General features: G+C 38.0%; 1 protein-coding gene and 1 pseudogene across 2 annotated transcripts; one reads left to right on the plus strand and one right to left on the minus strand.

Annotated features, from left to right (window-relative positions):
* Positions 1-5,887: 5,887 nt before the first annotated feature.
* ZFY (zinc finger protein Y-linked) lies at positions 5,888-53,922 on the minus strand. 2 transcript variants are annotated; one of them, XM_050777727.1, is made up of 8 exons: positions 53,857-53,922; positions 35,006-35,094; positions 27,226-27,798; positions 12,769-12,918; positions 12,362-12,505; positions 11,193-11,345; positions 10,268-10,408; positions 5,888-9,547 (listed from the first exon to the last, which is right to left on the minus strand). In XM_050777727.1, the coding sequence occupies exons 2-8, from the start codon at positions 35,064-35,066 to the stop codon at positions 8,364-8,366; spliced, it is 2,406 nt and encodes an 801-aa protein (XP_050633684.1). In that variant the 5' UTR covers positions 35,067-35,094; positions 53,857-53,922; the 3' UTR covers positions 5,888-8,363. The 2 variants fall into 2 exon arrangements, with proteins under 2 accessions (XP_050633684.1, XP_050633685.1); XM_050777728.1 differs by lacking the exon at positions 53,857-53,922 and adding an exon at positions 53,668-53,742.
* Positions 53,923-58,092: 4,170 nt separating this feature from the next.
* LOC126947117 (nucleosome assembly protein 1-like 1) lies at positions 58,093-59,278 on the plus strand (annotated as a pseudogene).
* Positions 59,279-72,089: the final 12,811 nt, after the last annotated feature.

The raw sequence follows: 72,089 nt of genomic DNA on the forward strand, positions 1-72,089 counted from the left end.
CACTCCAGCCTGGGCGACAGAGCCAGACTCTGTCTCGAAAAAAAAAATCACACACACACACACACACACACACACACAGATTATACAAAGTGCATTTTCTGAGCACAATATGATGCACTAAAAATCAAGAGAAATGGGAAAACTGGAAAATTACAAATGTATGGAAACTAAGCAACAAACTGTTAACCAATGGAAAACCCGGCACAATAGCACTCACTTGTAGTTCCAGCTACTTCGGAGGCTGAGTTGGAAGTAAGAGCTCTTGAGCCCTGGAGTTGAAGGCCAGCCTAGGCAACAGACCAAAAGGCAGTGTCAAAAACAAAACCACACAACCAATGAATCAAAAGAAGCTACAAGGAAAATTACCTTGACACACACTAAAATGAAAGCACGACGTATGGTACACACAACATGAGATACAATCAAAGTAGTCACAGACAGGTAAATTTACAGCTGTAAATACATGTATCAAAAAAGAAGAAAGACCTCAAACCAACTACCCAACAATATCACATGTACTCGAAAATATGTATAACTATTATATGTTATTTAAAAATATGTGGCCAGGCGCAATGGCTCACGCCTGTAATCCCAGCACTTTGGGAGGCTGAGGTGGGTAGATCATGAGGTCAGGAGATCGAGACCATCCTGGCTAATATGGTGAAACCCTGTCTCTACTAAAAATACAACAAAAAAAAATTAGCTGGGTGTGGTAGTGGGCACCTATAGTCCCCCTACTCTGAGGCTTAGGCAGGAGAATGATGTGAACCTGAAGCGTAGAGCTTGCAGTGAGCCGAGATCACGCCACTGCACTCCAACCCAAGTGACAGAGCGAGACTCCATCTCAAGAAAAAAGAAGCTTAATAGTAGAAAAATCAACAAAACTGAATTCATATTTTGAAAAGATGAATAACATTGGCAAATTTTGCCTACATTAAGAAAAAGACTCAAATAACTGAATTTAGAAATGAAAGAACAGTAATTACAAGTGATGCCACAGAAATGAAAAGGAGTAAAGAGAATACAATGAATAAAATGTACACCAAGGAGTTGGATAAATCAGAAGGAATAGGCTGGGTGTAGTTGCTCACACCTGTAATCCCAGCGATCTGGGAGGCCAAAGCGGGTGGATCACCTCAGGTAGGTTTGAGACCAGCCTGGCCAACATGGTAAAACCACATCTCTACTAAAAATATAAAAAATTACCGAGGTGTGGTGACGCACACCTGTAATCCCAGTTACTCGGGAGGCTGAGGCAGAAGAATCACTTGAGTCCGGGAGCCAGAGTTTGCAGTAAGCAGAGATAGTGCCACTGTACTCTAGCCTGGATGACCGAGTGAGATTCTGTCTTTAAAAAAATAAAATAAAATAAAATAATAATAATAATAATAATACATTGCTAGAAACACACAACCTACCATGAGTATATAAGGAAGAAGTAGAAAATCTGAACAAACCAGTAACTAGTAAGATTGAATCAGAAATAAAAATCTGAGCAAAGAACAGCCCACAGTAAGATGGCTTCACTGGAGAAGTCTATCAAAGTTTAAAAATAATTTTATGCAGGCACAATAAAGAATGAAATAATGTCCTTTGTAGCAACATGGTTACAGCTGGAGGCCATTATCATAAGGAAACTAATGCAGAAACAGAAAACCAATTGTCACATGTAAGTGGGAACTAAATCTTGGGTTAATATGAACATAAAGATGGAAACAACACATACTAAAGTCTCCAAAAGAAGGGAGTAAAGGAGTGAGGCAAGCGTTGAGAAACTTCCTATTGGGTATTATCTTAACTATGTGGCTGATGGGATCAAAAGAAGCCCAAACCTCAACACTACACATACACCCTTATAGCAAACCTGTACTAGTACATCTGAATCTAAGATAAAAATGAAAATTTTTTAAAATAAAAAAATTAATAATCCTAAAGAAGGAAGCACTCTGAAATTCATATAAAGATGCCAGTATTACATTGCTGTCAAAACCAGATAAAGACATACACAAGGCTAGGTATGGTGGCTTATGCCTATATTCCCAGCATCTTGGGAGATTAAGACAGGGATTGCTTGAGTCCAGAAGTTCGTGACAAGTCTGGGCAACTTAGGGAAACCATGTCTCTACAAAAAAATTGTAAAAAGTTAGTTAGGCATGGTAGTGTGCACTAGCAGTCCTAGCTATTCAGATGGCACGACAGTTTGAACCCAGCGGTTCAAGGTTACAGTCAGCTGTGATCGTACAACTGCACTACAGCCTGGGCAACACAGCAAGACCCTGCATCCAAAAAACATTAATTTAAAAAAAACACATAAAGACAAAAAGAAAATCACAGATCAATATCACTAATGAAAATCTATGCAAAAATTATCAGTAAAATACAAACAGGTTGAATTTAACAGCACATTATAAGGATTATAGGCTGGGATTACATGCTTGTAATCCCAGCATTTTGGGAGGCCAAGGTGGGTGGATCATTTGAGGTCAGGAGTTCGAGACCAGCCTGCCCACCATGGTGAAACCCTGCCTCTACTAAAAATACAAAAATTAGCCAAGTGTGGTGGCCAAGATGCAGTGGCATGTGCCTGTAATCCAGCTACTTGAGAGGCTGAGTAAGGAGAATCACTTGACCTTGGGCGGCGGAGGTTGCAGTGAGCCAAGATCACATCATTGCACTCCAGCCTGGGTGACAGCAAGACTCTGTCTCCAAAAAAAAAAAAAAATTACATAGGCCAGGTGCCATGGCTTATAATCCTATAATCCTAGCACTTTGGAAGGTCAAAGCAGATGGATCACTTGAAGTCAAGAGTTCAAGACCAGCCTGGACAACATGGTGAAATCTTATCTCTATTAAAAATACAAAAATTAGCTGGGAGTGGTAGCAGATGTCTGTAAGCCCAGCTACTTGGCAGGCTGAGTGAGGCAGGAGAATCTCTCCAACCCAAGAGGCGGAGGTTGCAGTGAGCTAAGATCACGCCATTGCACTCCAGCCTGGGCAACACAGAAAAAAATCGCTCTCAAAACAACAACAACAACAAAAAAAAAAAAAAAAACTGATTATATACCATGACCAGTAAGATTTTACTGGATTTTAAGAATGGTTCAACAATACCTTTTAATACATCACGTTAACAAAAACAAAGGACAAAAGCTACATGATCGTTTCAATTTACATAAAAAAGCATGTGACAAGATTCCACACCTTTTCGTTATAAAATACACTTAGGCAAGAAGGGGGAACCCTCAACATAATGAGGGCAATTATTTTTATTTATTTATTTTGAGATGGAGTCTTGCTCTGTCACCCAGGCTGGAGTGCAGTGGTGCAATCTCACCTTACTGCAACAACCTCCTCCCACGTTCAAGTGATTCTCATTCTTCAGCTTCTTGAGTAGCTAGGATTACAGAAATGTGCCAGATGCCCAGCTCATTTTTGTATTTTTAGTAGAGACCTAGTTTCATTATGTTGGCCAGGCTGGTCTCAAACTCCTGACCTTAAGTCATCTACCTGCCTCAGCCTCTTAAAGTGCCGGGATTATAGGTATAAACCACCATGACTACCCAGGGCAATTTTATTTATTTTTGAGATGGAGTCTCGCTCTTTTGCTCAGGCTGGAGGGAAACGGCACGATCTCGGCTCACTGCCACCTCTGATACCTGGGTTCAAGCAATTCTCCTGCCTCAGCCTCCCGAGTAGCTGGAGTTACAGCCATCTGCCACCACGCCCAGTTATTTTTGTATTTTTAGTACAGACGGCGTGTCACCATGTTGGCCAGGCTGGTTTCAAACTCCTGACCTCAGGTGATCTACCCAAACTCCCAAAGTGCTGGGATTACAGGTGTGAGCCACCATGCCCAGCCAGCAATTATTTTTAAAAGCCCACAGCTAACACCTTATTTGATGGTGAAAGGCTGCTAAGTGATATAAGCCAGTCACACACACACACACAAACTGTATGATTCTAATAAAGTAGTCAAATTCATGGAAACAAACTAGAATAATGGTTACCAGGGCCTGGGCGGCAGTGGAGAGAGTTGTTTAATGAACATTGAGTTTCAAATATGAAACTTAAGAAACATTCACAACCATGTAAATATTCTTAGTACTATTAATTGCATACACTTAAAATGATTAAAATGGGCCGGGCGCAGTGGCTCAAGCATGTAATCCCAGCACTTTGGGAGGCCAAGACAGGCGGATCCCGAGGTCAGGAGATCGAGACCATCCTGGCTAACATGGTGAAACCCCCTCTCTACTAAAAACTACAAAAAACTAGCCGGGCGCGGTGGCGGGCGCCTGTAGTCCCAGCTACTTGGGAGGCTGAGGCAGGAGAATGGTATAAACCTGGGAGGTGGTGCTTGCAGTGAGCTGAGATCTGGCCACTGCACTCCAGCCTGGGCGACACAGCAAGACTGTCTCAAAATAAATAAATAAAATGATTAAAATGGGAATTTTTTTTTTTTCTTTTCACAGTAAAGCCAACCTGACTGCTGGTGCCTATGTACTATTTTTTTATGTAGTAGGTCTAGGGTGAGCCCAAGATTTTATGTATCTAAAAAGATTCAAGTAATGCTGATGCTGACCTGGCCCAGCTTCAAAATATCATACCTTTAAGATATTGGTCATAATGCTTTTCTTTACAAAAATCCTAGAATTCCTGAGGAGTTAAAAAATAATAAAAATAAAAAATAATAAAATTGACATTGACATTGCCAGAAAACCAGTCAGTAAATTATCTTAGGTGAAATCACAGGCCTGATTGGGTATATTTTTAGGTTTTCTAAGACAACTAAGTTATTCATGATCTTACCTGGCTTACGACTCTGGCCAGTGACATTCACCATATATATTTTTTAAACATTTTAGTGGCTTTAATTATTTACTGTTTGAACCACTAAACACACGTTCCTAGAGTTGAAGAACTGCAGAATCTTTATCAAAGGTGTTTTGCAACTGAAGAGAGGTGATGGAAACATATGAATGTGTTAAATGCCACTTACATATTTTAAGATAGTGACTTTTATCATGTGAATTTTACCTCCACAAAAATTTACGAGTCTCGGTCTTCTTTGCTGTAATGTTTGACTCCTCGTTAACTTCTACCAAGCTTCTAATTTTTGTTGTAATAACCATCCCACAGTATATGTGTACACTAAAGATCTCCAAACTGAATGCAAAGGAGTAACACACAAATGTGTAACTAGGGCAGGTTCTTCTGCTATGGACTTACTGCCCTCAAAAACCACTTAAGGCCTAGTGCACTGGCCTATGCCTATAACTGCACCATTTTGGGAGGCTGAGGCGGGAGGACTCCTTGAGCCCAGGGGTTTGAGACCACCGTGGGCAACATAATGAGACCCAACCCCATCTCTATAAAAAATAAAAAATTAGCCAGGCACGACAGTAGATGCCTATAGTCCCAGCTACTATGTAGGCTGAGGGGGGAGGACTGCTTGAGCCCGAGAGTTCAAGGTTGCAGTGAGTTGAGATCACAAACCACTGCACTTGAGCCTGGGCAAATGAGTGAGGCTTTGTTGTTAAAACAAAAACAAAAACAAAAAACCAAAAGAAAAAAAAGAAAAAAAAAGCTCTATGCAAGGAAAATTTATTTCAGCAAGTGGAGATGCTAACCAAACAATCTTTCATTAAAACAAAAAATTGATTTTCAAAAACACATTGAGCAAAGGACTCTTCAATTAGCACAAGTACTCTGAAATACTACTTGTAAATTCATAAGGTTACCAATATTTACATAAAAAGCATTTTGTGTTCCACTTATGTACAGAATGAACTAAGTGGGGAAATAAAAATAGTCCACTATGTTTTATGTTTATTAAGACTTAAAACTGCATGTTTTAAAGAAAAAGAGTTAACTTAGTATTGGTACTATATACAAGTAAACATTTATTAACAGCAAAATATTATTTTTATTTTTGCATATTATTCTCAAGTACACATTTACAACAGTATCACACTTCCTACATGAATTCTCCATAGTATTTTAAGTATTTTACAATTTGTACAGTGGAAGGGACATACGATATTTAATACACTATTTTTCAACCAAACAATAATTTATGTCCTTGTAAGATTTTGTACCTCTTTAAAACTTTCAACTTCAACATCCACTTTTTTAGCTTTGCTAATCAAATTAAGAATTAAAACCAGCCTGCAAATAATAACAGTATATAACATTAAGCACAATTTCGTTTCTGTCTTTATACAAACGTTCTATCATATTTACTTGACCAAATGCTTAATTACCTTTTAAAGGTTTCAATACTGTGGTTAAAAACAAAACAACTGTGTATAACTCCAGACTATATGAAAAACATGAAGTATGTAAAGTGTTGTTCTTTACCTTTCTGTTTATTTTTAAAATATAAATAGCTAACTATTAATTTTAAGGAGTGCTTTAAAACTCTTAAACTTTCACTTAAATACTTCCTTTTATATTACTTCAGGGAGAAAACAAATTGGAAGGAGATTTAAAGGATTCTCAAATACAAACTGAAGTTATCAAGAACAAGATAATGAAGGACAGTAACAATCAGGTAGAAACATGTATGAGGGCTAAGAAGTCCTAACAGATTTTCAAAATCCATTATATGGTTTTGGTTGGTACTAGGTTTAAATTCATGTATGACTAAACCACTTCAGAACTAGATCAAATTAATCTAACATGTCAGAGGCTGTCAATCACCAAATATTTATATTTCCTAATCCTGTAACTTTTGAATTGGTGGCCCAGAAGGAGAAAATAAGAACCTGACAGCGTAAGTTGAATGAAGCACCACCATACTAAAGCCAGAAGGTAGCTGTAATGTGGTTTAAAAAAAAATTCTAATCCCCGAAAATATTCCAAATACATAGGTACCAACAGCCAAATTAAGGAACCTAAAAATGTATTTTCCATTCTCCAAAATTCTTATTAACCAAATTCTTTTTAATTTTATGAATTCATTTTATATTATATCCATACATGTTATTAACTGCTTAATAACTTATTAACTCTCAAACAATAAAATTTGGAAAGTGATATATGTTCCAAATAAGGCCACGGATTTTCATTACGTATGTTTATCTTCTAATCAAAATCAACTTAACTGTTGTCTTTTTAAAACTTTACTCAGTGTAAAATAAAAAGCAGGATAAAGTTGCTAATTTGGAATTAGCTCTCATTCTGTTACATGGTACCACCACTTTCCCTTAGTCCTCTTTACTTTGCAGTGAGACAAGAGTTCCTTCACAGGATTCTCAAAAACTAAGAAACCTATGTCTGAAATAGCTTTCCAGGAAAAATTTATGATATGAAGCTGAAATTGTAAGAAAACATTCTATCTAGAAACATCTTACCTTCCATTTTTATCTATCAAAGAGTATTAGAAGATTTTCACTCTTCCTAATGTCCTTCTTTTCAATTCTTCACCTCAAATTTAGCAACTCTGAATAGTAAGTTATGAAATGCTCTCATGCATCCCTGGATCTTCCAGGTTACTGTAAATTTTCATAAGTTTAAAATTTGTGCTTGTGTGTGTAAATATGTAATAAGCAACAAAGATGCATATACAAGATTTAGAGTTACACACCAAGTTTCAAAAAATCCTGAGTCCACAATTTACCTCTAAAAGACTAAAAGTCAGTATGCAGTAAGTCTCGGGTGTTGGAATACAATGCAAGACAAAGCAGTACAAAGAGAAAACAAAAGACAAAAATAAGTAAAACTTTTCAATAATACTTTTTAAAAGTTTGCTGTGCTGACAAAAGATGTAAACACTATTAATGAAAATTAAAGGAAGTACATTTTGTCTGCTGATAAAATGAAATTTAAACATAAATGTAGTCAATATCCTATATTAATCAATGCTAGAAGCTCAAATGTAAAATTTCATCATCATGTAATATTAAGCAAGACAAAAAAATTATTATGTTTTGCTAACTGGACTTGACAGTAAAATCTCCCATTTATGTTAGCAGATGTCTCCAATGTGAAACGTTTTGTGTAGGAAGAAATGGGTCAAAAATGTTACTTTTGTAGTTATCAATCTGATTTTGTCTTAGAAGAGTACCATCAACATGAATAAATATGTAAATAAATAGTAAAGCTTTTAAGACTGAAAATTCAGTATAGAATCACAAATTATAAGCAACTTGCTTGTTGCTATTTTTCTCATCTATTAAAGAAACTGAATAGGATTCAGGAAACCCTATTGAATAAAATGTAAAGAAAAGTGGACTAGAAGCGATAATTCTATTTTTACACAGCATAATTCAATGTATAGTAATGGATGTGAACAAGACTGGCTTTAAAAAACGAATTTTCTGCTTCAAGGCCAACATCTTTACAAGCTTGTAGACACAATGTTAGGGCAGGCCAACTTCTTTATGATGTCGCATTATGTGCTGGTTCTTCTCTGAAGGTCTTCGGAAGCCTTTCTTGCAGTACTCACACCGATGAGGATAGTCTTTTGTATGAATGGAAATGACGTGCCGTTTAAAGCCTGAGGCATCCGTAGTGCTATACTCACAGTACTCACACTGATATACTTTCCTGCCACTGTGTGTCTTCATATGCTTTTTAAGCTCATTTTGTTGCCTAAATCCCTTTCTACATCTCTTACACCTAAATGGAAGATCCTTTGTGTGAACTGAGAGAATATGGCGACTTAGAACAAATGGGTCTGCAATCTTAAAGTCACAATGTCTACATTGGTGCATTTTTTTACCTTTGTGGACAGCCACATGCTTCTTGAGTTCTGAAGGCCTGTGAAAGCCTTTCTCGCACATCTCACACTTATGAGGATAGTCTTTTGTATGAACTGAAATTACGTGTCGTTTCAAATCACTTGAGTTTGAACTCTTGTGGTCACAATGCAAACACTGGTGTGTTTTGTTTTCTTGGTGGACAAGAGTATGCTGCTGCACTTCTTTGGTATCTGAGAAAGTCAGAAGACAAATATCACACTTGAATGGCATCTCTTTACTATGCTTTGTTTTTATATGTGTTTTCAAGTTGGAAGAGTCTGCAGACCTATATTCGCAGTACTGGCATTGGTATGGCTTCTCCCCTGTATGGATTCGCATGTGCTTTTTGAGTTCCGATGGGTGTCGGAAACCTTTACCACACTCCACACAAATATGAGGAAAGTTCTTGCTGTGGACTGCCAAGAGGTGGCGATTCAATAACCCCTGTTCAGCTGTCTCATATTCACAGAATTTACACTTGTGCATTTTGTTGGCCCCTTTTTCCTTGTGCACCATTTTGTGAGTAAACAAAGCCCCCGCATGAGAAAAATGCTTCCCACACTCATCACATTGAATGGCCTTCTCTGCCTTGCTGGTCAGCTTGTGGCTCTCCAGGTGGTTATGTAAACTTATCTTCTTGTTGGTAGTGTAATCACAGTCAGTACAGTGGTACTTCTTCTTGGCAAGGTGTTCGGGATGGTTTTTCATGTGTCTTTTCAAAAAACCTCTCGACTTAAACTTCTTCCCACAAATCATGCAAGGATAGACAGTCAAAGGATGACCATCAGGGCCAATAATTATTGCTAAGAAAGGAAAAGAAAGCAGTATGAGTGCTTAATCAAACTTCTGGTTTCCTCATGAATTTAAAGCTTGTGTTCTGAACATTACCGGGCAAATACTTTTATTAACATTCCTTTTACTGCTTCTCAATGTTAAGAGTTATAGTAATGTCCTAATCAAGAGAAGTGGTTTGGTTCAGTATGAATCAATCTCACCCCCTCCAGCTTAAAAAAATAAATCAATCAAGCAGTGATAAAATAACATGAATTTAGAAATGTATAGCAAATAACCCATAGAAATCAAGGCCAGCATTTCTTCTTTGGTGACTGACTCCAAGCCAAATATATGCTAACAGTAAAGCTTAACTGCACCTATAAATAAATTTTAATATGCAAAGAAGCATTCAAAACAACACAGGATAGTAATCTGTCCTGTAAATAACCTAAGTACTTCTTCCACTTCTCTGTAAATAATACCTGCTTTATGGTGGTATACATAGATCCATGTAATTTTGTTCACTTAAAGTTAGGTAACATTTTAGAAATTTATTTTCCTTTTCACTAAATCACCAGAGGATTTTAATTCTTTTTCCTGAATGTTTGAGGCACAACTGTTTCTTTTTATCCAAGAAAATCATTCATGAATATCACTGAATTTTGAAATGTTTTCTTTCAAATTCAATACACAAAAATACACGGGGCCTAGCAGCTAAAACTCCATCATAATACTCCTGTGGAACTCACCTGTTTGGTACTGCCTGGAATCAGGTCTTCTCTTTTTCTTTGGTTTTTGTTTAGCCAGTCTGCCAAGGCCAGTAGACTCATCTACGTGCAAGAGAGCACTTGCAGTGCCATTCCGGTTTTCAATTCCATCAGAATTATTACCTAACGATGTGCATTAAAACACAAAATTACACAACATTATAAATTCTAAAGAATCAGGAATTCTTTATTAACAACAAGAAGTCCTGACATTCACGAATGACAGAAAGTCCTTATTTTTTATTTTTATTCTTTTTTTTTTTTAATGTATCTTTGAGACAGAGTCTTGCTCTGTCACCCAGGCTAGAGTGCAGAGGTATAATCTTGGCTCACTCCAACCTCCTCCTCTCAGGTTCAAGCGATTATCCTGCCTCAGCATCTTGAATAGCTGGGATTACAGGAACACACCATCATACCCATCTCATTTTTTTGTATTTTTAGTAGAGAGGAGGTTTCACCATATTGGCCAGGTTGATCTTGAACTCCTGACCTCAGGTCATCCACCTACCTCAGACTACCAAAGTGCTGGGATTACAGGCGTGAGCCACTACCCCTGGCCCCCAACTGCAGATAATGTGTTTTATGGGCATATTTATGGCAAGACCATGGGCAGTGCCTAGCTTCCATATCTAGCAGCATGTTGCTCTACTGGACTCCCTTATTACCTCCCAAAATTGTAAAGTTATGAGTTACCTATAAACCAAGATTTAAAATGTTAGACTAAAAGCTCCCACACTTACGTAATAAAGGCATGAAAGTTCATGTTAAAATTAAAGGCAACAGGGAGACTATGTAATCTTCCTCTACTTTTGCTTAAGTCATGAAACCCTAAGACCACAGAAATCACTTTCAACGGCGAATTAATGTTCAAAAACCACTCAATCCTTCTAGCTACTATGTAAGTTACCATAAGCTGCTGCCCATGCAATTGGCACGAAGGTTTTCATTTCATCCTCATCAATTTGCTGCTCATGAACAGCAGCTGCTGCTGCTGCAACAGCAGCATCCTCCTCTCCTACGATCACTTCCATATAAACTTCATCAGCAATTTCAGCAACATCTAAGCACAAAATAAATAAAAAAATTTTTGTGACTAGGTTTACAGAGATCACACAGAAAAAATACATTAGTAGGAAAAAATAAACTGGTTGAATTAATCATTCGTTTCTTGGCTTTCACCATAATTAAGTTTATAAAGCAACAATGAAAACATACATAGTCACTGATATGTTTCCTTGGAATATGGCAATATAGTAATCTCTACAACAGTGTTGCTTATTTTTTTCAAATATTGGTTGCATTAAAAAAAAAACAAAAACAAAACCCAACTTGGGCAGGGCACAGTGGCTCACGCCTGTAATCCCAGCACTTTGGGAGACCAAGGTGGGCGGATCATGAGGTCGAGAGATCCAGACCATCCTGGCCAACATGGTGAAACCCTCATCTCTACTAAAAATACAAAAATTAGCTGAGTGTGGTGGTGCATGCCTGTAGTCTCAGCTACTTGAGAGGCTGAGGCGGGAACCTGGGAGGTGGAAGTTGCAGTGAGCTGAGATTTCACCACTGCATTCCAGCCTGGCGATAAAGTAAGACTCTGTCTCAAAAAAACAAAAAACAAAAAACACAGCTTATAGAAAGATAAAACCCTCTCCCACAAAAAAAGCCACATACTGGCACATATACATCACGGAATACTATGCAGTCATAAAAAATAATGAGATCATGTCCTTTGCAGGGACATGGATGAAGCTGGAAACCACCATCCTCAGCAAATTAACACAAGAGTAGAAAACCAAACACCACATGTTTTCACTCATAAGTGGGAGTTGAACAATGAGGACACATGGACACAGGGAGGGGAACATCACACACTGGGGCCTGTTGTGGGGTGGGGTGCAAGGGAAGGGAGAGCATTAAGACAAATACCTAATGGACGGTGGGCTTAAAAACCTAGATGATGGGTTGATAGGTGCAGCAAACCACCATGGCACATGCATACCTATGTAACAAACCTGCACATTCAGCACATGTATCCCAGAACTTAAAGTAAAATTTTTTTTAAAAAAAACCACATACTTAAATCTTCATCTTCTTGTTGAGAGTCATTGACAGTCATATAAACCATCTTTTCCCTGGGAACACGAATACTGCTGTTCTGATCAAGTAGTTCAACTCCATGATCATTTTCAGGCTCGCTCTCCACAATGTCTACAGTTCCACCTATCAGAGAAGATGAAAGCTCCAAAAATTATTAGAGAGTTCATTTTCACATATTTTGCTTACGTTTTCATATATTTTTATATTACTAAATCAAAAATATGTCTTGAAAGTTGTCTTTGGAAAAGAGTTCAAATTTTCCAACCTAAATAATCTAAACTAAATGCTAAATATCAATGAAAAAAAGGAACCTGTTTATTTTTTTGACACCATTTGGTTGAAACATTTGGATGATGATGTATAAAATGCTGACGGCTTCCTCTTACCTAAGTCATCTTCTCCAGGGTCAGCTTTAAAAATGTATACCTTGATGACTTCAGGACAAGTGCCATCCACTTTACAAGGATCCATTTCTGATTCTGCATCGATGGTCACTCCAGTGGAACCATCATGTTCTATTTTGCCAGCATCATCCACTGAAAAGGCAGAAAACATATCATCAACAATAACAGCAGATGCTTTAAAACTTAAGAAAACTAATAAAAGGACATACATCATCTTTGCTTGTCATAAAGTAAAAGCATACAATATTACAAGTATTCTGCTTTATTTTTTGAGATGGGGTCTTTTCTTGTTCTGTCACTCAGGCTAGAGTACAGTGGCACAATTACAGTTCACTGCACCTTTGACTCCAGAATTCAAGCAATCCTTCCACCTCAGCCTACTTCAGTAGCTGCAACAACAGGCGTATGCCACCATGCTCAGCTAATTTTTTTATTTTTTTGTACAGACAAGGTCTCACTATTTTTCTCTGGCTTATTTCCAATTCTTAGGCTCAAGCAATTCTCCCACCTCAGCCTCACAAAATGCTGGGATTACAAGCTTGAGCCACAGAACCCAGTTTACCAATGTTCTTGAAGATCTGAGAAATAATGCCCTACTAGTAAATTCAGTACACACTAGTCCTAATATATTTTATGAGCATTACCTAACATTCAGTACTTCTGAATACAATTGTCTTATCTGTTTCTATGAGAATCATAAACTTTTTAAAAATCAAAATATGGTTGCCAGAAACATAAATTCTGGCTGGCCGTGGTGGCACATGTCTGTAATCCCAGCACTTGGGAGTCAGAGGCAGGCAGATCACCTGAGGTCTGGAGTTTGAGACCAGCCTGGTCAACATAGTGAAACCCCTGTCTCTACTAAAAATACAAAAAAAATGAGTTGGGCATGGTGGCAGGCGCCTGTAATCCCAGCTACTCAGGAAGCTGAGGCAGGAGAATCGCTTGAACTTGGAAGGCAAAGGTTGCAGTGAGTCAAGATTGCACCACTGTACTCCAGTCTGGATGACAGAGTGAAACTCTCAAAAAATAAATAAACATAAAAATAGTTGTAAATTCTAATATTAATCTGTTTAAACCTAATACTACACACATATGCATTTAAAAATACACACACACACACACACACAAAACATATACATGAGTTCATGGAAGTAATGAGTCTGGGTCTACTGCTGGCAAATAAGTAAGATGTAGGGCTTCAGTATCTTCTTAAATGACTTAAGGCAGCCTGTTTCATGTTTATGTATTAAAAAAAAAAAAAAGAATCCTTACTTACCAATAAAGTGAATATATGATTTCCAACAGTGGGCTCAGGGTATCTACAACAAACTTTTAAGTGTTACACAGTAAGGGAATCAAGTGTGCTGTTATGCTTGGGACTTCAAAATTTTAACAAAAGTAAAACATAATATCTAAAAAAATACACTCTGGATTGCAGTAAATACCAAAAATATGACCCCCATATAATGTAACCTTACATTACACACCACTGTGGGCACTGACTACTATCTTTAGCACAACAGAAAGTGTGGCACGAACAATAGCCCAACAGAACAATTTAATTTATCACAAAAGTCAGATTTTTCAATATTCAGTCCATTACAGAAACACTGAGTAATGTTCTCTCTGTTCTGGGCCCACCTGGCCTGTATGACACAGCAAGAGACCAACCACAGAGGAGCAGGACCCCAAGAAGCTTTTTCATTTCCCCTTTCCCATTTTAGTTTTCTTTTTGTATTCCTCTGCTGAATATACTTCATTATCCTTTTGGCTAGATATTTATGTTTAATTCAATTAAACAATGATTCACAACTATAAATCAGACTCTGGGCAAGTTATTAGAGGTGTAAACTTTAAAAGAAATTGACCCAAGGCCAGGCATGGTGATTCACACCTGCAATCCCAGGGCTTTGGGAGGTGGACGTGAGTGGATTGCTTCAGGCCAGCCTGGTCAACATGGCAAAACATGTTTTCTACTGAAAATACAAAAGCTGGGCATAAAGGCACATGCCTGTAATCCCAGCTTCTCGGGAAGCTGAGGCACAAGAATCATTTGGACCCAGGAGGCTGAGGCTGAGGCTGAGGCACAAGAATCATTTGAACCCAGGCCAGAGGCTGCAGTGAGCTAAGATCTCACCACTGCACGCAAGCCTGGGCAACAGAGAAAGACTATCTCTGGGGAAAAAAAAAAAAAAAAAAAAGGTAATGGACCCAAGAAATTTATAATTCAGTGAAAAAGCAGACAGATGAACAGATGATTATTTTAAAATATGATCATAATAATGTAGTTACTTTTTATTAAGTGATTACTGAAAGCATTACTTAATACTCATAATAACTCCATGAGGAAGTGCTATAATACTGTCGACATTTTACAGTAAAGCAAACTTGAATGATTTATCTAAGGTCACACATCTAGTAACTGGCAAAACCAGAATTCAAATCTTGATCCATGTAATTCACAAGAAACAATCATCAACCTCCGGTGTTTGAAAAATGCTGTAAGTTTAAGCTGTTAGAGGCAATAATAATTTTTTCTAAAAATAAAAAACAATATAACAAAAGATGGTTTCCATTAGTGCAGAGCAGATAAATGCACTCACAATTCAACTACAATGAGTATTACTAGAAAAGGCAATGGTGATAGTTTTGACTACTTTAGGTTTTAAATTCTTAGTCTTAACTTTTAACAGTGGCTTATAACACAGAATTTAGATTTTGAAATCTTTGCATACTTTTCAAATTCCCCATCTTGTTCTTCAAAAGATCCAAAACTATATTTGTCTAATCAAAATTCTCTAAAGCCAATGTTAAAGAAACAAAAATACAATGACAATATAATTTGGTTTCTTACTAGGAATTACAGAGTACTTTCAAATAGCATCTCCTTGTTACAAACATGGATATTATAAAATCTAACTACTTAACCCAGGATATGAGAACTTGAAACACTGGGCTACTAAAAGCTACTAAAACTTAACTATTTAAACACAAGATGTAAAAACCCAAAACAATGAGGAAAAAAGTTTTGTCTAATTTGGACACAGTAACATGTTTTCAAATCACGTTTTAATATACATTTGTCTTCAAAACAAAATGTCACTTAGAAAGACACTAGCTGATTCCTTGATTACTTAGAAGAAAAAATTAAATTTTCTTTTTTTTCTTGAGATAGGAGTCTCACTCAATTACCCAGGATGGAGTGCATTGGTGCTATCTCAGCTCACAGCAACTCCCAAGTTCAAGTGACTCTCTTGCCTTAGCCTCCTAAGTAGCTAGGATTACAGGCATGTGCCAACACGTGTTGTCAATTTTTGTATTTTTAGTACAGATGTGGTTTTGCCATATTGGCCAGGCTGGTCTTGAACTTCCTGACCTCAAGTGATCCAGTTGCCTTGGCCTCCCAAATTGCTGGGATTACAGGCTTGGGCCACTGCACTTGACCTAAAATTTCTTTAAACATAAAATTATACTAATTTTGAACTCTCTAGTGCAATCTTTAATGTTAACACTGGTGTACATTATTTTTATTAAAACTGATTTGTTTTCCCATACAATGAAATAATATTTTATAAATTTTCAAGGTGTCCACAAGATAGTATTCGTATAAAACAGGCTGGGGAGTCAGAAATGTTTTGGCAAATGTTGCAAAGTGCAATAACAGCTGCCCCCCAAAAAAGTGAAGGTATCTCATGTAGACTGAAAGAGAACAGCACTTATTCTATGCAAAGAATACAGCAGGTAGGGGGACAGGACAGTAAGAGAGTACGTTCTTCAATACTGCTGCAGATCAGGCCATAGTGGGAAATGTGACCAACTGGTAAACCAAAACCAGGTTTACTGGAGGACTTTATGCACCAGGCAGAGAGGCTCAAACTTAATTCTGGTAGACTGCAAGTTTCTCGATCTGATTAAAATCAGAATCTGCAGGTATGGAATGAACTTGTATACACAAATAGACTCCAAAGTATCCTACTCTTGGGGATTCTTATCAGAGATCTGATAATTTCTGCTTTTAAAAAGAGCAGTCACTAAGTCAGATCAGTATTTTTGCTAAAGCATCCTGCTGACCTTATAAAAAAGCATATTTGAAGAGATCAAGAAATGACGCAGAGAACTACAGCTTCAAGTACATTTAGGTGACAGATAATGAGGCCTTGAATGAGGACAAAGGTAGTACAAATGGGGATAAAGGCTGGAGTTGAGTCATATTTAAGAATAAACCGAGAAGACGGAATGAATGACATGTGAAGCCACCTACAGAATATTCAACTCTGAAAGTTGAAGATCAACACCAATTTGGAAGCCATCAGCAAAATGTTAACTAAAAAACACTTGAGATCATGCAGTGAGCATCTGCAGTGTAAAGAAAATCATGAGCTAAAGACACAGTCCCAGTGAGATTACAATTTAAGGCAGTGGCAAGAAAGAATTCACACAGTAACCCAAGTAGAAAAAGCTGGAGAGGTAAGTAGAAGGGCATGAAAGAAGCTAGGGAGTTAAAGGTTCCAAGTATCCTAGTAAAACCTGATGTAATAACACAAGCCAATGAGCTACAAAAGGGAGAGGTGAGGAAATGAGAAGGATATCTGTCTTTATAACTCATAGCTTAATTTTTAGCTGGTCACGTTATCTCACTTTTCTTTGCTTCCTCAGAAAATGAATTATAGTTCTGCTGAGGAAAAAAATTGGTTACTGGATTTCCACTGGACTGCATTTTGTCTAAATTAATATCATAAAAATGGTGCTAGTTTTTTGCTTTGCAGTCTTAAAATGCAAGCACATGGCTTGTGCCTCTCCATTCATTTAAATTGTCTCATCTTTCAAAACCAGGTTGTTAAAACTTCATTTACAACTAACCTCAGAAACACAACAGTTTACCTGATTTCTCTCTCCTAAGGTTTCCAACCAGACACCTTGACAATGGTATCAATCTGTCTTCTTAAAAGAAAGATCCAGTCACTTTACCCTCCTGCCCTAGTCTCTAGTACTCCTTTTCCTACCAAGTAAAATACAAATTGCACAGTCTAGCAACCAAAATCTGCCCAAACTGCTTTGATCTTCACAGTATTATTGCCCCCAATATCTCATGGGCCCCAAATTTAAGAAATACTATTTTATTATTTATTCCCTTATACTTCTTCAACTTTGCTCTAAAAGACAGCTTTTTCTTGAGATGATCCACTTTAATATTTAAGAAAGTATTTTAAAAAAAAATTAGAGTGCTCAAAAACACCACCATCTGAAATACCAATAGAATTTACAAAAATATTATTCAGATATTTCTCAATGCATATATACAACTAAAAGAACAGAAAGAAGGACAAATACAAGTTTAAAATTAAAATTGAAATGTTACTTTTAAACAAAAATTTTATAGCAATTTGAACAACAAGTAAAACAGCTTAATTCCATGGCTGGTCATTCTAACTGTTCTCTTGCATATTTTTTCAACTCCTATGCCCCTGTTTGATTTGATAATACTTGACTGGCAAAACCGCAAACCTAGCTGATATAATTTTATGTCAGCATCTACATCTATGCAGCTAAGTCTAGACAGAAAAAAAAAACAGCATGATGTAGATAGTGTCATCTTTAAATATATAAATATGAACCTTGAGTAGATGCTATTTGCCATATTTTTCTTAAAATTCCAATACTACCTGCCTGTTATCTTACTTCCCACCTTACCAAGAACCCAAAGCAGAAAGGATGATCCACTGCCTGCACCATCTGTCCTACTGCCAACAACTCAACTTTGTATTTCCTTCACATTGCCACAGACAAGCAGTATTCCTTTCTACTTAAAACCAATGCCCCCACATAAGCACTAAATTATACCTTCTCTTTTCTGTTTTTTTGCTTTTTTTTTTTTCAGTTATCCCCTATACCACCAATTTATCTATCACCCTCTAAAGGAATATTCCCACCAGGAAATAAGCTTTTTCTTTGAAACAACACTAAAACAAACAAAAATTCCATCTTCTCTTGATCTCACTTCTCCTGCAAGCAACTGTTTCGTATCTCCAGTGATTCTCATTGCACATTCTTTCTCTAAACTTATACTTCCATCAAGCTTTTGTCCATGATTTCACTGAATCTGTTCACCGAAGAAATACATGACCAACTCTGAGTCCTCATCTGACTTGCCTAAGTTGCCGCATTTGATGCAAATTGTCACTGTCCTCTCTACTGAACTAAGATCAATACATGCATTTCCTTTTTGAAGTCTATGATACAACTCAAACTGAGGTCTATGACAAAATGTCATCCTTCCAGCAAGGCATCCCTGACAATCTCTGAAACTCACAATCCTTTTGATTAAGCTCTTTTACTTTCCCAAGACACATTATAATACACATTTAAATAATTTTACGTATATACAGTCATACTAGAAGTCCATCACGATGAGGGAAAGGAATCTCTATTTTGTGCACTAATGTATTCCAAGACTTGACAATACTGTCTAGCCTTAGTAACTATCTAACATTCAATTTGTTATATATATGAAAGAAGATCAATTACATGTCTATTAATTCAAAACAGAAGATTTTAAAATACTCTTCTAAGAAAAATATGGGCTGGGAGAGGTGCCTCAAGCCTGTAATCCCAGCACTTTGGGAGGCTGAGGTGGGCAGATCACGAGGTCAGGAGATCAAGACCATCCTGGCTAACATGGTGAAACCCCGTTGCTATTAAAAATACAAAACAGCTAGGTGTGGTGGCGGGCGCCTGTAGTCCCAGCTACTCGGGAGGCTGAGGCAGGAGAATGGCGTGAACCCAGGAGGCAGAGTTTGCAGCAGCTGAGATGGCACCACTGCACTCCAGCCTGGGCAACAGAGCGAGACTCCCTCTCAAAAAAAAAAAAAATACGATAAAAATAATAGGTAGGAACCATACTGTAAAGATATTATCTACTGTTACCTGCTGTAAAAGGTGAAAACATGAACATATTTGCACATCGTGACATGGCAAATATTTTAGTTAATATTTTGTAGACATTTACCATGTTACATAACCTTAATTTGCACGTTTACTCCAATTTTACATTAATTCAAAAATCACTACTCATTATTTTATCAGTTCTCCACTCTTGAGTCTTTTTCTACTAATTCATCTTTTGGTTTACGGTACCAAGTAGCAACTCTATCACACATGGGTGCTAAAATTTCTGAAATCCTGGATATTTTAAAATGTCTAACTGTGATTTTGACTTGAATAAGCTGTGTATAAAATTCTTATGCTATACTTTCCTCAGAAACTTTAGGCTTTGTTGCACTGTGTATAGCATTGAGTATTTTGAGGTGGATGACTATATAATTCTTGATCCTTAAGTTCACTAATATAATGATGATTATTATTAGTTTTCGCTGGGTACAGTGGCTCACGCTTGTCATCCCAGCATTTTAGGAGGCTGAGGCAGGCAGATCACCTGAGGTCAGGAGTTCAAGACCTGAGCAACCAGGTGAAACCCCATTTCTACTGAAAATACAAAAATTAGCCAGGCATGGTGGCAGGCGCCTGTAATCCCAGCTACTTGCGAGGCTCAGACGGGATAATTGCTCAAACCCAGGAGGCAGAGGTTGCCGTGAGCTGAGATTGTGACACTGTACTCCAGCCTGGGTGACAGAGCAAGACTCTGCCTCAAAAAAAAAGTTTTATTAGTCTCTCAATTTCTTAGAAGAAAATGAACTGCCTTAAAAGATTACAATTTTTCTTTTTTGGCACTAAGAGGAAATTCACATATGAGTTACTGTGGCATAGTAGGTAAAGCATACAATCCAGTGGGTTTTCAGAGAGCTGTGAAAATTCACAGAGCTGTGCAAGCATCATCACTAATTGCAGATAATTTCTATCACCCTCACAAGAAATCGCTGTACCATTTAGCTACTACTCCCTATTTCACACAACACTATCCATGAACACTAGGCAACAATATACTTTTTGACTTTACATATATACCTATTCTAGATACTGCACACACTTCTTGCATTTTAACACAATGTTTTTGAAGTTCATCCACGCTATGGCATTCATCAGTGCTTCATTACTTTTTATGATCAAATAATATTTCATTAGATACACCATATTTTATCAATTCATCAACTGATAGATATTAAAGTTATTGCTGCTCTTTGGCTACTATGACTAATGATGCTATGAACATTTGTATAATATGTAACCTGTTTTCTGGGCATATGTTTTCAGTTCTCTTGGGTATATCCGGAAAGGAGCTGCTAGGTCATACGGTAGTCCTACGTAAATTTAACTTTTCCAGGAACTGCCAAACTTTGTCACAGTGGCTGCAAAACATCAGCAATTTATGCTTATTCCAAATACTTGTTTTCCTTTCCTTTAATACCCATCCATAGCAGATATAGGGTGGTATCTCATTCAGGGATTCCTTTTATAGTTTTAGCTGTCTTATTTAGACAGGCGACAGCTCTCTACGATCATAGATAGCTGTCTATGATCATAGAGATAATCATATAGCTCTCTATGATCTTACAGAGCTATCAATGATCTGTTTTGAGTCATTTTTGTATACACTTTGAAGTAGGGACACAATTTCAATCTTCTGCATGCAAACATCTAGCTACTCCACTACCATCTGCCGAAAAAAACTATTTGTTGTTATACTGAACTGTCTTGGCACCTATGTGAAAAACCAGCTGGGTGACAGAGCCAGACTCCATCTTAAAAAAAAAAAAAAAAAAAGGAAAGAAAAATCAATGGGCCCTATAGACATGTGGTTTTATTTTGTACTCTGCATTCTGTTCCACTGATCTATACATCTCTTCTTATGGCAATATTACACAATCTGGATTACTGCTGCTGTTCTGATTATCTGTAAATATTTTAATTTCACCTTCATTTTTAAAGTATAGTTTTGTTGAATTTCAAGTTCTTGACTGATATCATGCCACTGCCTTCTATCCTCCATGTTTTGTAATGAGAAAATCGCTATTATTCTTTTTCAGAGAGGATAGCTTGAGCTGGGCGCGGTGGCTCATGTCTGTAATCCCAGCATTTTGGGAGGCCAAGGCAGCAGATCTCGAGGTCAGGAGATCAAGACCATCCTGGCTAACACAGTGAAACCCCCTCTCTACTAAAAATATAAAAAATTAGCCAGGCATTGTGGCACACGCCAGTAGTCCCAGCTACTCAGGCAGCTGAGGCAGGAGAACTGCTTGAACTAGGGAGGCGGAGGTTGCAGTGAGCCGAAGTCGTACCACTGCATTACAGCCCAGGCAACAGAGAAAGACTCCATCTCAAAAAAGAAGAAAAAAAAAAAGGATAGATGAAATGGAAGGAAAGGAAGGAGGGAATGAGGGAGGGAGCGAGGGAAGGAGGACTTGTATGTGAGAAGTGAGTTCTACCTTACTGCTTTAAAAAAATGTCTTTTGACAACATAAATGTCTTGTGTCTAGAAATGGATCCCTTGTAATTCACGCAACTTCTTATAAGTGAAGATTACAGTTTTTCATCAAGTTTGTGAAGTTTTCAGCTATTATTAAACTATTCTTTAAGCCAATTTCTTTCTTCCCTCCCACTTGTGGTACAGTATAGGTTGGTACGCTTACTTCATGGCATCCCATAGATTATATATGGCCATATTCATTTTTCTTCATTATTTTTTATTTCTCCTCAGACTAGATGATCTTAATTGAAGTTCCTTTAAGTGTTCTGATTCTTTCTTCTGCCTGTTTAAACCTACTTTTGAGTTCCTCTGGTGAAATCTTCATTTCAACCCCAGAGACTCTATTTACTTTTTAAATTCTGATTATTGATATTCTCCATTTAACGAGACATCATTATCCTACTTTCCTTTATTTCTTTACACATGACTTCCTAATTAGCCCTTTGAACAATGTAATAAAACTGATTCATAAGCTACTCTAGTAAGTACTGTGTCTGTACTTCCTTGGAATGAATTTCTGTGGGCTGTACTTTTTCTTGCGCATAGGCTGTGCTTTTTTTGGTTTTGTGCCTGTCTCATTTTTTGTTGCTGTTGAAAACTGAACATTTAAAATAATACTATTTGGCAACTGTGAAAATCAGATTCTTTGTTTCCCTAATGTGTGTTGTTATGACTGGTTACTGTTGCTTAGCAAACAACAGTACTGTGATTTTTCTAAACTAATCCTTTAAAGTGTATTTTTTCACATGTAGCAATTTAAAAGTCTAATTATATCTAGTTATATAAAATACATATTCAGCTTATGACTTGACAGATGTGTAGAACCAGCAGTTTTTGGCTCTTACACACATGTTGAAACATTCATGCAGGCTGTTTATAGTTCTATACTGGGTTTTATTTGGGCAGCCCTTGAAGATTACCCAAAGTGTGAGTCTAAGGCCTTGCCAAGCTTTTCCTTACCAGGGCCACAGACCTGGCATTATCACATTCAAGATAATCAGGAATACGTCCCAGCTTTTCAAAGCCCTCTGGACTTTTCATTCCACTACTGGACTTTTCATTCCTTTTAAGCTTTAGTATATCTACTGCTTGCCCTAACTGTATCAACTGCCTCAAAAACCAGTGATGTTCAACAGTTGTCTCTAAAATTTTCAAGCAACAACCCAAAGGAGAAGGCTCATACTACAGAAGTTCAGAGTCTAAGTCAATTAAAATAGTCTAAGTGTAGTATTGGGTGCAGTGGCTTACATCTGTAATTCCAGCACTTTGGGAGGCCAAGGTGGGTGGATCACTTCAGGCTGGAAGTTAGAGACCAGACAAATCAACATGGAGAAACCCCATTTCTACCAAAAAAAAAAAAAAAAATTAGCCGGGGTGTGGTGGCACAGCACATGTAGTCCCAGCTACTCAGGAGGCTGAGGCACAAGAATTGCTTGAACCCAGGAGTTGGAGGCTAAGATGAGCTGAGATCACAGCACTGGGGTCCAGCCTGGGTAAAAGGGCAAGACTCTGTCTCAAAAAAAATAATGGGTGGGTCTTACAGGTCACCACCACCAAGTCAAATAATATCAGTTCTCTGAAAATGGGCCTTTCTTCCTCCTCCAGTAGCTGCCAAACTGCTGTTTAAAAGAAAATTTTTTTTGACTCAGGGTGTTGCTCTGTAACCTAGGTTGAAGTGCAGTGGCTTAATCATAACTCACTGCAATCCTGATCTCCTGAGTTAAAAGGATCCTCCACCATGCTCGGGTAATTTTTTAGTTTTTCTGTAGAGAGAGGGTCTCACTATGTTGACTAGGATGGTCTCAAACTCCTGGCCCCAAATGATCCTCCTGGCCAAGCCTCTCGAAGCACTAGGATTATAGGCATGAGCTGCTATATCTTCCCTGACTGCTCCTTTTTTTTATATGTCAGATGCCAGTTTTTAAGGCCAACATACAGCTTGGGAGAAGTGGATGTAAACACAGCAAATTAAAAGGGCACAGTCTTGCCAATATCCAGTACTCACTCTATTGCTACAATCATTTAGTTTTCAGAGAGCTGAAAAATGTTACTCTGATAATTTTTTTAAACCATTGTTCTCATTATTTTCATAAAAGAGAAGTTTTTCAGTGTTCTTTACTCTGCCATTTTCATTGCTGTACTCAAATCATTCCTAATTTCAGGAAAGCTTTCTTCCATAACTTTCTGTCATATTAATTGTTTTCTTCTTTTCTGTATGTAAGTTTTGCCTTCTGTTTCTCATGTCTGCTAATCTTGTCCATAATCATTTTTATGTCTGTTTTTTCACCATTTCATTTTGGCAATTTTCTAAAGCCCAATCAGAAGGTCTCCAGTCATATTAACACTAATCCACATTTATTTTATTGCCGCTTTTATAGTCTCTTTTACGGATAACGTTATTTCTCCGTTCAGCTTCTTTCCTAAATTCCAAGTTTGATTTCTATCTCCTTTGATTAGCTTATCTCCTTTTGAAACACTGCACATGTGCTTTAAGATTTTCTAAATGTATTTTAGAGTTTCTACATAAAAATCATTAGTTTTAGTCTTATGAAAACACACCTGTTTCGGCAATGTATCAAAACTTAAAACAACCTATCTCCCTAAAATATCTTTATTCACTTTTCAGAAATCATCCCTTGTAGATACACACTTTTAAAATCTTGCATTTGGTATCATTTTGCCAAATGGTTTTACAAAACAAAACAAAATTAATAGATAGCTTAAAATATATGTATATACACTTACTAATTATATATGTAATATATATCCAAAATATATGTATTTTTAGATATATATCTAATAATGAGTTACAGAAGGAAAAGCAAAATTAATATATGTAATGTGTATAAATATACAAAAAATATAAAATAAGTACAATAAACAACTATTTTACCAGTCCTACTCTGCTCTAGTAGCCACTAGAATCATTAAACAAATCATCAAACTGTATTGATCCATAGGCTTTCAGATTTAGATATGAGGATTGGGTTTCATTTATTCATTTATTCACTGAACATTTTTACTGAATGTTCACTATGACCAAAGTCATAATTTATTAGAAACACTACGTGGATTGCCAAAACAACTAAACTAGATGCTCTTTGGATGAGACATGATATGCACAAACGTTTAGCTATCAAGTTCACGTAAGTGTTCACTCCACAAATATTTTATACCAAATATGCACAGGTTTGAGGGGGACCTGTATTTGAGGATGATGTAATCAACTTAAAAGTCAATGGTAACATCTATACTGTAAAGACTATATAAAGAGGTTATGTTGATCTCCATAGCATTTAGGTGTAACAGTGAGCACTTTTGTGCAGATATACTACTGTGCTAACATAGAGGACTCTGATCATTTTAAATGAGATTTTCAGAGGAGAAAAAACCTGCCACTAAAGACATAAAAATTAATAAGCTCTTAAATCTAATAACATATTTTTAAATGTAAAGTGTACTTAAAGACTGTTTTACAACCTTCAATCTATGTATTAAATAACTATATTAAAGAATTTAAAAGATATTACCATCTCTCATATTATGGAAAACATTAAAGCTTACTGTCAATGACAGCATCTCAGTATTCACTATATTAATATAAAATCAGACCACACTTCCTCTATACACTTTATGAAAAACCTGTCAACCCTAAGCCCTATAGAGTTTTAATTTAAAATGCAGCTCGGAGATATTTTTTCTGGAGGAAGTAAGAGCTAGCAAAAAAAAAAAAAAAAAAAAAAAATTGAAATAGCTAGATAAATTTGGCATATAAAAATATTTATTATGACATTTTCAAAGAGCTAAACACCCCTTACTCCCCCTTTTCCTGGCACACCAGGTTATAAAGGTTATGAAGGTCAAAACTGTAAATTATTAATCTTAAATATTTAAACACTTCATAGAATAAGTTTTTACACACAGAATAAATGTTTATTAAATCAGTTGAATGAGGCTCTTTAAAATCATTAAGCAGGTTCAGAGGGAGGTAGAAAATTATCATTATTAGAAAACTAGGCCATAATGGTATACTTGATCATATAAGAGGTAAATGCCTACTCTCCCTGTGCCCATGCAAATGCCTGCACAAATCTTTTGCTGTGCTATGCTCAAAGACACAGGACAAGGAGTGTAGGTGGTATTTAATATTAATGGGAATGCTCTAAACTAAATCTACACTATAAAACTTCTTTTCAAAGACCATAGTAATGAACTGATCAATTAGGATAACTATTTAAATCAGCAGATAAATGACACAATGATTCTATAAGTCGTAACCATATTAATGTAGAAAATATACCTAGATATTGAAGTTAAAAATATTAGAGAAACATAGTCAGAGATTCTAGCAACAGAACGACTATAGCAGCTGCTGCATAAGCAAAAGTATGTCCAACCATGTTCTGGTTGACAAAGTTATAAACACAATCAAGAAAGCCAGCATCCCATGAGGATCAGTGAGCAGAACATAAAACTAGTATGATGTAAAATTTGAAATCAATTTGAAACCTAAATAAATTAGTTGTTGATGGCCTTGGTGCAACCACTGTATTTCAGGGCATTCACCAGATTTAACTCCAAAGCCACTAATGAATTAAACACCAACAACAAAATCATGACTTTAAAGAGAAAAGGGACACTACGGTAGAAAAAAGGGAGAAAGTGAAACTACATAATAAAAAGACTTAAAAAAACTGACTACAAGTCTCAGGGATAAATCTGAAGGTAACAGACCAATCATACTTTGTATGATTTCATAAGGCTCAATTCTGTTATTTTCATTCCTTATTTTTCTCATCTTTCTATTCTACGCTAATATAGAAATAACTCTATTCTGTACCATGTCACTTAATTATGATTTATCTTCTAGGATGCAAACTAAGCAACAATGCATGTAGATTTATGATTTGTACTTTAATTTTACAGAAGTTAAAGTCAATAAAATTTCACCATTATTTATGTTATAAAATACGTTTCAAAAACATTGCTTAAAATCACTGTACCACATGACTTACACGAAATCATTAGGTAGTCCTCACAGTTGGCTTTGTCATTATCTTGCTGGTCCACTGAGATCCCGCTGGCATCTATGATTGCTTCAGGGGCACAGTCTGCTACCAACACTTCTTCTGAAACTACGTCACTGGTCAGAGGATCAGTAATGATTTCTGCTTCCACTACACTATCATGGACCACATGTTCAACATGTCCAATGTCACACACATGCATGGATTCACTCGTTAAAACATGTTCTGGCATAGACATTGAGGCTGAAGTAATGTCAGAAGCTAAAACATCATCTGGGACTGTGCAGTGTGGTAAAGAAACTTCTTCAGTTACATCTGAGTCCAGCACTTGCTCAGGAATGATGACATTTTCAGATACATCTGCCTCTTCTAAGATATCTGAGCACTGAACATCCTCCTCTATGACAACATCTTCAATAACATCTTGGATTACAACTGAGTCTGGGTCATCAGGAACAAAGTTATGCACAGTTATGTCTGAATCCACAATATTAGAAACAAAAACTGCTTCTTGTACTTCCACAACAATCTGATCACCATCCATGTGTGTAGCATCAGCTCCTTAAAAAATAAAAATTGAAATGACAAATCTCAGGTAAGTATACATGACTAAATACAGTTGTTACTTTATTTCTACTGGGAAAACAGACTATGTCCTTGGTGTTCCTCAAACATTGAGACAATAGAGAATGAATCTATTTTTGATTCATTTAACAAACAGAAATTTTTAACATGAAAACTTACTTTACTCAACCCTAATCAACTAACAAGAAATAAAAGAAAAATAAAAAACCTTTGGGGCAATTACAGAAGAAAACCATTCATGAAATACTTTTAAAACATCAACATAAAAAATTTCCCATCTCACTGAAATAAAATCTTAAGAGATTTTTATATGTTAGGCAACAAATTCAGAAAACAAATATACCATTTATTCGCTACATGTTTCATTCATTTCTCTTCCTTTTTTCACCATCTCCTTTCTCAACACATTACTTTTCTTTTATTCATTATACCTACATATTTCTTTTTTACCCTTCCTTCTTTCTCTTTCGGCCTTTATAATCTTCCCACTTTGTCCTGGTGCAATATCCCATCAATATCCACTATAACTTTGCTAATTAGAAAGTCATTATTTGAATCTAAGACAAAAGAATCAGGGTAGAAATTAAGAGGACTAAAGAGAGGAAAGACATTAGGTTGAGAGGTTACTATGGATAGATAAAATGAATAAAAGTGCAGCTGGGCTAGGTGGTGAAGGGTGGGGGTGGTTAGCGTAGGGCCTGCCCTAATTTTGCCAGGATATTCCACCTCCATCTCTCCTCCTCCTGTTCCCACTAACCCCAAATCCCAAGGTAGTTCCTTGGGAATATATATATAAAAGCATTTTTCTAGTGCTGGGTGCAGTTAAGCAATGAAGGTAGAAGGGAGAGCCAGTTAAAGCCCACTGAGATCAAATGACTGAACCAAGATCACACAACTTGCACAGCACATGATGCTCGGTAAATATTATTCTAAATGAACACACAAATATGAAGAGAATTCATATATCTTTAACACAAATATAACCTAATATGAAACAAATCAGGCATTATGGCTACTAGTGCATAGAGAAAAGCAAACATGGATGACATATGAAAAGCTATTCACATATCACAAGCAGTTAAGATTTCTTTTTTTCCTTCTCCACTCCCACTACCTCACTGGATTATCCTTAAAAAAAAAGAAAAAGGAAAAAAAAGCTATTTATCTGATTAGTATTTCTGATTGTAACTCAGAGGAAGCTGAGTCCAAGCCGGTACACAACTCAATGATTGTGTACCTGTGGCAAAGTCCTCAAACACACAGCTTCTTCAACAAAAGTGATCAACGAGGGCAAAGCAACAACAGATGTTGCAGGAGTCTTTCAAGTAGTTAATACCCACTTAAATTACACGTTGAAAGAATGTTTGCTTTTATTTCTATACATCTTCTACAAAATGATTTCTACTCATTTGTCTTCTACGTTCATAATAGCAATAGAACAGTGTAATCCCCATTGCACAGACATAAATTTGACAGCACTTAGTGGCAACAGCACTGGTGATAATGGTCTAAATCAGAGGGCAAAGTTTAGATACTTATTAGTTTTGTAACCTTGGACCAAGTCATCTAGCCTCTGAGTTCAGTTTCCTCAAGAGTAAAATGAGGTCAGTAGTAACTGTCATGCACACCTCACAGGACTATCATGATAAATGGGAATGCATGGTAAGTGTCCTGAAAAAATGTAATCAGGGAGATGTTTCATTATTGTTATGCATATGAAAATGGAAGCTTGGGTAGATTACATGACTTCCTCAAATTTAAAGAAAACACCATTTCAAGTGTTATCAAGGCGAAAATTGCAACAGCCCTTCAATCTACCATTTAGCCCATGACTTAGGCATGATTGTGGCAAGAGTACACTAAAAAAAGTACTGAGTTTTTCCGCAAAGAACTTAGTCTCTCTCTTTCAAACAAAAAATTTGAAAGGGTGGTGCAGACTGGTGTTAAAAACCTGGCCACAAGCAATCCTCTTGCTGTGACCTCCCAAAATAATTATACTTCACTATGTTCCAGAGAAGGAAAGAATTACAGGTTTGCATTTACCATTAACAACCTGAAAGCACCTAACAGTGAGTCAAAAGAATATCCTAAATTGCTTAACAAATACATGCACACACACAAAATTTAGAAGGTATATTTAAAACTCCTTATGTTTCTCGGTAAAGTTAATTACTATTGCTAATATATGGCAATATTCATTTAAAATTCAGTTAATAAAATCATTAAAATTTTAATTTACAAGAGTATGAAACAGAAAAATAAAATCTAGTCTAATTATAGTATTACGTATTTAGAACCCTGAGCAATCTGAAATTGAGAATACTTTTTTCCCCCTCTTGTTTAAGTGTAATTTTTTTTGCAGTTCTGGAAATGAGGTAAGGATGCATCTGCCTGATATAGAGGCTCCTTTTGTGAATATGTGAAAAGGTTACAAAAGTTAGGACAGGATCAATTCCAGAGGACCTGGGATTTATAGTTTATTTCCTGGGCAATGGAAAGGAATAATCCATGTTTTTTAGGGTTGAATATTCTACTACTGTGGTAGATGAAAGAAAGAAACCAAGAGTGAGAAAACAGTCTTAATACTATCAATGAAGAATGAGGTAATAGGGCCTAAAAAGCAGTGTCATAAGAAGACTTCTCTCAGCATCCCAGACAATCTACATCCCACTGTATCCCCCACCAACCAAATCCCCAAGATGTTTATTCTCTGATCACTGGAACTTACAATATATTATGTTATGACTTATACCACATGGGCAGTGCAGGTAAAATTAAGGTCATGAACTTTAAAAATAATTTGTTGAGACCAATCTGCTTAGATAAAGCAGAGAGCTTTTTATGTCTGGAGTTGGGGAGCTGAAGCAGAATGATAAATTGGAGAGATTTTACATATGAGAGGGATCGAATTAGCCACGCCTACAGTGGCCACATGGAAAGCATGAGAAACAACATGGAGTTTGTCATAAGAAGCAAAATTAGCCTCTTAGCTCACAACCAGTACAGCAATGGGGACTCCAGTCCTATAGCTGCATGAACTGCCTTCAACCAAGGACCTGAATAAACTGAAATTGGATGCATCTAAAGAACAATGAAACTGGATTCACCAGAAAGGAATAAAACTCTGGCAACACCTTATGAAACTAGCCACGCCATGACAGAATTCTGACCTACGGAAACTGAGACAATAAAATTTGTTTTGAACTGCTTGAGTTTGTGGTAATTTTCTTTGCATTAACAAAAATAATTTCAGATTTTGGTGCCAAGAAGTGGAGAACTGCTTATACAAACACCTAAAAACATAAAGTGACTTTGTAGTTATGGATAGGTGATACCTAAAAATGTAAAGTGGCTTTGCTGTTGGATAGGTGCAGACTGTAAAATTTCTTACAAGAATGAAGAGAAATTCTAGCTCTTAGGGAAATGAAAAAAAAAAAATTTAAAGAATGAAAAGCTTAGATTCTGTTGAGTAGAAAAAAAAAACTAAATTTCCTTTAAAAAACCAATACTAAAAATATGAATGTTAAAAATAACAGGCTGGGCACAGTGGCTCATGTCTGTAATCACAACACTTTGGGAGGCTGAGGTGGGAGGATGGCCTGAGCTCAGGAATTCAACATCAGCCTAAGCAGCACAGCAAAACCTCATTTCTACTAAAAAAATTCCCAGCCAAGAGCGGTGGCTCAAGCCTGTAATCCCAGCACTTTGGGAGGCCGAGGTAGGTAGATCACGAGGTCAGGAGACCAAGACCAGCCTGGCTAACACGGTGAAACCCCGTGTCTACTAAAAAATACAAAAAATTAGCCAGGTGTGGTGGCGGGCGCCTGTAATCCCAGCTACTCGGGAGGCTGAGGCAGGAGAATGTTGTGAACCCGGGAGGCGGAGCTTGCAGTGAGACAAGATCGTGCCACTGCACTCCAGCCTGCGGGACACAGCAAGACTCTGTCTCCAAAAAAAAAAAAAAAAAAATTCCCCAGGCATTGTGGTGCCTGCCTGTAGTTCCAGCTACTCAGGAGGCTGAGGTGGGTGGATCACTTGAGCCCAGGAGGTTGAGGCTGCAGTGAGGAGCCATCATCATGTCACTGCCCTTCAGCCCTGGTGACACAGTGAGACCCTATCTCAAAACCAACAACAACAAAAAGTAACAAACTCTGCCAGTGAGAATCCAGAGGGAGAAAAGATCAAGGCAGAGAAATCCTACATGGACTCAGAGAATACCTAAGTCATGTATGACTGCTAGTAGAAATCTAGAGTTTTGTAACACTGCTTGTAAGGGCTTAAAAGTGAGTTTCCAACAGAAGGAAGGAAGAGCTCTGTTACATAAAAAGACAGACTACTTAGCAAAATTGTCTCCCTGGGTTATGTGGAAAGCACAACTTGTAAAAATGAACTCTTCAGTTCAGAAGATTTTAGGAAAGTGTTGGAGATGTGGTCTCATTTCTTCTTACTGCTCAGAGTAAAATTCAGTGTGAAAAATGAATAGTTGGAATATTAAGCAAAGAGATAGTAAAACACGACAAATGAGAAGTTTTCTGTCCATCTGGGGGGTGAAAGGGGAGGTTAAATTAAAGAGATTCCTTGTCAGAGCAAAGCCTCATCTTTATTTACAGCCACTTCCCATCACAGGCATCACTGCCTGAACTCTCGCCTCCTGTCAGGTCAGTAGCAACATTACATTCTCATAGGAATGCGAACCGTACTGTAAACTGCACATGTGAGGGATCTAGGTTGCATGTTCCTTGTAAGAATCTAATGCCTGATGATCTGTAACTGTCTCCCATCACCCTCAGATGGGATGGTATGGTTGCAGGAAAACAAGCTCAGGGCTCCCACTGATTCTAAATTATGGTGAACAGTATAATTGTTTCATTATATATTACATGTAATAATAATACAGATGAAGTGCAGAATAAATGTAATGTGCTTGATTCATCTAGTAACTATCCCCAAACCCCCCTATTCCCAGGTCCCTGGAAAAACTGTCTTCCACAAAACCAGTCCCTGGTGCCCAAAAGAGTGAGGACTGCTGATTTCAGAGAGAGGAAAAAAAAGTATGGGATTCTCAACTATTCCATGAAACAGAAAGAACAAAAGGTTCCTTCAGGCACCTGATCATTACACAAGGAAAGTAAAATTTAAGGAAAAAGGAAAGAAAGGGAAAGGCCAAGGTAAAAGAAAAAGAAAGAGGGAAGGAAAAGAAAAGGCAAGGAGTGAGGTAAGGTAAGGTAAGGCAAGGTAAAAAGAAAAAGGAAAGGAAGTGGAGGGAAAGGAAAGGGAAAGGGAAAGGGAAAGATCAAAAACCAGAGAATTAAGTCTTTTCCAAGCAAGTAAAAGTGTGACCTACAAATACTCAGCACTTCTAAGAAATCTAACGATATTGGACTTCAACCATTTTAGCAGAAGTCAAAAACAGACATAAGATAATCTCAGAAAAAATTATATGAGCCTCTTGTCTACTACAATAAATCCCCAAGACACACACAAATTGTTTTTTCAAAAGAAGCACTGCTAGCTTAAACTGAAAGGGACACAGAATTAATACAATGAACTGTTGGACTACCAGAATTCCAGAGGCAGGAAGCAGGAAATAAAACTATTCAGCTGCAAATACCTGCTGTCTTTGAAGAAAATAGCAAGGAAGACTCAAAGGGTGGAGCCACAGGCCAAAAAGGATTATTCCCAGGTCTTGAAAATTAATGGGAGTTTGTCTGGTTGCATTTCAGAATTTCTTCACACAAAATTTCTTTCTTACCTTTCATGTCACCCTGTTTGAACCAGAATATCCCAAACTGTCCTACCACTGTACACTGGGAAGTAGATAAAGAGGAATTGTGTCCCAGGACTTGCACTTAATGACTGATACCCAGAGAATTATTAGCATCTGATTTAAATGATACTTAGCACTTCTGAGCTGATTAATTTCATATAAGATTTTTATTTTTTTTTTAACTGGGAAACTTGAGAGAGGGTGGATGTTATTTTACATTTGCCAGAGACACATGAGAACCAGGGTGCAGATGGTGGCAGGAAGAATGGTCCCACAAAGATGTCCATACCCTAATCCCTGTAAATCTTGTAAATATGTTACATGACATGGCAAAAGAAATTTTTCAGGTGTAATTAAGATTATGAATTTAAAATTGGGCAATTATCCCGGATTACCCTGGTGCATCAAATCTAGTCATGTGAGCTCTAAAAATGAATAGTTTTCTGGCTAGATTCAAGAAGATGTATGTGATAGAAGGGAAGATCAGAAAGATTAAAAGCATGAGATGGACTCCACTCACTGCTGCTTGAGGAAACCACCATGCAAAGCATGAGAAGAAATGTGGGCAGGTTCTGGAAGCAAAAAATGTTCCTGGATGATGAACTGTAGGGAACAACAAACAGTATCTCCATGGTACAACAAAAAGAAACTAAATTTACCTAAAAGTATGGATATTCTTCGAAGTCAAGAGCCTCCAGCCCTGTAGATAGCTTGATTTTTTTTTTCTTGCTCTGTTACCCAGGCTGGGGTACAGCTGTGCCATTATAGCTCACCACAGCCTTAATTTCTGGTTTAGCAATCCTCCTACCTCAGCCTCCAGAGCATCTAGAACTAGAGCTATGCACCACCATGCTCAGCTAATTTAAAAAAAAAATTTTTTTTTTGCAGAGACAGGGTTTCCATTGTGTTGCCCAGCACCCAGGATGTTCTTCAATTCCTGATCTCAAGCAATCATCACAATTCCACCTTCCAAAGCAATGAAATTACAGATGTGAGCCACCACACCTGGCCAACATCTTAATTTTAACCTTGTAAAATTCTATACACAGAACTCAGTTGAGCCACATTTCTGACCTATAGAACTCTTGAGATAAATTTGTCCTGTTTTAGATTAGTAAATTTTTTGAAATGTACCAATGGAAAAATAGAAAACTAACACAAATAGAAAACATTTCAAAGGGAGAACTAGAAGGATTTAATTGCATAACTGGAAAAACTGGAACAACTGAAGGGTAACAGTAAGATTTTGGTATTGATGGCTTAATTAACAAGATTATGAGTTGGCTATAAGATTCTGACAGGACCTAAGTATGGACCTAAGTACTTAAATATGAATTAACATCAGATTCTGCAATTTTGATAAGTAATTCCAAATCCAGCAGATGGGAAGTGAAACAACCCAAGAAATAGTAATACCTATTCCATCAAAAAATGAGTTTGGCTCTTGTGGCTGCAATTCAAATTCATCTTCATCCATGGCCTTTAATTCTCATTAGTCACAGCTCCTAAACCAGGGAATAAAGTATACCAAACATTAATTTTTATATCACATATTAAAATGTCATGATATTCACATTTCTGAAATGCTAAAATTATTTTTCAATAACCTATCAATGTAAAATTAAAGGGAACAAACTGATTTCCAGTGATACATGGGCTGCAACAAGACAGGAAAGGGCAGGTAGATTAAATCAAACAGATTGACAGTGTTTCTGTTTTTTTGTTTTTTAAAGATACTGAGTCTTGGCCAGGCACGGTGGCTCATGCCTGTAATCCCAGCACTCTGGGAGGCCAAGGCGGGAGGATCACAAGGTCAGGAGATCAAGACCAGCCTGGCTAACACGGTGAAACCCCATCTCTACTAAAAACACACAAAAAAATTAGCTGGGTGTGGTGGTGGGCGCCTGTAGTCCCAGCTACTCAGAAGGCTGAGGTGGGAGAATGGCGTGAACCCGGGAGGCAGAGTTTGCAGGGAGCCGAGATCATGCCACTGCACTACAGCCTGGGCGACAGAGTGAGACTCTGATTCCAAAAAAAAAAAAAAAAAAGAAAAAGAAAAAGATACTCAGTCTTGTTCCTCACACTAGCCTAGTATTCCAGGGCTCAAGTAATTCTTCCCCGCTCAGCCTGACCGGGTGGGACTACAGGCCACCATGCTTGGCTTTTTTGTATTTTTTTAAAAGTTCAATTATCATCTTACATAAAATTCACAATGCTTAAGTATTTAGCATGACAAACTTTCGTAAGTGTTAACTGGAATTTGCATTATTTATATTAATTACTTAAGTGTTAACCGGTATTTGCATTATTTATATTAAGATACAGAACATTTCTTACACACCAGATGAATCTTCTTGAAGCACTACTTTGATCACTCCCTTACGAACAAGCAGTTCTCCAATATCCAGTGAGCTCCACATTATTAACCCAAGCTACCACATGACTTATTTACTGTTATTACTCAACTTTGCAACCTAGTTGGACAGCATATCATTCTTTAAACAATCTTTATGTGTTTACCCTGGCACTCAACATCCTAGAATTTTCTAGGAGGTGAGGTCTTGAAAAAGTGGAGCTATACCTGTTCAATTGTCATTAGCAGAGTCAGTAACTGCTAATATTTACAAATATTTATAAATGCAGGGAAATGTCAATATCAGCGACCCCTTAGGGATGTGGTACTAGTGTCTCATGTATGTAAACAGATATCTGTGCCACAAATAGCTAAATTCTGGTTTAATCATTCTGAAACAGGCAATAAAGAAAAGAGCTCAAACAAGTGAGAAACCAACCCCTAACTGCTACATTCTAGGACTTTACTCAGCACAACAGCTACTAACTCAAAATCCTAAATGAAAGGGGGTTAGCTATAATTTTATGTCATATACTTATTCCTACTATATACTTGAGCCCATGATAATGGCTGCCCACCAATCCAATCTTTACTATAGTGAGCAATCATTCTTCAGCAACACATTTGACTGATTATTGTCCTATTTTATCATGGCGAAAACTGACAGAGACAAAAGAGGCTTTTTTGCACTTCACTGTAAATATGACCACACCTTTACATTAGTAAGCTTTCTTGGGTTAGAACTGCCAGTTTCTTCCTACAACCAGAACAAAACCATGCTCTTAATGGTAATAATATTACCACAATTTTGATAAGTAAAGGTGAAAGATAAGCTCCCATGATTTAACAGTAATTTCTAATGCCTTTGCAGTAAGAACCAAGCTTAGAGATCAGCTGAACTGGAAAACAAATAAACAGAATGATCCAGAGGATCCACTCTAAAAAATAATTTAGGCCAGGTGTGGTAGCTTAATCTTGTAATCCCAGTATTTTGAGAGATCACGGGAGGGGGATTACTGGAGCCCAGGAGTTCTAGACAAGTCTGGGCAAATAGTTGGATCCCTTCTCTACAAAAAAATTTAAAAATTAGCTGGATGTGGTGGTTCACCTGTGGTCCCAGCTACTTGGGAGGCTGAGGCAGGGGAAGATCATTTGAGCCTGAGAGGTCATGGCTACAGTGAGCTATAATCACACCACTGCACTCCAGCCTGGGTGACAGAGCAAGACACTATCTCTATAAAAAACTCCAAAATTAGCCAGATGTGGTAGTGCATGCCTTCAGTACCTAGCTACAGTGGTATGAAGATGAGAAAACTACTAACAGCTAGTAAACCAAAAGAGGAGAAATAAACCAGTGTAAAGTAGAAAAGCATTCTAGAAACATATGTGTATGCATGTGTGTATGTATAAGCATATGTATATGTGTATATATATATACGCACACACACACAAACATATGGGGTTTTTTGTTTTGTTTTTTTTGTTTTGAAACAGGGTCTTGCTCCGTCGCCCAGGATGGAGTGCAGTGATGTGATCGTGACTCACTGCTGCCTCGACCTCCCATGCGAAACCGATCCTCCCATCTCAGTCTCCAGAGAAGCTGAGACTACAGGCACTTACCAACATGCCTGGCTAATTTTTTTTTCTTTTTCTTTTTTTGTAGACATGGGGGTCTCAGTAGATTGACCAGGCTGGTCTTCCACTCCTGGACTCAAGGTAACTGCCTGCCTCTGCCTCCAAAGTGCTGGGATTGTAAGTGTGAGCCATCACAGCTAGCAATATTGCTAAAATAATCTTGACAAAGGCTCTTAAAAATTTATTAGCTTTCACAAGTAATGTGAGAGAGTGACTATTTCCCAAAAACTAATAAGCACCACAGACTTAAATTTTTTGGCCAGCTTGGGTGCCGTGGCTCACCCCAGTAATCCGAGCATTCTGGGAGGCTGAGGCAGGTGGATGCTTGAACCCAGGAATTTAAAACCAGCCTGGACAATATGGTGAAATCTTTATATCTTTTAAATCTTTTATATCTTTACAAAAGATATAAAAATTAGCCAATCATGATAGTGGGTACCTGTGGTCAGTTACCTGGAGGGCTGAGGTGGGAGAACTACTTGAGCCCAGGAGGTTGAGGCTGCAGTGAGCCATATTCTTGTCACTGTACTCTAGCCTGGGGAACAGAAATAGATTGTCTCAAAAAAAGGAAAAAAAAAAAAAATGTGGCTGCGTATGGTGGCTCACACTTGAAATAGCAAAGGCAAGAGGATTGCTTGAGGCCAGGAGTTCAAGGCCAGGAGTTCAAGACCAACTTGGGCAACACAGTGAAACTCTTTCTCTACTTAAAAAAAAAAAATTAGCTGGTTGTGGTAGCACGCCCCTGTAGTCCCAGCCACCAATGAAGATGAGGAAAGAGGACTGCTTGAGCCTAGCAGTTTGAGCTTTCAGTAAGCTATGACTTGGTTGCTGTACTCCAGCCTATGACTAAGACCCTGTCTCAAAAAAAAAAAAAGGAATAACTTCTGACCCCCTTACTGAAAAAAAAAAAATTTATATCCAATGTGTTTTTTCTGGAAAGAAAAATGCTTGCACATTTCATACATCTTTCTATCAAGTTTTATCTCACTGATGTAATGTTATGTGTGTTTATATTGTTATGCAATCTATTGTTATACTCTTATCTGTCATATGTTTAAATTTTTTAAGCAACCCCATCAGATTTTGATTGGAACTGCATCAGTCTATACTAATCAATTTGAAAAGAAATAGTATATTTAAAATATTAACTCTTCTACTCCATATCTACTCTTTAATTTAGGTCCTCTTAGATTTAATATAAGAATTTATGAGAAAGATCTTAGATTATTTCATTACATTTACCTCAAAGCACTGGATGTTAGCCTGCTACAACCTTCTTCGATAAAGTCAGAAATAAAAGTTGAATGTTAGCCTTTTTAATTGTATCCATGTTTGCTTTAATTTATTCTAACTTCATCCATTTTTAAAAGGTGTCATAATTTGTTAGATGCAAAAATCTGTTAAGCCGTTTGTATAAACGTTTGTATAAACTGTCTCATTTAATTCACCGTAAGTAGTAGCTATGACCAAGCCTATTTTCCAGTTAAGGAAATTGAAGCTTAAAATGCTAAGAAGCCTGCTCAAGGACACATTGTAGCAAAAGAAGATCTTTCACCTAAGGCGTCAAACCACCATGTCTATTGTTTGTCTCATTACTCTGTATCATAATCTGGGACTTCATTCCATTTTATTCCTTATATAAATTTCAACTACTTATTTTTTAATCTTTTAATTCCCCATTCTCTAGTTTCAGTTGTTTCATAATATCTTCATTTAGTCTACTTTAAGCTATCTGAATGTTCATTATCTTAAGTCTCAAGAGTTTTATGGTTGGAGAGGAAAACAAAAGTTCTAAGAATGAACATATTTAGCATATCAGTATTCTCTAAAGTAGTATTTGCACACATTTAGGAAATGGATGTAAAAAGACAAAAATCAAAACTTTTGTTTTTATATATTTTAAAATCTCATCCTTTAAATGTGTACATTGTATGTTTAAAAATAATAGTTTAACAAAATAGGTGAATAAGAAAAACTGGAGATTACTCAACTAAAAAATGCAAACACTCCTCCCTTTATAAACTGTAACTGCTTCCTACTGAACACACATTGTCTTTGTTAATCAGTCTGAATGACAAATATAGTAACATGACAATACAAAATAAATACAATTATGTTGTAAGATGAAAAATGTAAAATCCTACAATTATATGTATAAAAAAATTGGTGAAAGTGAAAAAAAAATTCAATCACAGTCACGGCCATTGGCTTAAATATAGATCTCTCTTTATAACTATAGAAAGAAATCATAACTGTAGAAAGAAAAACACAACTGTAAGCACGGAAGTAATTTTTTTCCAAAGGAGAATTATGTGAATATCAAGATTTGCAACAGCTCTTAGAAAACTGACAAAGCCCTTGAATATATTATCTTTATTATCACGCAGTGCACAATGAAAATACCGTTACTGTACTGCCACACAGTTCTGTCATCCAAAACTGAATCCACTGTTTAATTCATTCTGTTCAAATAATTAGTACACAGGATTACAATTAAATCTAATTTTTGAAAGATGAAACAAATTCATAATTTTTATTTCATCTATAAAAATAAAATCTCAAGCTATTTTGCACCATATTATAAAACATTTATCCTGATTTTCCATAGTCCAACTTTCTTCTGTATCTACATACTCAGAAAACATAAATATGGTGTGTTATACACATTTCTTTGAAATCATTGTAACGATTTTAACTTCTATTTAGCTTTCCTCAATTTTTTTTTTTTTTTGAGACAGAGTTTCACTCTTTTTGCCCAGGCTGGAGTGCACTGGTGCAGCGCAATCTTGGCTTCCCAGGTTCCAAACACTTCTCTTGCCTCAGCCTCCCGAGTAGCTGGGATTACATAAGCCTGCCACCAAGACCAGCTAATGTTTTTGGTTTTTTGTTTATTTTTTTTTCAGTAGAGACGGCGTTTCACCATGTTTGGCCACGCTGGTTTCGAACTCAGGTTTCAGGTGATAAACCTATCTCAGCCTCCCAAAGTGTTGGGATTACAGGCATGAGCCACCGTGCCCAGCCCAAATATTTTTAATTTAACACACCCTATTTATCTTAAAAATTCATCTTTTTTTTTTTTCTTATCTGCCACTCCACTCAACCAATCTTTTTATGATAAAGCAAATTTTAAACTTCCCTTTTTTTCCTGGCCACCAAACCCTATCTTCAAATAGAAGTTTAAATACAAAATAAACACACTAATTATCTTTCTACTGCCTGAAATCAAGTAATTGGGTTTAACATTAAAACAAAGTAACTGAAAAGACATAAGTAGAAACAATTTATTTATAAGCTGTTGTTTAAAAAGATGGTGAGATGAAATCATTCAGTACAATAAAAAGCCAGAAAGGAGATGGGAACTCATACGAAATACTGGCAAACAGACAACATAAAATACAATGGAAAGAGATTTAAAAAGATGTCCTAAATAAGAGATTAAACTCACTCAATGGGTTATGTTTAAAATACTCCTTGTGGCCAGCCAGGGTGGCTCATGTCTATAATACCAGCACTTTGGGAGGCCAAGGTGGTTGGACTGCTTGAGCCCAAGAGTTCAAGACCAGCCTGGGCAACGTAGTGAGATCCCATCTCTTAAAAAAAAAATCCTCCTTGCATACCCTTGTTAATAGGAAATTAAAATTAAAACCACTGCAAACTCTTTAGTTTTTAAAAAATTATATGATTTTTATAAGAGGGAGAAAAATATTGTTTTAAAAAGGCACATTAACAAAAAACAAAAAAAGCCAGAAATTAAACAAAATTTAAGACCAGAATCATCATCAGCGTTGAAATACATCATGTCTTAATGTTAAAACGAAAATAGTGACATAAGGCCGGGCGCGGTGGCTCAAGCCTGTAATCCCAGCACTTTGGGAGGCCGAGACAGGCGGATCACGAGGTCAGGAGATCGAGACCATCCTGGCTAATATGGTGAAACCCCGTCTCTACTAAAAATACAAAAAACTAGCCGGGCAAGGTGGTGGGCGCCTGTAGTCCCAGCTACTCAGGAGGCTGAGGCAGGAGAATGGCGTAAACCCGGGAGGCGGAGCTTGCAGTGAGCTGAGATCCGGCCACTGCACTCCAGCCTGGGCGACAAAGCGAGACTCCGTCTCAAAAAAAAAAAAAAAAAAAAAGAAAATAGTGACATAATATGTAATAGTCCTAAACACAGGCACCTTACAATACAGACCAATAAATAAATACATACACTTGAAAATGCAGGGAAAAACTTAAATAATTCAGGGGTAATGAGAAAAATATCTATAGAGGCCAGGTCCTGTGGCTCACGCCTCTAATCCCAGCACTTTCGGAAACTAACATGGGAGGATCACTTGAGGTCAGGTGTTCGAGACCAGTCTACCCAACATGGTCCTGGCCAATATGGTTAAATCTTGTATCTATTAAAAACACACACAAAAAAAATTAGCCAGGTGTGACGGCATGCAGCTACTTGGGAGGCTCAGGCACGAGAACTCCTTGGACCTGGGAAGCACAGGTTGCAGTAAGCAGACATCGTACTACTCCACTCCAGCCTGGGCTGTTGAGTGAAATGCTGAGTCAAAAGAGGGGAGGACAGGGGAGCAACTTTAATTGCATATACTGTAAAAAGTGAAATCAAATATAAATGTGCTAAGCTTCCTACATATGCATACACACAAAACTGAAAGAAAAAAAAGGCATAGTAAATTCAAGCAAAAGGGAACGAAAGATACGGACAGAAAGCATCAACAAAAAAATTCATTAAAAAATATAATCTGGCCGGGCGCGGTGGCTCAAGCCTGTAATCCCAGCACTTTGAGAGGCCGAGACGGGCGGATCACGAGGTCAGGAGATCGAGACCATCCTGGCTAACACGGTGAAACCCCGTCTCTACTAAGAAATACAAAAAACTAGCCGGGCGAGGTGGCAGGCGCCTGTAGTCCCAGCTACTTGGGAGGCTGAGGCCGGAGAATGGCGTGAACCCGGGAGGCGGAGCTTGCAGTGAGCTGAGATCTGGCCACTGCACTCCAGCCTGGGCTACAGAGTGAGACTCCGTCTCAAAAAAAAAAAAAAAAAAAAAAAAAAATAATCGAATTCCCATCTGGCAAGGAAAAACGGCAAAATGTAAAAAGCTTATCAGAAAAAAAGAAGCAAACTGACAGAATTATACACATTTTGTAAGTCATAAGATAAAACTATAAATATTGATATCCTATTTATAAACATATTTATAGGACATTACAAATTCTGTGTAAGCAACAAGACTATACTCAAGAAAAGCCAAAGACTTATCACCATGAAAGAAACTTTCAATAAATCCAATGTAAAAAAATATTAATGGCCGGGCACAGTGGCTCACACCTGTAATCCATCATTTCAGGAGGCCAAGGTTGACAGATCACCTGAGGTTAAGGAGGTCGAGACCAGCGTGACCAACATGGAAAAACCCCGTGTCTACTAAAAATACAAAATTAGCTGGGCATTGTGGCGCATGCCTGTAATCCTGGCTACTCAGGAGGCTGAGGCAGGAGAATCACTTGAATCTGAGAGGCGGAGGTTGCAGCAAGCCAAGATTGAACCATAGACTGCAGCCTGGGCGACAGAGTGAGACTCTGTCTCACCAAAAAAAAAAAAAAAAATTCATAAAAAGACTCCAAGTACAAGTAAATATACAAAGAAATTCTATCTAACTTCAAAGAAACAACGAATCCCTTTTTAATAGGCAACCTGCGTCCAGAAAGAGAGAAACTCTCATTACCTGAGTTTAACACAACCTTATCAAACTGTGAAAAAAAAAATTACAGGAACGTAATTTTGTTTCTATTCTATTAGCATCTATGAGACTGTGCAGATACGAAGACAGGACTACAATAAGGCTATGTAAATATTAAACATCCAGGTGATTCAAAATGTTTAAAGTTAGAAACGCTATTAATGCAATTAAGCACATTAAAAAACTAAAGGGGAAAATCAACAGATGTAACCAAACATCTTAAAAATTCAACTTCTCCTTTTTATTAAAAAAAAAAAAAAACCTCTCAAATTGTGAATGGAAGGAAGCTTAAAGAATATCTTCCCAAGAAAACATTCCAACATCAGTATTTAAGGATAAAACACTGGAAGCACTTCTTTTAAAGAATCTAGATCACTGGAAAAGAAATCTAACATCACTATTCACAGATAACATAAATATACAAAAAATGCAAAAAAATCATTATTACTGCTGAATCTTACTATGTCTACATGCCCAAAATCGTAGGATGAGCCTTTATATACCACTAATGAAAAACATTGCCAAGTAAATTGATACACTGGAGTTCGTTTAGATTTATTCACAGTTTTTAAAAATCATACACCACTCTTATGCATACACAGAAAGAACAGTAACATCCAAAGGAAATTGGCTCAGGGTATTCATAAAGTTTCTTTGAATTCAGTGCTACTCTCACTCACTTGTCTATTCACTGCTGTTCAAAGTCCTTATCTTTCTAACTAATAGAGTCATCTTGATAACAACAGTGCTAATGATGAAGCGTACTAAATTATCATCTCTGGAATAATCTTTCAAGTCAAAGACATCTACTTTGCAAGCTCTGATGCCTGCATTTTACTATTTGACAAAAGTCTGCTTTATCTTTTTCCCTGAACTGAACCACACCAATATATGGTAAGAAGCTGTCTCCAAAATTAGAAAATATGTAATAAATATATTACAACATATTTATACTCAACATAAGACAATTAACCTCTGACTGAACCAAGGGCCAATCAAACCTGCTTCTGGCTGTTTCCTTCGGCCAAGCACAGTGGCTCATGCCTGTAATTCCAGCACTTTGGGAGGCTAACACGGCCTGGTCATTTGAGGCCAAGAGTTCAAGACCAGCCTTGCCAACATGGTGAAAACTGGTCTCTACCAAAAATACAAACATTAGCTGGGCATGGTGAGGGGCACCTGTAGTCCCAGCTACTTGGGAGGCTGAGGCATGAGAATTGCTTGAACCTAAAAGGTAGAGGATGCAATGAGCTGAGATTGTGACACTGTACTCCAGCCTGGGTGAGAGTGAGACCCCGTCTCAAAAAAGAAAAAAAAAAAAAAATTAGCCAGTCATGATGAGTGTCCTATACTCCCTGCTACAAAGGAGGCTGAGGTGGGAGGATCACTTAAGTTCAGGAATTCAAGACCAGCCTGAGCAACATAGTGAAACCCCATCTCTACAAAAATATATGAAAATTATCTGGACATGGTGGTGTGCACTTGTACTCTAAGCTACACATGAGGCTGAAGTGGGAGGATCACTTGAACCCAGGAATTCAAGGCTGCAGTGAGCTATGATCATGCCACAGGACTCCAGCCTGTGCAACACAGTGGGACTCTGTCTCAAAAAAACATATGTATATAGTGGTATATACACACAACAGAATACTACTCAGCTATAAAAAGAAAAAGAAATCATGTCTTTTGCGGCAACATGGGTGGAACTGAAGGCTATTATCTTAAGTGAAATACAACAGGTACAGAAAGACAAATGCCATATTATCTCATAAATGGGATCTAACTAATGTCTACACATGGACTTGACACTAGAGACTCAGAAGGGTAAAGGTGTGGAAGGGAGTTGGATAATGAGAAATAACTTAATGGGTATAATGTATGTTACTTAGGAGATGGCTACTCTACCATCTCCATGTATGTAACAAATGCATCCATGTATACACCATGCAATCTACGTATGTAGTTGTACCCCATAAATTTACACACACACACACATTTTGTGTATATATGGACAGTGGACCTAGATGGCCAAATTCAAAACCTACTCCAGCACTTAATCATATAATATATAAAATGTCATGGCCTATAGACTTTCTTATCAGAAATACGGTACAAAGCTGGGGAAGGTGGCTCACTCACACTTGTAATCCTAGCACTTTGGAAGGCAGAGATGGAAGGATCACTGGAACCTAGGAGTTCAAAGCCTGCCTGGGCAACACAGTGAGTCCCCATTTCTATAAAAAATAAAAAACTAGCTGGGTATGCATGGTGGTTTGCACCTGTAGCTCCAACTACTTGGGAGGCTGAAGTTAAGAGGATCACTTGAGCCCAGAAGTCCAAGGGTAAGCCCTAATCATGCATCAGTGCACTCCAGCCTGCTAACAGAGAAGACCCTGTCTCAAATTTAAAAAAAAAAAAAAAAAAAGGTATAAAATATTTGACCTTAGGGAGTGATAAATAGATTAAATGGGCTATTTAGAAACCTCAAAAACAGTGCTAGTGGCCGGGCGCGGTGGCTCACGCCTGTAATCCCAGCACTTTCGAAGACCAACGCAGGCGGATCACCTGAGGTCAGGAATTCAAGACCAGCCTGGCCAACGCGGTAAAATCCCGTCTCTACTAAAAATACAGAAATTAGCCGGGCATGATGGCAGGTGCCTGTAATCCCAGCTACTTCAGAGACCGGGGCAGAAGAATCGTTTGAACCCAGGAGGCTGCAATGACCCGAAATCGGGCCACTGCACTCCAGCCTGGGTGACAGAGTGAGATTCTAATCTCAAAAAAAAAAGAAAAAGAAAAAGAAAGAAAAGAACAGTGGTGGCACACAAGAAGTACTTATGATCATGTACTAAATTCACCATGTGTGTTTCTTTGTGTAAGTATGTATTCTACAAATGTGATATATATACAAACTTAAAGTTTTACCATGAATTTTTTTTTTTTTTTGAGATGGAGTCTCCCTGTCACCAAGACTGGAGTGCAGTGACACGATTTCGGCTCACTGAAACCTCTCTGCATACCAGGTTCAAACCATTCTTGTGCCTCAGCCTCTCCCATAGCTGAGATTATAGGCACGTGCCACCACATCTGGCTAATTTTTTATTTTTAGCAGAGACTGTGTTTTACCATGTTGGTTAGGCTGGTCTCAAAATCCAGACCTCTGGGGACCTGCCAGCCTCAGCCTCCCAAACTGCTGGGATTACAGGCGTGAGCCACTGTGCCCGGCCTATGAAAACTGAAAAACCCTAAAATGAGTAGAAGAAAAACAACTAAAACAATCAGGAGGCTGAGGTGGGAGGATCACTTGAGCCTGGGAAGTGGAGACTGAAGTGAGTTTAGATAGTGCTACTACACTACAGCCTAGTGACAGAGCAAGACTCCGTCTCAATTTTTAAAAAAGAAAAAAAAGCTAAAACAATTCTAAATAAAATATACATATTAACATTTGATCATAAAGTCAGTTTTAAAACACAGCAAACAGAGAAGCAAATAAAACACTGAAAACAAAATAGGGAAACTAAAAATGCCTAAATACTTAAAGGAATTGATATACCACACAAATTGCATTACATATCAATGGAGAGAAAAACTAAATGAAATAAATCCATACAAAAAAAGATAAATTGCAATCCAGTAAAAAATACAAAAGATGTCCAGAAGGATTCATGCCCTATATATTTTTGTAAAACACAAAACTTTAAATCAGTTTTAAAAAACAAATAGAAGACAGCATTTTTATGCCCTATTTAGTAGGAAAATTATTGCAGACACAAAAATTACAACCTATATATGAAAACACTAAAAAGATTACCTCAAAACTGCATCCTACTCAACAAAATATACCCAAAAGAACGTTAAAAGAAACCCCAGGCTAGGCACGGTGGCTCACACATGTAGTTCCAACAGTTTGGGAGGCCAAGGCAGGAAGACTGCTTCAGCCCAGGAGTTCAAGACCAGGCTGGACAACATGGCAAGACTCTGTGTCTATGAAAAATAAAAAACAAAAAGTTAACCAGTGTGGTGGGGTGCACCTGGGCCCAGCTATTCAGGAGGCTGAGGCAAAGGGTTTGCTTGAACACAAGAGGTCAAGGTTACAATGAGTTGTGACCACTCCACCACACTCCAGCATAGGAAACAGAGATACGCACACACGCGCGCACGCGCGCACACACACACACACAGAGTTTATATTGGGGGAGGGTGGGCAAGTGGGGAAGCTCAACCTCATTAGAAATATGACAAATGCAAAATTAAAACAACTGGATATTATTTCATCTCCAAAACCCTGAAAGAAATTAAACTGTCAAACCTTTGGTGCCAGGTATGGTGGCTCACACCTGTAATCCCAGCACTTTGTGAGGCCAAGACGGACAGATGACCGGAAGTCAAGAATTCAAGACCAGACTGGCCTGCATGACAAAACCCGGCTTCTACTAAATAAATAAATAAGCCAAGTGTGGTGGCACATGCCTGTAGTCCCAGCTATTCTGGAGGCTGACGTACAAGAATTGCTTGAATCCAGGAGGCAAAGGTTGCAGTGAGCCACGATTGCACCACTGCACGCCAGCCTGGGCAACAGCATAAGACTCCCTCTCAAAAAAAAAAAAGGTAATGATATGGAGAAACACTCTGACAGAAAACTTAGTATCAACTAGATACAACCAATGTGGAAAGAATTTGGCAATTCCAGTACAGCTGACAAATGCACATGCACTTCAGATTACCAATTCCACTTAAACCCAAGAGAAGTTAATCATGTACAAAGATGTTCACAGCTACATTGTTTCAAAATTGGAAAAGACTGAAAACCTAATTGGTTCCCAGTAATGAATAAACAGGCCACAGCATATTTATAAACTATAATAGAATATAAATTCAGATTAATGATTTCCCAAACTTTTTCACCTTAGGACTCCTTCACAATTAAAAAATTTGAGAGTCCTAAAAGAGCTTTTGTTTAAGCAGGTTTTATTATCAACATATACCATTTTAAAAGGTAGTGCCTACTAATTTTAGGAAAAGTTTATTTATGTTTGTTCACTTAAAACTAATAAACCATTAATATTAAGATAAATAACACTATTAAAAGTACTTTCCAAATTATAAATTTTTATGTTAATCTTTTTAATACCTGGCTTAAAATAAAACAGATGGATTCCTCTATCTGCTTCTGCATTCAACTTTCTGAAACATGTGAAACTCTTGAAAACTCTACTGTACACTACATTCATGGGCTAATAAGAGTAAAAAAGGTAAATTACTTCTTGGTATTTTTTTAAAAATTGTTTTTCTCTCACAGACATCTGAAAAGGTGCCAAAGATCCCCATGGGTTCCTAGACCAACTTTTGCTAACTAAAACATTAGATCCACAGATAACATGAAAGAAACTCAAAAACTCACTGTTGAGTGATAAAAAATACACAAAATGACACATACTCTATGATAACTTCCTGAAGTTATAACACATACAAGGAAACCAGTCTGGGGAAAAAGAAGCAGGACTGAGAAGCACTGAAGGCAACTCTTTAAAATGACCTGCACAATTCCATTTCTTTAAATAAAAAAAAAAAAAGAAACAAGTGTGAAAGACTATATCATTTGTTACAATCTGTTACAACAGATTTATACTTGCCTACTAAGGACAAAAGATTTTATAATTTACATGTTTAATATATTAACTGTTAATTTTTTAAAGTCATTGACGTAGATTCCTTTGTGTCTCTCCTAGATTCCTTTGTGCCTTTCCTAGATTAAAATTCCTCTTTCAATTAAGCAAAATTTGGTTAAAATCTAGTTACTCTCCTTTATTACATTTTACAGCTAAATAAGAGCGCCACATTTATTAAAATACTATGTTTAAAACAATTTAGTAAGAAAAAGAATGGGCTGTCAGCCAAGGTAGATGGTTAAAGCAATGGTGGAAACATGTTCCTGAGAATCCTGTTTTCATCTGCTGCCTTCAAAAAATGAACACTCAATACTTACACAATTCAAGAACATTATTTGGCTCCTTAACTTCAATTGGAGGGCCATTCAACTCCATATAAATCTCTGCATTAAATTATTTCAAATGATTTTTTTTGAAATAATGTTTATCTGCCAGATCATTCTGTTAGCGGAACAAATCAAGGTAAGAAACTATCTACTATAATTAAGGGCTTCAAAAGTTAGGGATGAAAACAAAAGTATAAACCTACATTTAGAATACAATAGATTAAATGTTAATTAAAGATATCTACACTGCTCTAAGTGACAAGGATGAAAGAAAGCCTGGTAAAACGGTAGTGTCTGGAAAAGGAAGATAGCAAAAAGCAGGAATTATTTTAGGGACTCTAGGGCAAAAGAGGTTCAATGCACATTACTGGGCACCTACTCTGTGCCAGATAAATTTGGATTCAGCAATATTGAATATGGACTGTTAATAAAAGGTCAGGATGGAGGTGTTCAGTAAGTAACTGTAAATGCTAGATGAGAAATTTGATGAGTGAGAATAAGAGACAGGGATGCCAGGGAAGAAGTTTGGAGAAAACGAGTAATTAATCTCAAGTTAAATTCCACATTTAGGTTAGGAAAATGACCAGAGCAGACAAAGAAAGGACAGAGTTTCTGAAATGCAGTACACTTTCAGGTGACACACCAATTACCTGCTGTGGAACAGTTTCACATGTTGAGAAATACCAGATTTAGAAGTGGGAAGAATAGAAATAAAAGTACTAGTGAAACTAAAGAGAAGACAGATACGCTTTTTGTAAAATAAGCATATCTATGAATATTTATAGAAAGGGGCAGGCAGAGAGTAAGGAAAGGGTAAACAGAGAAAATGAACTTTGAAAGCAACACTTCTCCCAACAAAAGAAAGTAAAGTGAAGGAAGAACTAAAGCAAAAGTATGAAATGAATGAGATCAAACATTTGCATCATATGGTCATCTATCTTTCTCAATTCAGTAACAAAATAATATGCTGGCATTGAAGAACTTAAGAATCTAAAAAAGTTTGCAATTGCCAGAACGCATAAATGCAACAATTCAAAGGATAGCAATTAGTGACAATACAAATGTAAACAGAGTCAGAGTTATTTTTATATATATATATATATAAAAAAGCACTGTATGCTTTAAAAAAAAAAAAGTTAAGGGGCATCTATTTAAAAAATACACATAAATTAAAAACTAACAACTCATTTATCCAAGATAATTGGCTAGCAGAAGTCCCGCACAGTGGTTCACGCCAGTAATCCTAGCACTTCAGGAAGCCAAGGCAGGTGGATCATCTGAGGTTTGGAGGTTGAGACCAGCCTGGCCAACATGGTGAAACCCCATTTCTACTAAAACTACAAAAATTAAAAATTGGCTGGGTATGGTGGCACACACCTGTAGTTCCAGCTACTTTGAAGGCTGAGGCAGGAGAATCACTTGAACCCAGGAGGCAGAGGTTGCAGTGAGCTGAGATAGCAACAATGCACTCTAGGCCGGGTGACAGAACGAGACTGTCTCAAAAAAAAAAAAAAAAAAAAAAAAGACTAACAGATCGTCAAGGTCTATCCCATCAGGCAAAAAAGTACTTTTTACTTAACAATTTCCTTATAAATCCTTTAAAACTATGCACTTGCCTGTCTTCTTTTTGCACATCCATTGCTGATGTACTGGAACATCTACAACTGCTGTACTGTACAAGATACAATTCTATCTTCTTTACAGCTCTTCAGTTGTCAAGATATAAAGCAACTACCTCTACAGTTTATGTTGGCCCTTAGCAAGTCAACAACTAGATTGCATTAAAAATTTGCTTTGACGGCCGGGCGCGGTGGCTCACGCCTGTAATCCCACTACTTCGGGAGGCCGAGATGGGTGGATCACGACGTCAGCAGATCGAGACCATCCTGGCTAACATGGTGAAACCCCGTTTCTACTAAATATACAAAAAAATTAGCCGGGTGTGGTGGCGGGCTCCTGTGGTTCCACCTACTGGGGAGGCTGAGGCAGGAGAATGGTGTGAATCTGGGAGGCAGAGCTTGCAGTGAGCCGAGATCGCGCCACTGCACTCCAGTCTGGGCGACAGAGCCAGTCTCTGTCTCAAACAAAAAAAAAAAAAATTTTTTTTTTTCCTTTGACTACCTCCTGCAATACACTGCCACACTTTTGTAAACCATCAATCTCTAGTTTCCTTCAGACTTCTTTGAATCATCAGAGCTCTGATATGCTAAAGTCTGGGAAAACTGAAAACCTGCCTTTTATAAATTGTAAAAGTCTAGGAAACAAGTGCTGTACATGTTCTCTGAAACTTCTGCATCTAGGACCCTCACATATAAAGTGAACTGCCAATTTTAAAGCTTGCTCACCTGAAGACTATTTTCATCAGAGGATTACCTTCACCAAGAAGGGCAAAGTTTGCATACAGCCATCTGAAGGCTACTGCATTTCTGACAACTGTTTTTTTTTTTTTTTTTTTTTTTTTTTTTTGAGACAGAGTCTCGCTGTGTCGCCCAGGCTGGAGTGCAGTGGCGCGATCTCGGCTCACTGCAAGCTCCGCCTCCCGCGTTCACGCCATTCTCCTGCCTCAGCCTCCCAAGTAGCTGGGACTACAGGCGCCCGCCACCACGCCCTGCTAATTTTTTGTATTTTTAGTAGAGAGGGGGTTTCACCGTCTTAGCCAGGATGGTTTCGATCTCCTGACCTCGTCGCCTCGGCCTCCCAAAGTGCTGGGATTACAGGCATGAGTCACCGCACCCGGCCAAAAAATAGCTACATTCTTGATCATCTATCCGGTAACGGAAACACCAATTTACTACAAGCCCTCAATGCTTCTCAGCCTTGAAACTGTTCTAACAGCTGCAGCCAGAGCTCAGCATAATCTCAGGTGTGCCACGAACGCATTTCAGAATCTATCTTTTACAGCCTAAATTTGTATCCCTTTCCTATCTATATTACACACTCCAGCCAAACCGTAAATATTTGCCATTTTCTACAGACATTTCATTCTTGTAATGACCTCTCCTACTCCCACCCTACCTAAGAAAATCCTACTCATCCCTCAGTAACCCTACCTAAACCCCATTATCTACTTCAGGAATCTTTTCCCAATTTTGCAACCTGAAACCTCGCCTTCCTGTGAAATGCCCACAGCAAACTTTTTGCAGTCACGTTCTGCATTAAGCGCCTTTTAAATCTTTCTTAGTACCTAGCACTGTCCAACGCTCACGCTACTGTGCTCCAATTTGCCAGCAAAGTTGTACAAAATGCTAACAAGTCTTTTGAAGATGAAACTGTATAAGAAATTTCAAATAAAATCTCAATGTCATCATGGGTATATGAACCTACAAGTAATGTATTGTCCTTCAAAGAGAAAAATACCTCTTCTGCCTATTTTCCATCTCTTACTCAAAAAAAAGTATCCAGACTAAAAAGCTCGTTTAAATACAGCTCATCAAAAGTTTTTCCACATGAGAGAAGTCGCCTTAAAATTTTATTCCACTGCCCTCGTGCTATATAATTTGTACTGTACTGTCTATCGAATGAGTGCCTAATAACTTTTTTTATAATAAATCCCATTGATATTTTTCAGATCCTCGAGGAGGCAATGATGGTTACAAAATAAGCGCATGGAAGGTCCCCGAACAGCCACATAATGACTTTAATTAGCAGAAAATAAAATTTTCTGGAATTTATGTGCTCTCGTGAGCCCAGGTGCCCTAAGTACCACCTGCCCACTAGGGTGCTATAGACTCTGGGAAAGACACAGAGCAGGGAGCGCTGCGACCCCGGCACCCGAACAGACGTCTGCAGCATGTCAGCTAAAGCGCAGCCGACACAGCCTCCAGCCAGGGACCGGCTGTGAGGGGAAGGCCGAGAGGTGGCGCTGCTGCAGGAGTCTGGAATGTAAGCGCGCGCATGGCGACAAAGCCAAAGGCCGCCAAGGGAACGAGCACGCCCCGTCGCGCAGACACGCCGTCGCGCCGGAATCCGGGCGGCCGCGGCCGCCGCCGCGGCCGCCCTTTTCCCCATCCCCGGCTCAAGAATCATAACGGAATTCTTTTCCAGATACCGCCTTCAAAATGGCGGCTCCGCCTCCCGACAACACTTTCAATACTCCCCAGCAGCAGGCGCCTACTATCCGCCATCTTGCCCCCCGTCCCTCCTCCCCTTCGCGGACATTTACATAGCGAAAATAGGCCCAGCAGGCCTCCGGCCTTCACCTCACGCCTGCAGCCTTCGCCTCCTCGCCAGGCCTCGCCCCCGTGCCGCGCCCTGGGTCTGCAGTGGTTCGACCCCAGGTCCACCAACCGCCTTCCGAACAAACAGGCGACCTTTTCCCACCCCTGCCCGCTTACGGAGCGCACCTCCGCATCCTCTCAGGGCGGCCGAATTATTCCCAGGCCTAACTGCGGCCTCCTCGGGGCCTGTTCGGCGCCGGGCGCCACGCCGGCCGGCCTAGCGCGGGAGGGCGCCCTACGGGACGCCGACCAGGCCACGAGCAAGTTACTGCGCGCGCACTAGGCCCCGCGGCCGCGGGGGCACGCGGGACTCACCCGACGGACTTGCGGGCCGCCGGCGACAGCGGCGGGTGCTGCAGGCCGGCCTTTCTCTAGAGCACTGGGCCGGGCTCCGGCTGGTAGGGCGGGCGGAGGGAGGGAGGAGGGGCCGAGCTCGGAGCTGACAAAAAGCGGCCCAGCTCCCCGGCACAGGCCCGCCGTCAGCACGTCACGTCACCGCCCGGGAGAGAGACCCAGGAATATGCGGGATGGTAGTTGGGCCCCCTCCGCCCGGTGGGCCTCCCGGCGCCCCGGGTCGCCGCCGGTCACGCCCCGAGACTGGGGAGTCCAGTGACCTCACTGCGGTGGGGTCTCCGGCAGCCGGAGTTTCCGTCACAACGTTCTTTTCTTCCGCGCTCCCGCCCGCCGTCACCACTACTCGCGCGCCACCGCCTCAGTCGGTGGCGTACAGGCAAGCGGCCCCGCACCGGCCAGGCCACCCCCTGCCATCTCCGGTGGACCTGGATTCCTAATCTCCCACACCCTGCCCCAGGCCTCCCCGAGACCTATTGCCTCTCCGCGCCAGTCCTAGCCAAGGCAACAGCTCTCATTGTTTGCTTGTCCTTAGACCCCCCGCACGCAGTAAATGTGTTTTCTTTATTCCTAGGGTTGAGGAGGAAAGCAGATGCAGAGATACAGATACAAACAGCATCCCCCACTGGCTCCTACGTTCGATTTAAAAATTAAAAGAAAAAAGTAAATGGACTTACCAGTGTGCAGGCAAGAGGAGGGGAGGGTTATCCTAAATCAATTACTAAGCCATTTGAGTTTTTTATGTTAACGTAGGTATTTTGACCAAGGTCTGTAATGTTTAGTATACGTTCTCTATTGCAATGTTTCATCTTTTGGCATCCTTTAAAGGTCAGTTTTGTGTAATTTTCTCATAAACAATGAATTATGCACATTCTTTAATAAGTGTAAACTAACAATTGGTTTGGGGATTGTTTTCTTACAAAATTATCCTCTTAAAGTTTAAAAAACCTTTAAAATGCATTTGATTAAACAGCTAGTACTGATAAACTACAAAAACGTGTATGTGTTTTCATTACGGTTTTATGCGCGCTAACTTCCTATTAAACTTGGGACTCGGACTGTGTTTGAAAGTTGCTACTAAAAAGTTAAATATGCTTATCGCCGTGGCTCACCTCCGAGCGCTTTGGGAGGCCAAGGCTGGAGTATCGCTTGAGGCCAGAAGATACAGGCCGACAGCTGTGATCAAGCCACTGCACTGCAGCCTGCAGGCCAGAGCCAGTAACCTCTAAATGTAGAGGCTAAGTATTTCAGTTTTCTAGCATACCGATTTTTAAAACTCACAGAAATCATCTTGTCCTTACCTGAGACACCTAAAAGTCATAAAATGCTTTACAGAAGAAAAACCAATGGTACATAGTTGGTATAATGAGATTAGTGGCTGGATAGCAATTCTCTTTTCAAACCATTGGTTTGACCTTTTTTTCTCAAGTGGTTACATTTTGTTTCAAACATGATAAATGAGAGGCAGCTCACCCCTGTAATTCCAAAACACTTTGGAAGGCTGAGATAAAATCAGCTTGTGCTCAACTGAGAGTTGGAGACAAGCCTGGAAAACAGGGAGATACATCTGTACAAAAAAAACTGAAAAGAGCTGGGTGTGTTGGTACACGCCTGTAGTCCCAGCTGTGGGGAGGCTTAAGCCCAGTTGGGCTATGATTGTGACACCACACTCCAGCCTTTATGACAGAGCAAGATCCTATATTTAAATAAATAAATAAATGTAAATCTTGTTTGAGAAAATTTCATCAAGTTAAGACAATGTATTTTGTGGAAAGAAGTATTTTTACAATGTCTTTCAGTGAAGAACTAGCCTAATTTCATACATAATTAACATAATTTCAAAATACTGATAAAGTTCAAGTTTTTAGAGAGAGTACCTGGCTCTTGCCACCCAGGCTGGAGTGCAGTAGCCCCTTCATAGTTCACTCGGCTTTGAACTCTCCAGTTCAGTGTAACAGCCATGGTCTCCCAAAGCACTGGGATTACAGCTGTAAATCAAATATTTCCCAAAGGCCTTCATTTAATGCTATGATATGTCAAGAATGGGATCTCATATCATCCACTCAACTGTAAGCAGCATGGTCAGAACACAAAAAAGGTAAACATTGTTAATACTTCTATGCTAATCAAAAATCCCATTATTATCAAAAATTACCAATATATAAAGCACTTCAGAAAGAACAGCTAAGGAATATAAAGGAAAAAAAGATGTTTCCTAATCTAAAAGATCAGAGGTAGTTTAGATAATGAAAGTTTAAACAGCTTTTGACACTACTTTTCATTCATAATGTTAACTTTTCTTAAGAGACAAGGAAAGGATGGTCTAATTGTAGTTGTCATATAAGAAGAGTCTTTATTACAGTCCAAGAAAGATTATAAATGACTCCACAGATGAAGTCAACTATATTACATCTTTTTATTTTCTCAGACACAACAGAGGGAAAATTTATACAAGGACAATGATGAGATAATATTTCAAAAGTATATTGTGAATACAAAATAACTGGCTGCAAAGCAAATAAGCTTTTATTACTGATAAAATGTATCTGTTGTTCAGAGTTGCTAATGTGTCTCAGCTTTGAAAGTAACCAGCTCACAAAGATCATGGTTTCAATAAAGTAGCTACAATTGCATAAGCAAGAGACAGTACAATGTCTTTATGTCTTTTTCCAAAAGAAGATGAAGAAAAAAAAAACTGAATTTTTCTTTCCATTACTAAGAAGGAATTTACAAAAGAAAGATTATAGTAGTTTTTGAGAAAGCAGAGACACTTCAATAGTACAGCATTCATTCATATACCAAAATTTAAAAGCATGTTATCTAAAATGTCTCAAAAAGCTTTATGGAACCAAAATTTAAAGACATCGTATCTAAAAAAATCTCAAAAAGTTTTATAGAACTAAGTGTATTAGGCTGCTATGGCGGCCATGAGGAAATCCCACACTGAGTGGTTTAATCAACAGAAATTCATTTTCTCACAATGTCAGAAGCCCCAAGTCCAAGGTCAAAGTATTGATAGGTTTGATTTATTCCAAGGCCTTTCTAGTTGACTTTTAGTGATGGCAGCCATATCACTGTCTTCACCTGATCTTCACCCTGTGTCTATGTCTGACTCTCTTGTAAGGACACTAGTATTGAATTAGAGATCACCCATATTACTTCATTTTACCTTAATTACCTCTCTGCAAATGCAGGCACAGTTGGAGGTACTTGGAGTTATAATTTGGGGAAGGACCCATTTCAGCCCAGAATACCCTCTGGTCGCTCAAATGCATCTTATTTCTCACATGCAAAATACATCATTACTAGGGTGTGTCAAAAAATGTGATCCAGTTTGAAGAGGCTTGTACTGACTAATAATGAGTATCATAATAACACGTTATAGAAATGCACTTAACCATTCAATGTATCCAAAATCATGAATCTACAATAACATATTTCAAAAAATTACCACCTTTGAGGAATGGTACAGAACCAACACTTATGAGAAGAATGTTTGATTATGAAAAGAATAACATGTTTAGCTCATACAAATTTTCCCAACCAAAAACAGTGATAGCAATTTTCTCTTTATAGATGTATTCCCTTTTTCAGTCTGTTTTCTTATCACGTCATGTAGCCTCCAGAAAATTCCACTGTACACCTGTGGAAAAATAAGAATGCAAAAGGCAGTATTTATAGTTATATGGAAATAGTTTTTTGTTGTTGTTGTTTTGAGGAGTCTCACTTTGTCGCCCAAGCTGGAGTGCGGTGGCGCGATCTCGGCTCACTGCCAGCTCCACTTCCCAGGTTCACTCCATTCTGCTGCCTCAGCCTCCTGAGTAGCTGGAACTACAGGTGCCTGCCACCACGCCCAGCCAATTTTTTTCGTAGTTTTAGTAGAGACAAGGTTTCACTGTGTTAGCCAAGATGGCCTCAATCTCCTTGTGATCTGCCCACCTCTGCCTCCCGAAGTGCTGGGATTACAGGCCTGAGCCACCGCACTCAGCCTGGAAATAGTTTTGAAATTCCCCTTGAAACAGTATGGGGACCCTCAGACCAGACTCTTGAGAAAGAATTTGTGAGTTAATATGTAATAATAGTTACACGGAGTGTCTTTGTTATAACATTTCCAGAGAATGCACAAATATGCCATTTTCATCCACCAAAATAACTAAAACAGAAATGAGGGATTTCATGTCAGATATTCAGAGTTCTTACATGGCAGACATTGACAACAAAGAAGAGTCTCATCTTGGACAAGATTTGGGGCTGGCTGTGGTGCTTCATGCCTGTAATCCCAGCTCTTTGGGACAAAGAGGGTGGATCACAAATTCAAGACTAGCCTGGCCAACATGGTGAAACCCTGTCTCTACTAAAAATAAAAAAATTAGGTGTGATGGTGCATGTCTGTAGTCCCAGCTAGTCGGGGGGCTGAGGCAGAGAATTGCTATAACCCAGGAGGCAGAGGTTGCAGTGAGCTGAGATTGTGCCATTGCATTCCAGCCTGGGCAACAGAGTGAGACTCCTTTTCAAGAAAAAAGAAAAGAAAAGAAACTGGTGAAGAGACAAAAATCAAAGCAGATTTGTTCAGATGATGGAAAATCCTCAGATTCTTACAGGCTTTAGAGAAAGACTTTATGGTCTGGTAGAAAGATCAACAGGATACACTGAAAGCTTGCCTAGAGTAGTTAAAAGATGAGTCAATACTCTCAAAAACCTGCAACTTAAATGTGCACAGAGGCCAAATTCTATGAGGAAGTTTATGATCCTGAAAGGAAGTATGCTACTCCCTCTCAACCTCTATTTGATATGTGATTTGATATTATTAATGCAATTCATGAACCTATGGAAGAAATATGTGAATTGAAAGCAGATAAAGAAAACAGAATTTCAGCTGAAATTCAAAGCTGAAAGAAAGGCCAAGATTGAAGATGAAAAAAGTGAATGAAGAAAACAAAGACCCCAAAGGAATTCCTAAATTTTGGACTTGCTTAATGATATGGTTTGGGAACATCACGAACCTATTTTGAAGCACTTCAAAGATACTAAAGTGAAGTTCTCAGATGCTAGCCAACCTATGAGTTTTGTCTTAGAATTTCACTTTGAACCCTGAATATTTCACAAATGAAGTGTTGACAAAGACATATAGTATGAGGTCAAAACCAGATGACTCTGATCATTTTTCTTTTGATAGGCCAGAAATTATGGGTTCTACAGGCGGCCAGATGGACTGGGAAAAAAGGAATAAAAACCTTTAAGAAGCAGAAACACAAGGAATGTGGGACAGTTTCTGATGGGAATAAAACAGCTTCTGAGAACTCTTTCTTTAATTTTTTTCTGCCCTGCTTGAAGTTCTGAGAATGCAGTTCTGGATGATGCTTCTGAAGCTGTATTTGCTGTACACTGTGAAAATGGTTTATAATCCCAAAATCAGTGTTATATTTACTGCAGCAGCTGTTGAAGAAGATGATGATTATGATGAAGAAAGTGAAGAAATGCATGATAAAGAGGAAACAAACGGAGAATGAGAAAAATTATCCAGGCTGGGTATGGTGGGTCACACCTATAATCCAGCACTTCAAGAGGGTGAAACAGGCATATCACTTGAGGCCAGGAGTTAGAGACCACCCTGACCAAAGATTACCCTGGTGAAATCCCATCTTTACCAAAAACTACAAAAATTAGCCAGATGTGGTGGTGGACACCTGAAGTCTCAGCTACTTGGGAGGCTGAGGACAATCACCTGAGCCTAGGAGGTCAAGGCTGCAGTAAACCATGATTATGCCACTGCACTCTGCTTTGTCTGACAGAGTAAGATCCTGTCTCAAAAAAAAAAAACTATCCAAAGCAGAATCAAAACCTCGTGGAGAGCAAGCAGCAGTAAAGTAGGATGGCCTACCTTCTGCTTCCCTAGAAAAGAAATATTTACATCTGACAAGTCTATTTCAAGGGTTTGTGGTGGTGTTTTCTTGTTGTTGTTTGCTTGCTGGCTTGTTTTTGTTTTACAGCCTAAAATAAAAATGTCAAATACAGAAAACAAGTGTACTCCAACTAATTAATTAAGGATAGACAATAGGAAAATACCACCATTTTGTAATCCCTAATACATAAATAAATCTAAAGCAATGATTATCAATGATTACTAGAAGACAATTAGATAATATGCCCTATGAAGGATATGCACAATAAGACCTATAAAGTAATCTGCTTCCTAACTCCCCCAAAGCAGTCTTGTACACAATCAATCCTCTAGATTTAACCACTTATTTGCAATAAATTTAGGGGCTTAGAGAAACATATAAAGCCATGATGGTAGAGAGTGTTTTACAGGAATAGATGAACACAATCCAGAGGGCAAGAAACTCTACTGGACAAATGACTTTTTTATCAAATAAAAAGTATGAGATAAAAGTGGAGGGGAAAATCAATAAATTAGAAAAGGCTTAAAAGGCATTTTAAACAATTATGAATAAGATTTATTTTAATCATGATTCAGAAAAATAACTATAAAAAGTGTCACTTTGAAATATATAAACCCTTAATGTGCCTGTATATACAGATACACATACAATGATCACCATAGTAACTGCTGTGAGATGGTATCTTATTGTGGTTTTGATTTGCATTTCTCTAATCAACAGTGTTGATGAGCCTTTTTTCACATGTTTGTTGGCTGCATAAATGTGTTCTTTTGAGAAGTGTCCATTCATATCCTTTGCCCTCTTTTTGATGGGGTTGTTTTTTTCTTGTAGATTTGTTTTTCTTTGTAGTTTCTGGATATTAGCCCTTTGTTAGATGGATAGATTGCAAAAGTTTTCTCCCATTCTGTAGGTTGCCTGTTCATTCTGATAATAGTTTCTTTTGCTGCACAGAAGCTTTTTAGTTTAGTTAGATCCCATTTGTCAATTCTGGCTTTCGTTGCCATTGATTTTGGTGTTTTAGTCATGAAGTATTTGCCCATGCCTACATCCTGAATGGTATTGCCTATGTTTTCCTCTAGGGCTTTTATGGTTCTAGGTCTTACATTTAAGTATTTAATCCATCTTGAGTTAATTTTTGTATGAGGTGTAAGGAGGGGATCCTAGCCATATGCTTTCTGCTTGTTTTTTTCCGGTTTGTCAAAAATCAGATGGTTGTAGATGTGTGGTGTTATTTCTGAGGCCTCTGTTCTGTTCCATTGGTCTATATATCTGTTTTGGTACCAGTACCATGCTGTTTTGGTTACTGCAGCCTTGTAGTATAATTTGAAGTCAGGTAGTGTGATGCCTCCAGCTTTGTTTTTTTGCTTAGGATTGTCTTGGTTATGCAAGCTCTTTTTTGGTTCCATATGCAATTTAAATTAGCTTTTTTCCAATTCTGTGAAGAAAGTCAATGGTAGCTTGATGGGAATAGTATTGATTCTTTCTATTCATGAGTATGGAATGTTTTTCCATTTGTTTGTGTCCTCTCTTATTTCTTTGAGCAGTGGTTTGTAGTTCTCCTTAAAAAGGTCCTTCACATCCCTTGTAAGTTGGATTCCTAGGTATTTTATTCTCTTTGTAGCAATTGTGATTGGGAGTTCACTTGTGATTTGGCTCTCTTTTTGTCTGTTATTGATGTATGGGAATACTTGTGATTTTTGTCCTTTGACTTTGTATCCTGAGACTTTGCTGAAGTTGCTTATCAGCTTAAGGAGATTTTGGGCTGAGATTATGTCATCTGCAAACAGAGACAATTTGACTTCCTCTTTTCCTAACTGAATACACTTTATTTCTCTCTCTTGCCTGATTGCCCTGACCAAGAGTTCCAATACTATACTGAATAGGAGTGGTGAGAGAGGGCATCTTTGTCTTGTGCTGGTTTTCAAAGGGAATGCTTCCAGTTTTTCCCCATTCATTATGATACTGGCTATGGGTTTGTCATAAATAACTCTAATTATTTTTAGATACATTCCATCAGTCCCTAGTTTATTGAGTGTTTTTAGCATGAAGGGCTATTGAATTTTGTCAAAAGCCTTTTCTACATCTATTGAGATAATCATGTGGATTTTGTCACTAGTTCTGTTTATGTGATGAATTACATTTATTGATTTGGACATGTTGAACCAGCCTTGCATTTCAGGGATGAAGCTGACTTGATTCTGGTGGATAAGCTTTCTAATGTGCTGCTGGATTTGGTTTGCCAATATTTTACTGAGGATTTTCGCATCAATGTTCATCAGCGATATTGGCCTGCAATTTTCTTTTTTTGTTGTGTCTCTGCCAGGTTTTGGTATCAGGATAATGCTGGCCTCATAAAATGAGTCAGAGAGAATTCCCTCTTTTTCTATTGTCGGAAACAGTTTGTAAAAGAATGGTACTGGCCGGACCCAGTGGCTCATACTTGTAATCGCAGCACTTTGGGAGGCAGAGGCGAGTGGATCACCAGGTCAGGAGATTGAGACCATCCTGGTCAACATGGTGAAACCCCACCTCTACTAAAAAAAAAAAAAAAAAAAAAAAAAAATTAGCTGGGCATGATGGCATGCACCTGTATTCCCAGCTACTCCAGAGGCTGAGGCAGGAGAATTGCTTAGGTGGAGGTTGCAATTCCCAGCTACTCCAGAGGCTGAGGCAGGAGAATCGCTTAGGTGGAGGTTACAGTGAGCTAAGATCACACCACTGTGCTCTAGCCTGGTGACAGAGTGAGACTGTCTCAAAAAAAAAAAAAAAAAAAAAGGAACGGTACCAGCACTTTGTACCTCTGGTAGAATTCGTCTGTGAATTTGTCTGGACCTGGAGTTTCTTTAGTTGGTAGACTATTAAATACTGCTTCAATTTCAGAACTTGTTTTTGGTCCAGTCAGAGATTCGACTTCTTCCTGACATAATCTTGGGGGGGCATATGTGTCTAGGAATTTATCTATTTCTTCTAGATTTTCTAGTTTATTTGCGTAGAGGTGTTTACGATATTCTCTGATGGTAGTTTGTATTTCTGTGGGATTGATGGTGGTATCCCCTTTATCATTTTTTATTGCATCTATTTGATTCTTCTCCCTTTATTTTATTAGGCTGGCCAGTGGTCTATCTAATTTGTTGATCTTTTAAAAAAAAAAAAAAAAAAAAAAAAGCTCCTGGATTCACTGATTTTTTTGAAGGGTTTTTCATGTCTCTATCTCCTTCAGTTCTGCTCTGATCTTAGTTATTTCTTGTCTTCTGTTAGCTTTAGAATAACCAGTTTAGAGAACACAAATGACCTGATGGAGCTGAAAAACACAGCACGAGAACTTCATGAAGCATACACAAATATCAATAGCTGAACTGATCTAGCAGAAGAATGGATAGCAGAAATTGTAGATCAACTTAATGAAATAAAGTGAGAGGACAAGATTAGAGAAAAAAGAGTGAAAAGGAATGCACAAAGCCTCCGAGAAATATGGGACTATGTGAAAAGACCAAACCTACATTTGATTGTTGTACCTGAAAGTGACATGGCGAATGGAACCAAGCTGGGAAACACTCTTCATAATATGATCCAGGAGAACTTCCCCCACCTAGCAAGGCAGGCCAACATTCAACTTCAGGAAATAGAGAGAACATCACAAAGATATTCCTTGAGAAGAGCAATCCCAAGACACATAATTGTCGGATTTACCAAGGTTGAAATGAAGGAAAAATGTTAAGGGCAGTTAGAGAGAAAGGTCGGGTTACCCACAAAGAGAAGCCTATCAGGCTAACGGCAGATCTCTTGGCAAAAACCCTACAAGCCAAAAGACAGTAGGGGTCAATACTGAATATTCCTGAAGAAAAGAATTTTCAACTCAGAATTTCATATCCAGCTAAACTAAACTTCATAAGTGAAGGAGAAATAAAATCCTTTACAGACAAGCAAATGCTGAGAGATTTTGTCACCACCTGGCCTGCCTTAAAAGAGCTCCTGAAGGAAACACTAAACATGGAAAGAAACAATGGTACCAGCCACTACAAAGTCATACCAAACTGTAAAGACCATTGACACTACAAAGAAACTGCATCAACTAACAGGCAAACAGGCAAAATAGCCAGCTGGCATCATAATGACAGCATCAAATTCACACATAACAATATTAACCTTGAATGTAAATGGGCTAAATGCCCCAATTAAAAGACACAGACTGGCAAACTGGATAAAGATTCAAGACCCACCAGTGCGCTGTATTCAGGAGACCAATCTCACATGCAAAGACACACATAGCACTAAAATAAAGGGATGGAGGAATATTTACTAAACAAATGGAAAGCAAAAAAAAAAAAAAAAAAAAAAAAAAGCAGGCGTTCCAATCCTAGTCTCTGATAAAACAGACTTTAAGCCAACAAACATCAAAAAAGACAAAGGAGGGCATTACATCATGGTAAAGGGATCAATGCTACAAGAAGAGCTAAGTATTCTAAATATTTATGCACCCGATATAGGAACACCCAGATTCAAAAGCAAGTTCTTAAGACCTACAAAGAGACTTAAGTCTCCCACACAATAATAGTGGGAGACTTTAACACCCCACTGTCAATATTAGACATATCAATGAGACAGAAAATTAACAAGGACTTGAACTCACTCTGGACCAAGCAGACCTAACAGACATCTACAGAACTCTCCACCCCAAGTCAATAGAATTACATTCTCCTCAGCACCACATCATACTTATTCTAAAACTGACCACATAATTGTAAGTAAAACACTCCTCAGCAAATGCAAAAGAGTGGAAATCATATCAAATAGTCTGTCAGATCACAGTGCAATCAAATTAGAACTCAGAATTAAGAAACTCACTCAAAACCACATAACTATGTGGAAACTGAACCCTGAATGACTGGGTAAATAACTAAATGAAAGCACAAATAAAGATGTTCTTTGAAACCAACAGAACAAAGACACAATGTACCAGAACCATTTACAATTTTTTATTAAAGAGAAGATTAATCCTCCAAGAAAACCCTGTTATTCTGACACAGAGAACCAGGTCCTGGCCTTACATCAGTGTGCTTTTGATATTAATGTTTAATTTATAGAAAATCTCTCAACTAATTTTCAGATAAATAACCAGACTCATCCATCTTCCACAATAGTCCCTGAGCCTATATGGATTGAATAGTTTTAATTTCTGGCCCTGTGTTTCACAAAAACAGTTCATTTTGATTGTCACCTTCTCCTGGGTCTGAAGATGAGGCTTTGATTGGTTTCACCATTCAAGATTTAAGAGAAGTAGCTGCCTTTTTCAGACCTGTAAGTCAAAACTCTGAAACTTAGCAGCACAAAGATTAGTTAATAGAATATTTACAATGCAGAATGTCTATTGCAGTTCTCTCTAGCATTTAACAAGTAAAAATACTGTAATTTGGTGTTTAGTAGTTGCTGTCTACAGCATTTCAAACCATTGTAGTATAGTGAATAGGTACTAGCCAATCAAACAACAGAAAGAAACAAAGGGCATCCAAATCAGTATATAGAAAGTCAAACTGTCACTGTTCAGTGATGATATGATTGTATACCTAGAAAACCCTAAAGACTCATCCAAAAAGCTCCTAGATCCAATAAATGGATTCAGTAAAGTTTCATGATACAAAATCAATGCACACAATGCACACACCAAAAATGACCAAGCTGAGATTCAAATCAAGAACTCAATCACTTTTATGACAGCTGCCAAAAAATAAGTTAAAATACTTAGAAATATACCTAACCAAGTAGGTGAAAGATCTCTACAAGGAAAACTACAAAACGCTGCTGAAAGAAATCACAGATGATAACACAAACAAATGGAAACACATCCCATGCTCATGGATGGGTAGAATCAATATTGTGAAAATGAGTATAGTATCAAAGCAATGTACAAATTTGACGCAATTCCCATCAAAATACCACTATCTTTCCTCACAGAACTAGAAAAAACAATCCTAAAATTCATATGGAAACAAAAAAGAGCCCTCATAGCTAAAGCAACACTAAGCAAAAGGAACAAATCTGGAGGTGCCACAGTACCCAACTTCAAACTATACTACAAGGCAAAACAGCTATGGTATTGTTGCAGGACTTTTCACTGGTTCAGCTAAATACTGGGTTCCTGTCCGTTCCACAGCCATCAAAATTTAGGTTCACAGATGGTTTAAAGGGTGAGTAACGCCGGGTTTTCTTGGGTGAAAGGGGAAAATAAAGGGAAACAGGGATCTTTCAGAAGGCCAGATTTCCCTGCTAGAAGAGGAGGAGCCAGGTTCCTCCTGGCTGTGAACGTGGTGAGCTCCCTGAGCCTCCACTTCACTGGGGAGGCTGTTTGGAGTTTCTGCCGGGACTCCCTACCCCCTGGCTATCTCGGTATTGGTATAAATACAGGCACAAAGACCAATGGAACAAATAGAGAACCCAGAAATAAAGTCAAATATTTTCAGCCAATCGATCTACCACAAAGAAAACAAAAACACAGGAGGGAAAAAGATGCCGTATTAAACTAATAGTGCTGGGATAACTGGTAAGCTACATGTGGAAGAATGAAACTGGATCCTCATCTCTCACCTTCTACAAAAATCATCTCAAGATGAATCAAAGTCTTAAATCTAAAACATAAAACCATAAAAATTCTAGAAGATAACATTGGAAAAACCCTTCTAGACATTGGCTTAGCCAAAGAGTTCATGATCAAGAGCCTAAAAGCAAATGCAATACAAATAATTTTTTAAAAAATAAATAAACAGATGGAACCTAATTACACTAAAAAGCTTTTCTGCAATGTAAAAGAAATAATCAACAGAGAAAACAGACAACACACAGAGTGGGAGAAAAATCTTCACAAACTATGCGTCTGAAAACTGGGAGGCCAGATGGTTTGTTTTCTGAGAAAGGAATTGAGATAAGACAAATTAAACTTTCTCAACTTTCAAAGCTGGCAGTGTCTATGTCTATGTTTATTAAAAATATATATACATAAATATGTATATACCAGTTTTATAAAAAAATTTGTCCTGTTTCATTAAGCCATAAAACTAATGGGTTTACATTAGTAAAACCCATTTATAAATGGTTTTTATATTATTTTACCATATTATGCTCAGTATACCAAGACTCATTCCCTCAACCAAGACTCCATTCCCTACTCCTTAGCCAACTCTTGATACTATTTATGTCTGTCAACCCAGGAACTGTGAAAAGGTAACACTGTTTTAATTTTATAATTTTTCTTTATGGTATATTAGCTATACAATTTTTCTTCTCTGAAAATTTCCTTGGAGAAACCTGTTGCTTTTTTTTTTTTTTAGTTGCTCTTCCTTACTTTTTTTTTGTAGACATATTTTACACATTATGAATATTAATCTTTTTTTTTTTTGAGACAGAGTCTCACTCAGTCGCCCAGGCTGGAGTGCAGTGGCGTTGATCTCGGCTCACTGCAAGCTCCGCCTCCCAGGTTCACGCCATTCTCCTGCCTGAGCCTCCCAAGTAGCTAGGACAACAGGCCCACACTGCCACGCCTAATTTTTTTTTATTTTTAGTAGAGACAGGGTTTCACCGTGTTAGCCAGGATGGTCTCGATCTCCTGATCTCGTGATCCACCCACCTCGGCCTCCCAAAGTGCTGCCACCATGCCCGGCCTGAATATTAATCTTTTCTTGTCATAAATTTTAAAAGTACCTTTCTCCCGTTTGGCAAAGTCCTCCAGTTTTTCTCAGGACCTTCCCAGGTCTAACATGAAATCACAATCACTAGATAACTAAAAATACACTGTAAGTTGGGCATGATGGCTAACTCCTGTAATCCCAGCACTTTGAGAGCCCAAGGTGGAAGGACTGTTTGAGTCCTGGAATTCAAGACCAGCCTGAACAACATAGTGAGACCCCATCTCTACAAAAATTTAAACAATTAGCCACATGTGGTATTTTTCTCCTGTAGCCTCAGCTACTCAGGATGCTGAGGTGGGAGGATCCCTTGGGCCTGGAAAGTCAAGGCTACAGTGAGCCATGATCACACCACTACATTCCAGTTTGGGTCACAGGACAAGACCCTGTCTCAAAAATTAATAATAATAATAAATAAAATTAAGTTCAAATAAAAACTCACTGTGCAGATCTAACTTCCAGAAATTTTAAGTTCATTTTTCTGAGTGAAGCTTCAGTCTAGTTATATATTTTTTAATTTCATTGTAGAGCAAAGTTCAGAACTACTAATCTAGTGTGTTGTAATTACAAATGTTTAACTATAATAAAACATGTCAGAGTGTGTCATGAATAAGTTATGGTTTGATTTCATATTTATGAAGATAACTAATAAATTATAATATATTCAAAATTTATCTTACCATGGATAGGGGGTCAAGCTTTTGAAAGTTACTGGTAGGTACTTGTGTGTCTTCAAATTTCTTTCTTTTTATTTTTATTTTTTTGAGACGGAGTCTTGCTCTATTGCCCAGGCTGGAGTGCAATGGCGCCATCTCGGCCCACTGTAACCTCTGGCTCCCAGGGTCAAGCAATTCTCCTGCCTCAGCCTCCCAAGTCGCTGGGATTACAGGTGCCTGCCACCATGCCTGGCTAATTTTTGTATTTTTAGCAGAGACAGGGTTTCACTATGTTGGCCAGGCTGATCTCAAACTCCTGACCTCAGGTGATCCACCTGCCTCAGCCTCCCAAAGTGCTGGGATTACAGGGGTGAGACATTGCATCCAGCTGTGTCTTCAAATTTCATGCAATTGAATTAATTACTTTCCAATTATACTTAGTGTTTTCTTTTGTATCTTGTTTAAAATCCAAAATTTTCCCAGGACCCTAAATTTTGACTTCTTGAAATACCAAATTTGATTGTTTTTGGTCACTTAGTTATGTAATATATCCTGAATTGTTTCTATAAAGTAAAAATTTATTTAGATTTACCACTTCTTTGTATACAAAAGTCACTGTCTTACCATTGTTTGTTGAATACCGCTTCTTTTCTGTTAGTATTGCCAACCTTATTATGTATTATGTTTTTATATTTGCATGAAAATAGTTCTATGCCCTAATATATAAATATATTACTGCATAAAAATAATACTTTTTTATTACTAAAGCTTTATTATGTTTTTAATTTTGTTAGGTTATTTGTGTTCCCATCTCAATTTTATTTATTTGCTAATTTAACTTTTTTAGAAACAAGGCCTTACTCTATTACCCACTCTAGAGTGCAGTCATGGAATCATATTTCACTGCAGTTTCCAAATCCAGGGCTTAGTCAATCCTTCCACTCACCTTTATGAGTAGATTCAACTGACATGAAGCTACTGTGCTACCATATTTCAGTAGTACCAGCCTATATAATGCAAAAATCATATGATATAATGCAGCCTTGTCTCCCATGAATCTTCCACTAGTAATCTCTTTTGAAGACTATGACTCTTAATTATAACAGTATTTTTTATCCCACAATACTTCAATTAATAGGTCCTATAGGAAGTTTTACCTTGTAAGTGAAATCAGCAAAAATGGCTCTGCAGAGATTTTTCAAAACCCTGTCCCTCTACAGAAACACCAAACACAAAACAAAAGAAGCAGAAACAAAAGAAAAGGCAAAAAAAGTGTCAATATATTGTCAGAATTCTGAAAAATAGTTGACATCAATACTGTGAATGTCAAATGGAGGAAAAGGAACTTAAACATAGTAAAGAGAATTGTGACGTTTTAACTTACCTTTGATCAACTCCCTTCTTAGCATAGATGTCATGAAAATTGCATCCCAAGTTCCCATACAAATACTTGGTTCCAGAGACACAGAGAAGACCTTGTTTCCAGGAAATTCTGTGTATTTTACCCATTTTAATTTGTCTGAGGATTCTCTGCACAACTTACAAGGCATTTCCTTTTGCTTCACATAACTTGGATTTCTCAGCGTGGAAAGAGAAAAGCAGGGGCATTCATTCCTACAATGACATGGAAAGTCAAATGAATAGGCAATGCTACCAGGAACAAAAAAGTAAAGTTACAGCAAATAATAAATTGATGAGGCCGGGCGCGGTGGCTCAAGCCTGTAATCCCAGCACTTTGGGAGGCCGAGACGGGAGGATCACGAGGTCAGGAGATCGAGACCATCCTGGCTAACACGATGAAACCCCGTCTCTACTAAAAAATACAAAAAAATAGCCAGGCGAGGTGGCAGGCGCCTATAGTCCCAGCTACTCGGGAGGCTGAGGCAGGAGAATGGCGTAAACCCAGGAGGTAGAGCTTGCAGTGAGCTGATATTCGGCCACTGCACTCCAGCCTGGGCAACAGAGCGAGACTCCGTCTCAAAAAAAATAAATAAATAAAAATAAAAATAAATTGATGAAAAGCATGAAGACACCAATCTGGGAGAGTTACCTTTGGGAATAAAAGCTTTGGAGAGGTCCTAGAAATAAAAAAGAACCCATATCCATGCGAAGTGCAGAATAAACACTCAGACAATACATGAGGAAATCATAACCCCACTCTGGTTGATATTCAGACTGAGCTGAAGCAGGAAGGCAAGGCTAAAGCAGAGCTATAAATGACTTTCTGAGTTTTGAAACACCGCCCAAAATAGCCAGTTTATAAAACTGGGAGACTTTTTTTCTTTTCTGTCATTTGATTGTTGTGGATTCCAGGTATTAGAAAAGATTATGTCAAGCCACCATATAAACACAACGTTTTTTTTAAAAGATTCAGGAATCACATAAAACAATAGAAATGCAATCTTATAAAAAAGAGTATTAAAAAGTTACTAAACAGTTATAACCCACAACAAACAACAAAGTCAACTGTAATGAGACAAAAGAATCCGGATTACAGAGATATCAGATTACAATGTCAAAATGTCTAGTTTTCAACAAAAATGTAAAGCCAAGCTAAGAAGCAAAAATATGTGGTTTATTCACAGACTAAAAGGAAAATTAAAAATTTTCATGGGCTACAAAGCAGAAAAAAAAAGAATAAAAAAGAAAAATGAACAAAAACTGTCTCTGAGGAAGCACACATTAGGCTTACTGGACAGAGATTTTAAATCAACTCAACTATATTGGTCTCAAAGAATTATGGGAAATCATGAATAAAAACCACAAGAAGTATAGTGTCTCATTAAGTTGAAATCAGTAAACTATCTTGGCCAACATGGTTAATCCCTGTCTCTACTAAAATACAAAAAATGAGCCAGGCATGGTAGTGCGTGCCTGTAAGCTACTTGGGAGACTGAGGCAGGCGAATCCCTTGAACTCCGGAGGTGGAGGTTGCAGTGAGCTAATATCATGCCACTGCACTCCAGCCTGGGGACAGAGCAAGACTCAGTCTGAAAAACAAAAATAAAACTAAGCAAAATGAAAAAAGAAAATATCAGTAAAATAAAAAATAATAAGAATTCCAGAACTGAAATGTATGTTAACTAATGAAGTGTGAAGAAGGGTACTACCAGACCTTAAATGATACTATAAAGCTACAGTAGTCAAGACACTGTAGTACAGATTAAAATATAGACTAATTAATAAATCAATAAAAGAAAACAGAGCCATTAGTGGCTCATGCCTATAATCTCAGCAGTTTTGGAGACCAACACAAGATACCTTAGGCCAGGAGTTTAAGACTAGCCTGGGCATCATTGTGAGACCCTGTCTCTACAAAAAAAAAAAAAAAGAATGAAAGGAAGGAAAAAGAAAAGAAAAATATATCAACTTATCTTTGACACAAAGGCAAAGGTAATAGTAAAAAGAAAAGATGGTCTTTTGAGCAAACGGTGCTTGAACAATCGGATATCCAAATGGAAAAAAAAGAATCTAGATACAGACATTACATCCTTCACAAAAATGATCTCAAACTAATCACATATGTAATCGTAAAACATAAAGCTATAAAACACCCAGAAAATAACCATAGGAAAAAATCTAGACAATCTTAAGTTTGGAAATGACTTTTATTTATGACATTAAAAGCATGATCCATGAAAAAGAGAACTGATAGGCCAGACTACATTAAAATTAAAAATTCTGTTCTGCAAAAGATAATGTTAAAAGAAAAAGCCAAGTCATAGACTAGGAGAAAAATTATTTGCAAAATGCCCTTCTGGTGAAGGACTTTTATCCAAAATACACCACCAGTTTTTAAAATTCTTCCCTTGCAAGCAGACAAAAGGCAAAAGGCAAAAAACAAAAACAAAAAAAAAAAAATTCTGAACAACAAAAAAGCACACATTCAAATTTTAAAATGGGCAAATGCTTTGAACAGACACTTCATTAAAAAATATACAGAGATGGGGTGCAGTGGCATG

Source organism: Macaca thibetana, chromosome Y (genome assembly GCF_024542745.1).
Source record: "Macaca thibetana thibetana isolate TM-01 chromosome Y, ASM2454274v1, whole genome shotgun sequence".
Lineage (NCBI taxonomy): Eukaryota > Metazoa > Chordata > Mammalia > Primates > Cercopithecidae > Macaca > Macaca thibetana.

Coding starts and splice junctions, on each gene's coding strand:
- ZFY (XM_050777727.1), bottom strand. CDS start 35,066: ATGGATGAAGATGAATTTGAATTGCAGCCACAAGAGCCAAACTCATTT. Junction 12,506..12,768: donor CCCTGGAGAAGATGACTTAG/GTAAGAGGAAGC, acceptor CTTCTCTGATAG/GTGGAACTGTAGACATTGTG. Junction 11,346..12,361: donor ACAAGAAGATGAAGATTTAA/GTATGTGGTTTT, acceptor TTTTGTGCTTAG/ATGTTGCTGAAATTGCTGAT.